At 40.5% G+C, this 62902-nt stretch overlaps 1 protein-coding gene across 1 annotated transcript; it reads left to right on the top strand.

The window, feature by feature from the left end:
* The first annotated feature begins 16692 nt into the window (after window positions 1–16692).
* Window positions 16693–44219, top strand: kitlga (kit ligand a). Its single transcript, XM_054620439.1, has 10 exons — window positions 16693–16995; window positions 34925–35035; window positions 35719–35775; window positions 36202–36354; window positions 37641–37821; window positions 40346–40399; window positions 41291–41388; window positions 41606–41715; window positions 42426–42493; window positions 42603–44219. The coding sequence occupies exons 1-9, from the start codon at window positions 16981–16983 to the stop codon at window positions 42454–42456; spliced, it is 810 nt and encodes a 269-aa protein (XP_054476414.1). The 5' UTR covers window positions 16693–16980; the 3' UTR covers window positions 42457–42493; window positions 42603–44219.
* The last annotated feature ends 18683 nt before the right edge of the window (window positions 44220–62902 follow it).

Raw genomic sequence — 62902 nt, 5'->3', positions numbered from 1 at the left:
TGTTTAGTGTTCTTGGCAAAGATTCGGGCTATGTAGGGTAATTTACCAGTTGTTTTGTCTGGGTTTATGTTGGATTTGTCTGTGGAGGGGAGAGTCTGGTGAAGAGAGGGAGGGAGGTTGTCAGTGATGTCCCACCACAATTGTTTCATTAGTGCGCATTCCATTGTGGCATGTATACAGCTGTCTGTGGAGTTTTGTGTGAACTGCAGACCAATTGTGAAGTCAAATATCTCTGTTTTTGCAAGTTATCCAAAGTCAAAACAAACATCAATGTTATATTTACAGATTTCTTGCCACGATCACATTTTATATATAGTTTCACTTTAAGGTTTTAACAGAGAGATAGAGAAGAAAGGAAGTTCAATATGCAAACATGATGCTTTTTCTGACAGATAACAAAGAGCAACAATTAAGGCAGGCTCACATGATACGTATATATGATGAAAACAAAAGTATGTTTCATTTCACTGTGTCCTTAAAGGATGTGTGCTGTAACTTGCTGGCTAAGTTGACAGAGGGCAGTTTCCCTGTTGAGTGACTTACTGTAAACCCCTCTTCTCCCTGAGGGCATTGGAAGCAGCGTTAGACTTGTGTGGCAGTGAAGTGAGAATACGCTGCATCGTGGGGAGTGGAGACAAGTAAGATGGAGAGAAGATTAAGAACATCAAAGAATATAAAGAATAAGTGGCATTGGAAAAAACACTGGAATAACTAGATATGAATCCAATTTGCGCCCAAGCGTGCTGCAAATGTAGCGCTGTTGGATAGAGAAAAAGCTCACGTTTAGGGCTTCCACAATAACTGCAATATTGCAATAATGCACCGTAATTCATAGGTATCCCACAAAATTGTTATGTAAACAGTCCACGTAATCATGAACCAGGAAGTTCCGCTGTTCGTTTGGTTTGTGAAACTAGAAGTCAACATTGATTTACTAGTCATGTAACTTGCTTACTTCAGTTACAGCTCTTCCGTAGTTATTTCAACCCAAACAAAGATCTTTTCCTAAACTTAACAAGGTACATTTGTTGCCTAAACCTAAATTAGTTAATTCCTCTTAGGACGGAGGTTTATTTTGAAAATATTATATGCATGTAATGAGCGGAAATTGACAGATGGACTGGAGGAATAACCTTTTGTGAGATATCATACAAACAGTTGTATGAGGATACGTTGAATATTGCAATATCACTGCTGTTTTTAGTTTTGTAATGATTGAATTCTTGGCAAATGGAGCGCTGGCAGTGTGACGAGACGTTGAGCGTCTGTTCTGCACTGAGTGTATTGTTTCTTCATTTTAAAAAGAAACAATACACCCTGGTGATGGTCCAACAATGGAGCTTGTTATATAGAACTCAAATCAGGATAAATGAAGTGATGTGCAAACCAAAAAGAAAGGAAAATAATAAAACACACATTGCTGCTGAGCCATTCATTATCACCCCAGGGGGAAATTCCTTCACAGCGGCCCATTTAGCGTTACAGGAAGTAAGTCATGGTATGTTAAGCATCTGGTTTGACCATACAGGGATATGCTTCTGATATCCAAAAGCTCCTTATTCATGGAATTCCAAACATAACTAAATAAATGTTTAGACCAGGGTTAATCAAGTAAACTAAAACTGGAATTAAACGAGAATAAGCTGTGAAAAGTTATTGTTAGTAAACGGGAATTAAACAAAAAAATATGTCCTTTAAGAAAAACTAAACTGAAACAATATTGCGTGAGGTCAATTCATTTCAGTTTTATTTTAAAGCAAACAGCACAGAGGGACTTCATTCTGTCACTTGTTTGCAGCTTTATTAATACTCTGAATAACCTATAGAGAACATTTAAGGTTAAAAATATATACTTAAGAGTTTGAACCAAGTTTCAAGGGAGGTGGAAACCTTGAATATATGCATTTAAGTCAATTTCAGTTCAGTCACTATCTATTGCCGAAGGAGGTCACACAACGATGACTGAGCTCACTGATGAAAGTATTGCAATATTTATATTTTTGCAGTATTACAAAGGGGGTGTCTGTGGCGACATTCCCATATTGTATACACACAAAAAAGGGAACTTCGCACACAATTCTGAATACTTGAAGCTCATGTATCAACAAAACAACTGTTAAATTCAATACACAGTTCCTCTGTTTTCACTCAAATAGAAATGTTAATTCAACCAGGACTGAAATCTTAAAGATTGCCACTTTAAGGCATCAATGTGTCCCTATTCATGTGCAGCCCTGAATGTCACAAAGGAGAGTCTGACGGAGAGTGTGAACCATTCTCCCCATTCATGCGATTCATCGTGTCCCACACGGCTTTTTATCTTGCCTTAAAACAGCTTGAAACACTTTTGCCTGCAGACATGGTCGGACCACAATACACAAACAATATTTTTTTTCTTTTTTAAGCATAATGAGACCTTCAGAGCTGGAAACCTCCGCTGTACCATGAAGACCCGCACAGAGAAAACACACAGCATATACGCATACGAAGAATACCTTAGCGGCCTCTTGTACCATTATTTATACGATGTGAGAGCAGTTATGAGCAACATTGAGATAATGTTTATGGAAAATATGACACCATATGAAAGGATTATGATGGTGCATATTTATCCTCTACAAACCCCATAAAAAGGGTTGGCATAACGGGTGTGAACATGAAACCTGCGGGGCTCTGAACGTAGAAGTTGTTTTTACAAACTGATATCTTCAAGAACTCATTATGGATTTAATGTACCGTCCTGCCCCACATCTGTTACTTGACGGTTATTGCTCATCGTGTTGTAAAAAGCTGTTTGTGACTCATATTTAATGACAGCATAAAACCCTATAGATTATACTGTACAGGACATTACTATCAAAGAGAAAATGGTGTGAAGTGCACCGCTGGGTGCTTTTTGTTAAGCGCTTTTTACAACTTTACTAATTATATAATACCTTTGATGATGCCTCCGCACCGGTTTATGAGCCTTATAAAAACACAGCAAAGCAGCAAGAGCAATCGGTTTTAAAGGCAGATTATCTCGTAAAGTGAGATGGGTAAATAAAAGCCTTTTTTTTTGTTATTTCTCTGGTGGAGCCCACAAGCAAGCGGCTGTGGCGCCACAAGTGTCTGGAGAAAGTATACACAAAATGTCAAGTCAAAAAGATGCTCTAGATCTGATCTCAGGACATTAGACATATTTAAGTGGACATTAGTGGACATTCTAGTGGAAATGAAAAAGTTTTTCCCCAAAATTCAAGCATTATCAAAGGAGCAGTTTTTTGACAGATGAGGTATGACAGGCCACAAACTACAAGACAAACACTAAAATCTGAAGAGAGCCATCAAGACATGGCACAGCTGCCTCATCTGACCATTGTTATTGGGGTCATGCTTCTTCCTAAAAGTTCTGTGTGTGCATCCGCGCTAATAGCTCCTCCAGCAAACCTGGAAATAAGAAATCCATCAAGATGCCAAGATTGATTTTTCAGTGTCAGAGGCAGGAGGACAGAGGATAAAAGGAGACAAAGAGACACAAAATAGAGAAACGACAAGAGCACCAAGACTGAGGCTGAAGAGGAGAAAACATGAGACGGTGCAAACATTAAAGCGAGAAGAATCACAAAAGACAGCTCAGTATAATCACTACTAAATACCAATTTGATTAAAAAAGATGACTTCTTCTAACTTGACCAAGCATTTCATGCAAGAATTCAGTATTTTTTATGTTACCTCTGAATCAAATGAGGCTAAAATGAAGTAAAAACAAAAACATTTTTGTTAGCATTTAAAAGTTCACGGCAAGCTTCTTTGTTTCATTAAACTGTTCTTGCTTTCAAAAGATATGCTTTTCTTATTCATAAAATAATAGAAGAGTAGGAAACCAGGGCCTGAGAACCGAAATCAGGAAGTACAAAAGCAGTTCCAAAACCATTCAAGGAATTCAAAATTTCCAACCTTCCAGTCACAAGTGCCTCTCTATCCTCCCTCGAGGTAGGGAGTTCACACAGCCCTGAGTCAGCACTATTTAGGCACTTTGGCTTCACAATGAATAGATAATTGCCACAGTTGACGATTGTGACTATTTTAGTTTAAGTCTCTGTAATTCAAGCTAATCCTCTTGCACCAACAACAGCAGTGTCTTAATTCAGGCATTGACGCACCAAACCAGTTTTTTTAGCCACTTACAGAAATAACCTACTTTAACTTTGGGGGAGTCGGTCGGGCACCTAAATGCAAAACCCTCTGGGGGCCAATTGTAGGTTTGCACATGGATGCTGGTTTAGAAAAGTTGGAGCCTGCTGCTCTGCTCTGAAGACAGCATTGTTCATTTCTGTGCAGTTAATCCTGCTGGTCTACTGTCGGCCACGCTGACACCTCTACTTTCCTGTTGACAAGAGAAAGTAGGTTATAATTCTGATTAATTATAGGCATCAATACATATTTCCTTTTTGTAACTTTATTCTCACATGCACTATGTCAGTGATGCACAAAATTATGTTCCCAATCATATGTCTCACTTGGAGGAAAATGAATGAAACAAATTGTTGCAACACTAAAGGCACCAGCCATGCAATAAGTCTTGAGTAACATCCCTAATTTACTTATGCAAACAATTGGTCACAGTGCCTTGAGTGCTAAGTCTCTATGGAATTGCTTCAGACATCCATTGTACACAAACCATAAATCTATTTGTCTATACTGTATAAACAAGTATATTCCTAAATTGATCATTGAATCAGGACTGAAGATCACAAAGATAATTGGAGTAGTTTGCAGTCTAATTCCTTCAGGTTATCCCTTCAACCTGAGTCTGTGGCTTCTTACCATACAGCCGGCCTGTGAAACAGAAAGCATCCCTCTCTGTAATTGGCTTCTGGACTTCCTCACAGACAGACCTAAGTAGTCTGCTACTGTTTACTCTGATGACCCACATCCTAAAGTTTGCAGATGACACAACAGTATTAGTCCACCAGGAACAACTACAAGCTGTATTACAAGGAGTTTGTGGAACAACTTATAAGATGGTGCAACACCAACAATCTGTCCTTGAATGTCAACAAAACAGAGAGAGATCATCGTCAAACCTCGTACATCACTGTGGAGTCAGTCAAGATCACCAAGTCCCTGGTGGTGCACATCACAGACATGTCCAGTCAAGACACTTACCCTTTAAATAGCATGAATGAAAATATAATGTATCTTGAATTCTGAATCTGACGAAAAAAATAAAAAAATAATCTCAGCGGTAACCTTCGGTTCTGAAAAGGGAAGTCAATGATGAAGTGCCTTAAACTTGCATTCTTTCTAATGGCCAGCAGTGGGCGACTTCTCTGGTTGCAGAAAAGAAGTCTGGTTGTATAGAAGTCTATGAGAAAATGACTCTACTTCTCACTTGATTTATTACCCTCAGTAAACATGAGTTTATGGTCTCAATCGCTAGATTCACAGTTTGACAGGTCACTACCAGAGCCATAAACGACGTCTTCACCACAACCTCATCAGTCTAAATATGGTCGCTTCCATTCACTATATGCAAAAAATACAGTGAATGGAAGCGCTTTCTGACACTTTCTGACTTGAGTTTGGAAAATGCCATTATCAGCTTGTAAAACTCTGTCTCTACAGCTTAAGGGCTGCACTTTATGTCATTAGGTTAATTTGTTGATGGATATATAAAATAAGCAACACATTTTACTGATAAACGATAATAAAAAACACATGCCAAAGCAACTCCACTTTGGGATTACAGTAAGTCACAGTAGGTGGGACTACAGTAATGACTGAAGATGAGGAGTATGAACCGAACACAAAAGTTTCAATTGTGTAACTTGAGAGAAAAATACTGTTGTGCCGGTGTAATCATCTATAAAGTGCACTGAAGATTTTTATTATTGCTGACTTTTCAAATGTTGTGCTTTCAAGCATTCAATTTGAAGGAATGTCCACCTCTTTGGACGGACTGATCGAGGTGACCACTAGACTGGACCGTCGCATCCAGGCCAGGCGGCTGGTGAAGCGCCAGGGACGTTTCAGCCACGGCTCATTTTCCTACTCCACGCACGCTACCCCTCCGAACCAACCATCGACCATTCCACCTCATCGGGAGACTGAGCCCATGCAGGTGGGTCGCACCAGACTCTCGACTGAGGAACATGACCGCCGCCGCAGGGACAACCTATGTATGTACTGTGGTCAGGCCGGCCATTTTGTTCCCAACTGCCCGGTAAAAGCCAGGGCTCACCAGTAACCAAGGAGGTACTGGTGAGCCAGTGGGCGACCCTCCTTCTGCCAGATCCTTTTTCATGCCAAGTTGCTTCTACCCGGGGGCCCGAGACTATCTCCACCTTCCTGGACTCTGGAGCGGATGCGTCCATCATGGACCAGGGACTTGCTCTGCAGCTGGGAATCGACCAGGTTCCTCTTCTTCATCCTGTTCCAGCCAGCGCCCTCGACGGTCATCTCCTGGGGACCATCACCCACCAAACCGTCCCAGTCCATATGCTTCTGTCCGGCAATCACCACGAAACCATCACCTTCCACATCCTGCAATCACCCCGTATTCCCCTCATCCTGGGGTATCCATGGTTACACGCCACAACCCCCATATCGACTGGGCTACGGGGCTTTCAGGCTGGAGTCCTTCCTGTCACCTCGTTTGCCTGAAACAACCGCCGCACCTCAGGTTCCTGCTCCAGTCAACTCCACACCTGAGCTCATGGGGGATTCCGAGTACCACGACTTCAAGGAGGCATTCAAGACCAAGGCCTTGTCTCTGCCTCAGTTCACCTCCATCTTCTGGAGGGAGTTCTGTACACTGTTCGGGGCCACCGTAAGCCTGTCCTCTGGGTTCCATCCACAGTCCAACGGCCAAACAGAGAGGAAGAACCAGGAGATGGAGGCCGCCCTCCGATGTCTGGTCTCGCGGAATCCTGCCTCCTGGTCCCGCCAGCTGATGTGGGTGGAGTACATGCACAACACCCTGACCAGCTCCGCCACCGGCCTGTCTCCTTTTCAGTGTGCCTATGGCTTCCAACCTCCTCTGTTCCCCGCACTGGAGAAGGAGGTTTCCTGCCCCTCAGTCCAGACCTTCATCCGCCGCTGCCGTCAGACCTGGACGAAAGCCCAAACAGCCCTGCTTCGGTCCGCCGACCGCTACTCGAATGCTGCCAACCGACACCGCACTCCAGCCCCTGTCTACCAAGTGGGGGATAAGGTGTGGCTGTCGACCCGGGACCTACCCCTGCGGGTAGAATCCAAGAAGCTGGGGCCCAAGTTCATCGGTCCCTTCGAGGTCGAGAAGGTCATCAACCCAGCGGCAGTGAGGCTCAAGCTCCCGAGGTCCATGCGCATCCATCCCCACGTTCCACGTCTCCAGGGTGAAACCAGTCCGAGAGAGTCCGTTGATGCCGGCGGCTCCTCCTCCTCCACCTCCTCGCCTCATCGAAGGAGGACCTGTCTACACCATCCATCGCCTGCTTCGCTCTCGCCGCTGGGGTCAGGGTATCCAATACCTGGTGGACTGGGAGGGATACGGTCCTGAGGAGAGGTCGTGGGTTCCAGCTCGTCACATCTGTGATCCTCGACTTATTGTTGTTTTTCATCGACAGCACCCGGACCAGCCCTCTAGGAGAAGGACCCCTGCCAGAAACACTCAAGAGGCTCCCGAGTCAGACAGTGAGGCCTCGTCGTCCGGCTCCGAGGAACCCTTCCTCCAGACCCCCACCACCCACCCTGTCCTTTTCTTTTTTTTTCTGTCTTTTGGGCCTTTTTGGGGACTTCTGGAGCCATCCCTTGAGGGGGGGGTTCTGTCACAGTCACGCCTGTTCACTCTTTCTGCACTCTGTCTATTTATCTCAGCTCACAGCCCAGCCCCCACTCTCTCACCACACTCTCCCTCACTCACCTAATCAGTATTACTCAGTGCACCTGTCTGCCACACCCACCTCGTCAGCACAATCACTCTCACCTGCTCACTCTGCTGCACTACTCACCTCAGTATAAATACCCCAGTCTCACACACACTCACTGCCAGATCGTTCTCCGCATTATGCCAGACCTTCCAGCGTTATTCCCCGGACTGATTTCCCGTTGCCGACACCGCTTATTTGGACTTCTCCGCCTTGCCTCTGCCCCGGTAACTGACTCAGCCTTCCGTCCCAGACCACGGTATTCCTACCTTGCCTCTGCCCTGGTTAACCGACTCAGCCTTCTGTCCCCGACCACGAGATTAGCCTTTGCTCCTTTTGGTTTTTGTCTGCCTGCTCTGCTGACGGATCAGCGCTCTCTTTATCTCCTGCCTGTCTACCTGCTGTTTGTCCCGCTTTGAATAAAGCTCCTGAACATTACCCTGTCTCCTGGTCGTACTGCACTTGGGTCAACACACCACCTGTTACAGATACAGCTCCCTTTAAAGAAAGAGGCCAGAGGAAATTCATGGGTAACTAACATGGTTAAGAAATATTTAGAAAACTTAATTAAAATGAAAGGGGCCACTTCTAACAGAACACTTCGGGATGCTTTGGCTTTCAATTTGCAGCGTTAGCAGGATCAATAGAACCACACTTTGGAGGATCTTGGTCCAGGTTTTTGGCTGCAGCTTGTTGTCTGGAGGAGCTTTGACCTGGTCTACCATACATGCAAATCGTCCTATTTTTGTAATCGATGACGTCGATATCGATAACAAAAATGCGGCAGTTGGTTAAACATTCAGGAAATGTAATCTATTGGTTTCGTCTACATGGACACACATTGTCCGTTTTTCTTCTTGTTCCTCTGAAATACTTTTTTTCAGGACAACATTGAGCTAAAAGCTTAGGTTATGTTTAGACAACAAAACCACTTAGTTCACATGTTGCATTTTTTTGCGCACTAAAATTAATTGACGTTAATGAAGACGTGTGGAAGGTTCGCTCAAAAGTGAAGAGAAACAACGTCGCAGTGTGATAGTTTATGATAAGTTTATATTTTTCGGAGCGACTACGAAAAAACTTTTTGAATGCTGCACTTCTTTTATTTAATTAAATCTAATATGAAAGGCTACCTAAAAGTCTATATGTTTTACTGATTTGATTGTTATTTTTATCGCTCGCTTGGTTTGTTTGTTGTATTTTCTTCAATATAACGTGGATTTTTGAATTTGTGCAATAAAAAATAATAAGTTTAACACAAGTTGCAAACTGTAAAAATTCTTTCGCTTAATTTCGAGAAATGTGGTTTTCTTAAAACTGACAGAATGCTGCTGCACACCTAATGTTAGACGTAGTGAGAGTCAGGATCCCACAGTCTCCCCGTTCTTCCTGCTGATATGCTCTTATTGCCTGTGACCTAAGTTTTTCGGTTTCGGCAGCTTGTAGAAACTTAGCTCTGGGTTCTTTACCTGCCACTCAGCAGCTTTTTGGTAATTTTTCTGCTGTTTGCTAGCAGACGAAAGTGAAAAGGAGGCTTCCTAACACAATACAAAGTCAATGGAGAGAGTTTTCTCCTCCGGGGTGGGCGGGACTTAACTGCGTTCTGTCTCTATTGTTAAATTGGTTCACAATGGTTTGTCATTTTTAAGAAGGGGGTCCCTAAGATAAAAAAAGTTTGTGAAGCACTTCTCTTAAATGAAAAACCTCATAGCTGTGATTTGAATCTGGATGGCTACCTTTGATGTTCATCCTCCTCCTCTTTTTCCCCATATATTTCTTCAGCATCTTGACTCTATTTACTTTTAAATCAAACAGAAAATGCCAACGAATAACCTTAAAAAACAAACAAGACATTGGATCCAACAGTAAAGAAATTCTTTGGTTGAGAAACCTGCAAGAGATTATGACCAACATTGCAGCTTTAATACTTTCTTACAGAACAACTGTGCATGTAAGCTGCTGTTTGCTAACAAATGTCATCGTCAGCTTTACAAAATGGTAATATGCAAGGGCTGTGAGTTTTTTTTTTTTTTTTTTCTTCTTTTTCTTAGCCCAAGTGGCCAAAAATCAATTAATGCAGCTTTAATGTGGATTCATTGGCCCGATTCTCCAGACATTCCACAGGGGACTTTCATTGTAAGTACCGGAAATCCTGTTTCTTGCAAGTCTGGATTACATTCATTGGTAAATATTTGCGGAGGCGTGGTATTTAAAAGGCAGATTTGCTAAATGAGCACATTACGAAAGTAGGCCTTTCAGACAGCGGCTCTGCGTGAGCGGTAGGTGGACAGAGTGTCTCGGTTCAGGAGGTGGTCATTGAGTGAACAACTATGCCTCTAACGACCTCTGTTAACCCTATCCTTTCTCTGCAATGCATCCAAAGCTGGGTTGAAATATGTGCTGATCACCTGCACTCAACCACCCTCATTAGATCAGCCCTCGACAAGCAGGTGATGACAAGACTATACTTGAAGCACTTGCAAACCAGTTCACTTTCCCCTGAAGGCGTTGGGTGCTTCTCTGAAAAAATGTTTTTTTGTTTGTACCCCCCAGGCAAGGCAAATAGAATCCACCCCCTTTAATCCTCAACAGAAAAAGACATTTAAAAAGATTAGAAGCATAATAATCTTAACTTTGGCTCTGTGTTTTTATGGTTATTTACAAAACTGATCATATTACATATAATACTGCCTTAATATAAGATAAATTACAGACACATATAATGAGTAAGTACGATGAAGACGGTTCAATCAAGCTGAAAAAAAAAAAAGAATTAAGACACATGTTGTAACACTGTTGTAAAAATGAGTTCCTCAGTGTTTTGACTTCAAAACAAGCCGACGGGTTAAGGTTATGGAGAGAGAACACCAACAAGAAATGTCATTAAAAACAATTAGGCCACTGTGAAATCCACATTAAGCAATGATAACAAATAACAGACCCATACAATAAATCCAAGCATCATGTCATTACAGTGAGCACCACAGACACAGAGGTGTCATACAGAAAAAAATTATCATATTTAACAAGTTCATCTGATCTTAAATGCCAAATTACTGGTGTAAAGGGGCTATTTATTAAGTATACAGATATGACATTCTGGATAATAATCTTAAAGACAGATTAGATAAGTGTGTGTATATGAAGCATACTTTATTAAGCTGTTTCTGTTTACTAAGGTTAAATAAAAACTGTCATGCTGCACAAACCAGTCATGCCATATAACTCGTTGAAGGTTTTTTTTACTACCAAATTTCTCACAATTTATAGTTGTTGCTCACAAAGTGCTGAATTTTCTCATTTTATTGTGAAATTGGCCATGGTTTTCATAGATACTGTGACTCACACTTTGACTCATTCAGTTACTGAGTCATTCACTAAGTTACACACACAAAACGGGGAGGGCAAAATGTCACGGTTCAAGGCTTTTTTTTTAAAGGTCAATGTGTCACTATCATTTGACAGAACATTGTGTAATCTTTTATTTTTATTAAATCTTTATTTTCCCAGATAAAACCAACTGAGATTTGTAGTCCCGCTCACAGCTGAATGACGCACCCTTCTTTAAGGTGAAAGGTATATATACGGCTGCAAGTTTCGAGACAAACCTCCCTCTCTTCTGCAGAAAACCGGAACTCTTGTAGTTTTTCATTACCATGGTTTTGTATCAGCATTTTTTGGAAGTTGCAACCTAAGCATGTGGAGAAAAAAAAAGCTTTTTTCTCTTCTTGTTTCCACTCTGATGTTCAAGAGCTGCATGGTCCAAAACTTTGCAATCAACTTACCACACCAAAGGGTTATATTTGATCCAAAAAACAATGTAACCTCTAAGTTGTTAACGTCTCTATAACAATATTAAAAGTATATCTCAGTTTGAGCAATTTACGAGGAAATGTTTGATCGGGTAGTCGCACAAGTCCGCCTCGAAGTAGACTTGCTGTTTGAGGGTTTTATTTAACCCACTTCCACTTGGTTTGGGATTGCGCTGCATACGGTTCAAACTTAGAGCACATGTACATGGGTAACTAGAATGGCCTTGGTACATTAAAATATACCGAATTTGCATAGTGAGGATGCAACTAAACTAACGATTCAGTTGCAGGATATTGTGCTAAAACACTCACATTTCTTATTTGATTTCGTATAAAGGATTTTGAATGCTCAACACAAAGTTGAGAACACTGCAATGACTTGGCTTAGTAAAAAAAGAAAACCTTTAACAGGGAGAAAAAAGGAAGTAACCTATACATAAAGAGTTACAAAACATTCAATGTATATGACATAAAGTATTCATATAATGAGAGTAGTAAGCAGAGTAACAAAGGAAAAAATTAAGACTACTAATAATAACAGCAGAAAATTTTGACTGTGTGGCTGCTACTCCCCGAAGACGTTGCATATATTAACAGTTCTGAGACATCTGTATCAATGAGGTTCATTTAGGGTTATTTTGGAGTTTATTTGAGGTACATTTGAGGTTCATTTGAAAAGAAAAAGTAAGTCCAATCGCATAAATAATACTAGAAAATGCATTTCCTGCAGAAAATGCATTGGAATGCTGAAAGCTGAAATCAGTCACAGAGCATTGCTGAAAATGCGGAAGTTTCAAATTACTTTCCTGAAAAAGCCCAAAAGCCAAGAACTGCACTGTTGAAAAACCTGTTAGTTGAATTGTAAAACTGGCAAAGATGGAAGCTGAACTGAATCATCAAAAGAAGCAAAGAGCTGAAATACAATGAAGAAAAAGCTGGAAGCTGAACTGTTAAACTGTAGTATCAGTGGTTTAGTAGAAGAAACAGTTTAATCAGAAACAGTAGTAGAAGAAGAAATTGTTGTAGTAGTAGTATTAGTAATAGTGGTGGAGGTAGTAGTAGTAGTAGTAGTAGTAGTAGTAGTAGTAGTATTAATAGTAGTAGTGCTGAGTCACTGTTGGCCATAACTGGTGATAACACAGGGAAGGTTCTACCTGAACTTAAAATTTGTAAGTTGTATTGATTTAATATCTTCATTTTGAGAATCCCAAGACTCTTCTGAAGACGTAGACATGCCATTTGTGTGGATAGTGTCAGACAGACAGGAGTTATAACAATTCCTTTGCCTGAATATCTCCAAGTCATTTGTGTATGTGTGTGCGTGTGTCATTGTCTCTGTGTGTGTCAAACTGCACTAATTAGCTCACATCAATCACCTGCCAGCATCACAGGTTACCATAGCAATATGACTTCAAATAGACTCACAGGTCCATATGCTTTAAATGGAGTTTAAGCTGAGGCGCACCTCTCAAACTACTGCTGAAATTTCCCTAAATACCAGACCATGAGAGGCAGAACGACTTCATAAACAAGAATATGTAAAAATTGTGTCTGTAGTGTTAAAAATGTGGCAATTGTAGTGTAAAATATGTAGTGGCAATTTAGAAACACCGGGTACGGTTCTCCGTGCAAGATCTTTTTGGAGTCTGAATTAACATGGGTCTCTATGGAGTAGATAACTGGATTCCTCTCACTTCCAGGCTGCTGTGACCAAATGTGTAAGTCTGTTGGATTCCATAGTGTTATGGCTGCGACTAGGACAAGTTTATCTACAATTTGACCCAAAAAATGATGCCTGAAGAGTGAAAATTGTGAGAATTCTGGCAACTTTAAAATATAAGATAAGATTCTGAAGCTCCTCTCACTCTATAGTCCAGAGTTTTGTTAACGTTTTAAACCTCGAATCATTTTTCTACGTTCTACGCTAGTATGGCGAGTCAGTCTGGGCCCAAAGTTGAGTGTTTTAAGCTCTCTCCACGCCCAAAACGCATTAATCTCTATGGGTAAAGTTCTCGCCGTTTTTCCCGGTTCCCGTGGAAACCGCTGAATCTCTGAGAAAAGTCATAGCACACGATTCCTGATTAGGCCGCACGTTTTGATGTATTTTGATGCATGTGCTGGCAACGCTGTGGGACAAAATATGCGGCGGAAGATGGAGAATAAGTCGAATAAACCAGCAGGATTATATACTCTGTGCTGTTGCACAAGGCTTTACAGCCGTGTTGCTACACAGCCACACAGAATAATAATATAGTAATAGTAATGTGACTAATAATAATAATAATAGAAGTAGCAGTGGGTGTCAGCAGGGCCACAGCAGGAGGCACGACCACGGTTCAGATATAACCGTGATTCATGGAAACCTGCAAGGCGAGAAAGCACAAAGACTCCAGGGTAAATGCAAAGCTAATAAGCGTAATAGTACAGGGAATAATAATAGTAATGTGAATAATAATAATAATAATGGTAGTAGCAGTGGGTGTCAGCAGGGCCATAGCAGGAGGCACGATCACAGTCCAGGTACAGCCACGATTTATGGAGGCCTGCGAGGCGAGAAAGCACAACGACTCCGGGGAAGAAGCAAAGTCATTAATGTTCATAAATAGGACAAGAATAGATAGAAAACTACTTGGTGACATGGAAAGAATGTTATCTAGCTTGTCTCCCACAAAACTACGTTCACGTACTGTTACGTGCCTTGTGATCTTTCCCGTGTTTCTAACTGCCCTTGACTGTCTTTTCCCTAGTTTATTTTATTGTTACTCCCTTCATCCACCTGGACCCGAATTGGGGAGCGTAACGATTTCCTTTTAAGAGGGTAAACATATTTTGTTGTGGATTACTTTAACTTTTTTTGTATCACAAATTAAGTTTCAGATGAGTCTGCTGAGGTCTGCAAAGAGGAGGGGGTCTGGCTGGTGGATCGGTCAAAAAACTCAGGGCTTTTGCCAGAGACTGCTGTCTGTGTACTTTAGTTGCCTAAACATAAGTACATTGTTGCGTTTTTGTTTTTGTTACAATTTCGTATCAATTTTAAGCCAAACCATGATGTTTGTTTTTTCTCTTGTTTCAAGAAAAAGCATTTCCCTCATAGTGAAATTGAAAGTGCAGTCTAGTTGTGAGGGAGCGTAATTTTGTAGGAGACAAGGTCACTCATGAGATGAGGCAGAGGCAGATCCTCGCCAAGTACAGGCTCAATGACCACAAACCGTCAATTGAAAAGGGAAGAAACATAAAGAACATTCATATCGACAGGTTAAACCTTGTAATTTTAAATAATAACCCTTTCATTATTTAAAAAGTACTATGAGACAATTGGCCCCTGGTCATGGACGACACATTATCACCCAAATGCCACAGCTTAGTCAGTGCTTCTAAGCTTCAAGTTATGACACACTACATTCCTCTCAAGTGCCAGTTAAGGATGAGTCTTTGTGGTCAATAAACACTTGTGACATGAAAGTGTCTTTTCAGAGTAAACTACACACTTTGTCTTCACAGGAAGTTAACACTAAGGCAACAAAACCACTTAGTTAGGTTTAGGAAACAAGAGTGGTTTATATTAACTGAGTCAAGTGGCTAACAAATGACAGGACTAAATGTCTGAATGTCTCTTTGTTTTAATCTATTTGTCTGTGGTTGTTTTGCACCCTTTTGAAATCATTTTCTCTCTTTGTAGTTGTTTTGTTTCCCTTTGTGTTCATTTTGTGTCCCTTTGTGTTCATTTTGTGTCTCTTTGTAGTTGTTTTCTGTCCCTTTGTGTTAATTTTGTGTCTCTTTGTAGTTGTTTTCTGTCCCTTTGTGTTCATTTTGTGTCTCATTGTAGTTGTTTTGTGTCCCTTTGTGTTAATTGTGTGTCCCTTTGTGTTCATTTTGTGTCTCATTGTAGTTGTCTTGTCTCCCTTTGCGTTCATGTTGTGTTTCTTTATGGTTGTTTTGCCCCCTTTTCATAATTGTTGGGAGTCTCGTTGTGTCTCCGTGCAGCTGTTTTGCATCCCTTGTAGTTGATTTGTGTCTGTATGTCATTTTTTTGTGTCACTTTGTTGTCATTTGGTGTCTCTTTGAAATCATTTTTTGTTTCTCTTAGGTCATACTGTGTCTCTTGTTTCTCTTTGTTGTCATTTTGTGGTTGTTTGTGATAGTGTTTCCCCTTTTTTGTAGTCGTTCTAGTCTTTTTGTGTATGTCTGCAGTTATTTTGCATCTCTTTGTAGTTGTTTTGGTGTTTCTTTGTGACTCTTTGTATATTTTTTTGTCTCTTTGTGGTCGTTGTATATTTCTTTTGGTCATTTTGAGTCTCTATGAGTTACATTTTGTAGGTGAAGGCCAGGGGCCCCCCTGACACATTGGGCCCCTTGACCTGTGACTGGTACTCCAGTATGGTAATCCATCCATGCTTGCAATCAACATGCCACAACCTGAGGAATAGTGAATCACACACACACACACACACACACACACACACACACACACACACACACACACACACACACACACACACACACACACACACTGTGATATGATGTGTTTAAATGTTATATATACATGCATTGGATACACTCAGTGTTTCCTATATACACATACATCTTAATGTTGTGTTTATTGTTTCATGTGTACTTTTGTATGTTGTAGCTTTGCCAACAGTGTTCTTGAAAAACCTCCATGCCAATAAAAGCATTTTGCCCATTTTGAATTTGAGTTGGAAAAGAAAAACAACAACCACAAGAACGTCAAACTTTAAATGCACACTTCAGGGTTAAAATGTCTAGTAAAAACCACATATGCATTATTCAATAAACCCCCCCAACCTGCGCAGAGAGGAGTTCTGAACCTGTTTCCATGTTGGATCTGGGTCTGTTTGTCCTGGCAGTGGTGCTCTCCTCGGAGTGGAGCGTCTCGTCAGAGGGCGGCTCTCTGGCTGCTCTTTACGCATCATTATAAAAGCTTAGCTCCCTCCCTCTCCACAGAGTCTGGATCTATGTTTGTAGATAGATGGGCTAGATGCCACACGCCGTTAGCCTGCAGGTTGCAAAGGTTGAAAGTTTGATTTCCAATTTGTCGTCGTTGTTCTTCCTCCTCCTCCTCCTCCTCCTCTCCTCCTTCTCCTCCTTCTTCTTCTTCTTCTTCCTCTTTGGGGCTCTGTTTCTCCTCTGCTCGGATACTGCGCTGACTTAAGCATTGGATATGTGCACACAGGATGATGACAACCCCTTTCCTCCCCGTAGAAGTAAAATAAAATAGGCTTTCGCACACACTGGATTTACTCCTGTCGTTCCATATGAAGAAGCCAAAAGTAAGTGTTTTATGTGTTTGTTTGTTTGTGTTCTACTTGGAAGAAATGAACAGTTGTGACACGTTGCTGCTGGTCTGGAGTCGTCAAACTAAAACCTGTCAAACGAGAAAAAGTGTAACCTCTTTATGACTTTTGTGGGGTTTTTTCTTTTTCTTTTTCTTTTTCTTTTTTTTTATTCGTATCATGCTCTAAATAGGCTTTAAGCAAGCTGGGCTGCAGGGGCTGTTTTTGTGAGAATGAAGTGGATATTGAAGTGGCAGCAGGATCAGATCTGCTCCACTTCCTCTCCCTGTGGCACGGCGTCAAACATGCCTATTTCTGCTCCATTACGCGGCGTTTCCCACACCGAAAGAAAAGCAAAGCAAAGAAAAGAAATGCTCCACCTGCCCAGAGTTTATTCATGCGGTGCAGTTCTTCCTAATTGCGTTGAAAAGAGCGGCTCTTCTGATGCCTCTCTCTCCACACACACACACACACACACACACACACACACACACACACACACATCAAATATACAATTCATATTTGCGGCGCCAGTCTGGCACCGTTTGCGTAACACGACACTTTTAGTTAGTTATTCTTGAAATGATTGCATTTGTAATCAGGGATGTGATAAAGGTTTTTTTTTTTTTTTTTTTTTTTTTTAAACCGGTGGAGAACAGACGAGTTTGATCCACCTTTGCAGGTTGGCACACATCATTAGTGGGTAAATTAAGCTGGGGTTAATCAGGTTAACTGTGAGGCTCAGGGTGGCAGGCTGTGCTTCTCTGAATATATATATATATATATATATATATATATATATATATATATATATATATATATATATATATATATATATATATATATATATATATATATATATATATATATATGTATATGTATATTCCTGTTTGAATAGGTGGAACAGATACTTATCCATTTCAAATTGGTGTTCATCCGCCGGGTCATGCAGCCTGCTGTAGGTCTGTTTTATGAGGAGCGTTGCGGGGCCAGTTTGGGAGCCTTGTCACCATTATCTGGGGCCTTTGACGGGGTTGACTCCCAACATTTTACAAATTTACGAACAAGAGCTTATTTCTCTTCCTTTTTAACATTTAAAAATTGAAACAGCTGCTGTTTTATCACTGTGGTACAGTTTCTCATGAAAGCGTTGATCCATACCAGCAGGTGATCAGCTTAAGGCAAACAACTGCTCTTAAAAAGAAAGAGCCTTGTAATGTCTTTTTAAGTGAAAACACGTATATTTTTACTCCACCTTATTAACAAACCCTGTGCAGGGTGTAACACGGTGTCTGTGTGCGTGTAGATGAGTGTGCATCTGGGAGTAAAAGTCTTTGAAGTTTCCTGGAGGAAGGGCGTTCATTTCTGCATCCCTGCCACTGTTGATAATATCCACAGCAGAGTCTCCCTTTATGCTTTTTAATGACGTTACACAGCAAATTGAGCCTGGCTGCATCAGCCGACACCTTTCATCTTTTATTAACTGTCCTGTGCCACAGCTCCTGGTGCTTTACCACCGTCACGTAGCTGCACCTAGAAAATATATAATCAGTTAATCTGCAGCAGGGATATCCCCAATCTGTTCAGTCAGCTCACAAATGCCCGGGAGGCTTTTTTTTAAACATATGGCAGGACTATCTTTGGTGTTTAACGGTTTAGATCCGGTCTAATGAGAGTGATTTGTTCACCCACTAAAACAAGCATTCTCAGGTTATCTATATTGGCACATGAGGTGTGTGTGTGAGAGAGAGAGTGTGTGTGAGAGAGAGAGAGTGTGTGAGAGAGAGTGAGTGTGAGAGTGTGTGTGTGTGTGTGTGAGAGAGCGGGAGAAAGTGGGAGAGAGCTCGTCTCGACCTTCACAGAACATCTTGTCACCAGTAGGGAGCGCTCATTTTCTGACGCCTGCACAGTGACCAGTCACTCAGGTTTTTGGGCCTGAGTGACATTTAATGTCTTCTCCCTGTCTCCCCCCCGTGGAGGTGGAGTGTTTATTGTCCAGTCTGAGGTGATGACCTCTAACACGGGCTGTAAATCCACAGGCCAACTGCTCACAGAATGTAGACTTGTTTGGCATCCGCTTTGTCGTTGCTGTGCCCTCTTACCTGCTTAGAACCAGCATGCAACATGAGAAGAGTTTCCTTTTCTTTTTAAATCTAGGAAATCTTCATTGTTTCAGATTTTTCCAAAGATGCAAATGTGTGTGCACACCAGAAGGCGATGAAATAACAGAGCGCTCTGCATCATTAGATTGATTATGTCACCACGCGGCGTACAGGAGGTGGGCGTTGTGGCAAGGAGGGCGCCGATGTGTCAGAATTACACCTCTCCAGTAATCACAGCTGAATGGGGTCGTTCGAGGCAAATTTGATTATAAAAAAAAAAAAAAAAGATTTGTTCTAATAGCTTAATAATGGCATCAGGATAACAGCAGGGAGGGAGACATGACATTAGAGCTGACACGCTGTGTTGGTTCACTGTAAGCTCGCGGCGACAACGCTGTGTTCCTGCTGCTGAAACAAGAAACGACTTCCTTATTAAATGGGAGCTCCTTATTTGAAAGCCACATGAAAACATTCTTCGCCAGACTTTCAGTTAACAGAAATACCAACAGCTCACATGGAGGATTAATGCTCATTTGTCATCGCTGCATATCAAATAGGCCCTGTGACTCATGCTTTAATCACAGCGATCCATCACTGCCACGTTATTGTGTGTCAGCTTAACTTCATGAATCTCAGTGATCAGGATTCAAGAATTTCTTTTGTTGTTTTTGGAGCTGCAACATTAAATGAAACAACATCTAATACCTTTGAGTATCTTGGGTATTTGTATTTAATTTTTTTTCACAATGCTCGATTTAACCAGCGGATCAGTGATGCTGTTTGCTATCAAAGGTTGTGTGGGGTTGAAGAGGTTCAGTCACGTTGATCTCCAGGGTCACATGATACTGGTGAAACTAAATTCTTCTGGTTTGGTTATGTCATTTTGTTTCCCTGCCTTCTGTGAAGTCTGAATACTTTGTATTTCATATTCATTTGTAGTCTACTGGAATATCAAAAATAATAAGAAAACTAAATAAATCAAAATTGAAGGTCTTGTTTCTAATGAAATTAGGCAACAGTGATGTTGATGCAAAGCCTGTTTTGTTTTGCTTGACATGGCAAATGGCCAGAGCCACAGTTGTGCAGCAATGTGTTTTTTCATGAAATTTGTTATGTAAGTCATAATAATATACCCTTTCCAAAATGTATTTTCCCATCCAAATTTAATAACGAAAGTAAGTAGATTTGTCAGGGATGTTCACAGTGTCGTATTGTGGTGAAGATGAAAAAAAACCCGTTTGGTAGGTGGTCTCTGGTGATGCAACGTTGTTTTGTCAAGCTTTGGTTAAGCAATATTTCATAATAGGAAATAACTTTTCCAAAACTCACATTTTCCAAGTACTATTTTGTCACATCCTAAAATGTTGCCCAATTTATTTTTTTTGTTGTTCAGAAATGAATGGCATGCCGAATCCGTAAAAAGCAACACAGCCAACATGGTTCGGGTTAAAGGATTTTGCTCTGTCACGGAGCGTGGGACTCGTGCCTGAGCATTTCAAATCTTATTTCTGCAGCAGCAGGATGTTCAGTGTGCTGCTGCAGATCCAGAGAAAGGAAGTAACTACGTGCCGAGGCTACTGTAAACCTTGTTAAATGAGGCGTGCCTTTGGGTTAATGTAATCAGCAGGACATCTGCAGACACACCTTATTTGTAACTATAAGGCCACCAGGAGCCCTTGAAGTCCTCCTCTGGAATGTGTCAGATGAGTGAGTGACAGAGGTTTCAGTCACTATATATACCCATGAACGGGAGAGAAAACTCACTTGGAAATTCTTGAGAATTTCGATATCATGCTGAAGGATCTCTGCACCTTTAACCGCTGCACGCTGAGGTCTGTCGGTTAGAAATTCATGCTGGAATGTTTTGAACCTGGCGTGCCTGCCTGAAATGACCGGTTTGATCGGTTCGGTGATTTATTAGACCTCAGTTGGGGCTTGTCCTTGCACTAAGAGCGCCGTGAGAGGGTGTCATGTGCATGCGAACATTACTGGGGAAATCAGTGTCACATGGATGCAGTACACGGCCATAGCCAGACTAATGGTTCTGTTCTGTGGGGTGAGAGGAAGTGTGAACCTGAAGCCACAGTGATACTTTCTTTAGAAGCAATTACCAGCACTTCACATGGCAAACTCTCATTCTTTTTTCTCTGATCTCCAAGACTGTTTCTTAAAATACTCCCTATTTGGTTAGTGCACATTGTGCAACATATACTTGAATCTTAGATCAGAATGCATGCTCTACTTGTGGCCTTGCATGATTTATGAGTGTCTTTAATCTCTTGATTGATTCATTTCTCATTATGGATTAACCCTTTAGTTAGTTTTTGAATTTTACAAATACATTTTAGCATTTCTCCTTGTATGTACATGCAGTGATGCAGACACAAACATCAGGCATGCAAACGGGGGTTGTTAAGAATATGTTTGTAATAGGTTTCTTTTAAGAAGTAACTACACCGGGTGCATTCCTGAGCTCTTTGAGCGGAGCCCTCCACAGTTTGAGGGGGCGCTCCGGCAGGCGATCCGTCGCCCAATAGTTTAACGGTTGCAGCATTCGGTTGCTGGAGAATGGGAGGGCTACTAGTGCAAGGTGGGCAGGAAGGTGTGTAAGTACGACTGAGGTCACGGAGATAACGGGGCGCAGAGCAGAGCGGCGAACACGTCAGCGTGAGGATTTTGTTCTTGTTTACAAATGACACATGATGGGAGACCGAAACAAAGCATTAAAGTAATCTGATCAGAAGGTAACGAAGGCATGAACCCATTTTTCGCAGCGGGCGTTGACCAGAAAGGACTTCTTTTTGCAGCTTTGTGAAAATGGAAGAATGAGGTTCTGGATAATTCCGATACCGATTTTGATACCTGAACTTGCCTATCGAGACTTGTACATAGGATCTATGGATTGTGTAGTGAGTGACACGTGTTGATAATGTGATATCCATTTGGTGCATAGACTTGTGTACTCAGCGACACTCCATCCGGTATTTGAGGCTTGAGGCATCTCCAGAACAACTCTAATTGATATGTGATATAACTAAGAGCTGGCTGTCAAACAAGACACCAACGCTTTGGGCATTGATGGGCGTGTGGACGCAGTTTCTTCGTAAATGTAGTTAAAACTGAACAAGGGAGACATTTCTGTGCTTCTGAGTCTTTTCATATTGCACTAATGATTTAAAGCCCTGACCAATATTGAATTTATTTATTTAAACAAAAAAAGCAAACCATTTGCTGGTTCTCAAATGTGATTTTATGGTTTTCTCTGTTTTGTGTCATCCTAAATTTAATAGCCTTGGGTTTTAGCGCTTTGGTCTGGTGGTCACTGTGTGCTATTGGAAGTTGTAATAGGCATTTTCCACTATTTTATGACATTTTTTAGATTAAATAAATAGTGACTGTGTGTTGCGTCCCCGGCCAGCACCATCTGTCCGTAATACTGAATTAGAATGTTGATCCCCGTTCGTTTTGGGGTTTTGCAGAGTAACCACATCTTTCAATGCATTTTCAGGGAGCCCTCACACCCTTTCTGAATGTAAAGTCCCCCATTACTTAAATAGGATCTAGTGTGTTTAGAATATAAATATAAAGTATAAAGGGTGTTTTTTAGTTGATTTGGTTTCCATTCTGTGCAGAAGCCTGCTGCCATCTGGAGCAAATTGTAATCGCTTATTTACGCCATCCTTCGAGCGAAGAAACATAACATTTAAATAGCACATTCAACTTGTTGTGGTTGTGCTATATGTGTGTGTTCTGGCTCTGTCAAATGCCTCCGTCTGTGTGAATGGATATCTTTTACAAGCGTGAAGTCATCTTAAGTAATGAGCTATCCCTGTGCTCATCTGACTCAGAGCGCTCTCCGCCGGAGGGCTGTTAGATGGTTTCCACATGATTGGTTTCTTCCTCGGGCTATGATGAGAGTCCACGAAGCACAGTTGATACAGAGGTTTGAAATTGTGCTGTTCACATGGAAGCTCGTGGCTTTTATCAAGACCACATTGCTCCAAGCTTTAGATCTCGTGCAGTCAACACCGTTTCCGTTAGGTGCTATTTTTGACAGTTTTAGTTTGACCAGTTTTGTGAATTGTTCTCTCTTTTACAGCGGCAGCCTTAGTTTGAAGAATCAGGAAATGTCTGATCAAATTATAGCAAAGGTTAAATTTCAGGAAGTTTTCAACCCTGAACGCTACTTTTGTCTGTGCCAAAAGATGGCTTGGAACTGCTTCTTACAGCCTGAAGGAAGAGAAGTATTTGGCACAGTATTTGGCCCATTCGTTTCCTTCCAACCCCTATCTCAGTCATGGTTACTGTCATAGCATAAGACTACACAAAAACCAATGCTTCCTGTTTTCTAACACGCACATGTAACTGATCAGCAGCAGCATTCTTGCGCCTTGTGCGATCAAAACAGACAGCGTAATAGATGGTGTATTTGATTAACCACAATGAGCTTGTAAACATCAGCGAAGACCGACCACAGTCACGCACACCTGGAGATTAAAACATTTATTTTTTACAGTGTTTCCTTGTTGTCCAAGCCAAATTCCCCTCAGTGCATATTAATCAGATCCGTCCTAGCAGCTATTTGTTGACATAGTAATACATGTGGCTATATTAAGGGACTACAAGGGGATCATAAAATATATATAACAGAGAACATACAGTCGTCAAATGCACTTTATCTTCATCCTCCCCCTTTTGCTCACAGTTTGCTCGCAGTAGCAAGATCAGATTTCCGGCTTGACACCAGCGGGCATACCAAAGGCCTTTAGGTAAAGTGTGAAATACTCGCCTGCAAATATTATATGTGTAGGGCTTTTATTGTGTAAGGTAAGAGCAGACGCAGTGGATCCGGTCTGTGCTTCCTTTTTTAAGGTTGAAAGGAGTAATAAAGATTGCAATTGTGGTTTTTAGACTTGGGAGCCTCCATGTCTGGCAACAGATAATCCCTTTGAGGGCTAAGGACTTATATTTCTGGGTTTACGGCGGAGCCAGCCGATATTTGGACCTCCTGTTCTGTTCACTCGTTGCTAAGCTAATTTTAAGGATTGCATTTTGGCCAATTTGTTCCAAGCCCAAAGAATGTGATTGGTCACTACTGCCCAGACTACAAAGAGAAACCACGACGTTACAGATATCAAAATCTTGTCCCGTTGCCTGCAGATTCTACATGTGAATCTAGAATCTGTTTATAGCAATCAGGTGCAACTAAACCGGTTATGCGCAACTTGATCGGTACTGACATGCAAATTAATTGCACCACTAAAAACTCAATCAAATCTCAATGTAATTCGATTTGGTAAATCGTTACGGGCAGTTTCATATTAATGAAACGCAGCAAATTTCCCAGTGAAAAAGAAGACGGATATAGTTCTTCTATTAAACATTGGGACTCAAGTCTCAGAGACGGTCATCTGACTTAGCAACCGCGCAATCTAAATCAACAGATGTCAGGAGAGATTGTCCTCTCAGGAAATGTGGAATAACAACATCTCACCGCGCCAAAAGACACTTACTGGTTCAAAGTTTGAAATGAGAATCTCGTGTGTGTCCCTGAAAATAGCATCACTGTCTGTTCCCATTGTAACCTTAGTCACCGTTTTATTTAATCCTCTCCAGCTCTCTCTTTGATGCTATTTGGTTAAGAGGGCACAACATTTGGTACGCACGTTATTCATCTTTAAAACCCATTGTTTAACACAACAGGTGTTCCGTCTTATTTCCAGTAAAGCCATAATTAAGTCTGGTCTAATTGGACAATCACAAAATATTTGTTTTTCTCTGCACCATATGTTGAAGCAGCTTGCTCATTTGGGGCCGGTGCCATCATGGGGCCTGATTGAACTCTGCCCACAGGGTTGTTACCTCTGGCTATCCAGCTATTGGTAAGACACTTTCTCCAGAGACATGACGCTTCAGCCAGAGGTCAGAGACACCCGTGGCGGCCATCTTTTGTTGTTGTGACATCAGTTTTTCCATCAAATTGCCCATGAAGATGCCCATCATATTGCCTTTGACATCATTTTTAAATTCGTCATTCAGTGAAGTTTTCATTAAAGTCACACACTCTGTTTTTCATTATGTTTATTAACCTTTTTAGCTCATCTGTCCTTCGAGCATTTCGCTCTTTGCAAGGCGGAAATTACCGATCCCATCTGCCGGATCGGGTTTCATCCAGATACCGACCGTGAATCCACTCCTGTTTTAAAGTAAACTCTTATGCACCTCAGCAAAGCCTGGTGCAAAAATATTACCTTTTTTAATCCAGATCAATACAACATAGATTTTCTTTGTTATTCAGGGTAATTCATTTGGGAAAAAAGGTATTGGATCAGCTATTGGGAAGGAAAAAAATCTGTTAATTGCCTTCCCTGCAACTGACTGCCAGGTTTCACTGTCCGAAATATTCCTCAAAAGACCCTTTTAATTAGGGATTGTTGTCTCCAGCCGTGCATTGCTGTTACTGATTACAGACACTTCTTCGACCGGTGTGAGGAGCTTTCACTGGTTCGATCTGAAAGGTCATGTTTTTTCTCGTACACAATAATCATCATGTTCGTCCAGAGAAAACAAAATAATCATTTCTTCCAAGAACCACTCCACACTTTACAGTTCAATACCTTGTTTTGCAATTTAATGATTCGGCAGTAAAACAAAGTACGTTAGCACTTTTGGTGTAAGCTTGTAAAAGTGAAAAATAAATCACCATGTTCATCCAGAGATAATACACCATTGTACAATAGTCTTTACAACCAAGAACCACCCCGCACTTGTCAGACAAGTGCATGATAAGCTGCTGCCAGCCACTTTGATGTTATACAAATGTCTGGCTCCTCTCTATTACATTGAAGTGTTGTCGGTACTTACCTTGGCAGACAGCGGCAGCTGCAGCCTGAATGTTTCACAGATGCTAATTTGATTTACAAGTGAAGTAAGTGAGCTCCAGTCGCTTGAAAAATCTAGTGGACATCCAGCTATTGTGTGGAGGCTTTGTTATTTTAGCTTCTTTTTTGTGCCATTTGGCGGTCTGATAATACATTTAACAAGTCATATGTGCTTAACATGTTATCAAGGCAGGTGATAACTAGACAAAAGTTACAAATTCATTTTTATGAGAAACACTAGCTTTCATTTATCTTTTTATGGGCAATACAAAGTAATGTTTTCATGTTTTGGCCCCCCAAAAAACTATGAAAAAACAAACCTTATGAATTTGAAAACCTTGGTTAACCTTAGCATGGATCAACTCTGGAACATCTGGACAGCAACAGCAGCCCGGTATTTCATTCGCACGGCCATTATCATCTGTCTTGTTTTAATCCTCACATGGGAACTAAGGTCGCATGGCAAAATTCTAAACATGGATGTAGGCATAAGATTAGGATAAAATACCCGTCTCCGACAAAACAGTCTGCATGTTGCTGTCGTCATCCAAGGTCCTCTGTTCTGCTTTTATGAAATGATGTGGTAAAGAGGGCCACGAGGCCGGCAGCCTGGAGAGCCTGTTCAGCTAATGATACCTCGGGCTCAAAGTGTTGAGGAAAATGAGAGTGTGTGTGTGTGTTTTGTGTGTGTGTGTGTGTGGGGGGGTAATCATCCATAGCATCAATATGATGAGGGCAAGCAGGCCTCGGGCGCTGTAATGCACCTGACAATGACGGATAAGAGGGCTTTAGTTTGGAGGGTTGCACCTGACTGCTCTACTCTTTTGGTTTGATATCTGCTGGTGCAAGAAAAATGCTGAAATCCCATGAAAATAGGCAGATGGCAAAAACCACATATCATGGTAGTGGACGGTAAAATTAGGTGAGTCCGACAGAGAATATTGGAGAATACTTAGCTCCCTAATACTGGAGAGGGTTGTTTTAGTTTCCAACAGTATATTAAGCGATTGCTGCCTTTTTCAGCTACATGCATTACCAGAATAATTCCATAAAATGGTAGACACAAATATATATATTTTTTTTATGTAACTTATTCCATCACCATGGCAACATATCTTCATTCTTTTTAACCTGCCTGTCATTACTTCGGACAGTTTCTCTGTGCCGTCCAGAAGGTGTCTACAGTCTGATTCCATGTGAATGCAGCATAAAAATGGTTGGTTTTCTTTACTAAGGACACAGCGACTGCATTCATTGTTCCAGATTTCCCGTTTTAACCATGGGAAATAATTTATTTCCCTGTCAGTGCAGCTGAGACTTCAGTCTCCTAAGGTCGCTCTGAGAGTGTCAGGGGAAACACACAAATGAGTGAGTTAAAGTCATCTCGCTTTTCACACTGGAGCCGTGCTGGTTATTGATATGTTTGGCCCAAGCTGTGCGCTTGGGAGTTCATGAGCATTTTTGGGACAAGATCTGTTTGTTTTTGCAAAAGCATTATTTCACATAGATGTTTCCCCGTCTATTTCCCTGTTGAGATAAGGCGGCTCATGATAAGATAGGAATTATTGCGCTATTTTGCATCTTGGTTTTAGTTGGGGTTCTTGGGTTTAATGCTGCATCACAGAACACTGAAACTTCAAGAAATATATTTATTACAATAACAACAGTCTTTTAGTTAAAAGCTCTATTTTGTATGTTCCAAACAACACAAGAATGTGTTTCATTTACTGCAAGAATTACGAAGATAAATCAAAGTTAACATACTTGTGCACTCTACGTTTTAAAGGTTTAGAGCAGGAGACTAGAACAAAAAGATTTCTCCAAGTACTTTATCATATTGTACTTTATCATATTTTAGTACAACAAACTGAAGTGGCGGCATCTCTAATTGATTATATTAGTCAAGTCCTATCAATTTATGTGCTATCTAATTACCTATACATTCAGTTTTAGAACTGTCAACGTCATGTTTTTTAACACATTCTTGAATCTCAAGATTGAAAGTATTGAAACCATCCAATGACTCCGTCACGACCAAGTTTAACCTTCGCACAATGGCATAAAATATATTGAATACAATAATACGTAAACGTTGTTGCGTTGAGCGCTGTTTTTTGTGACATGCATGTTGGCTAAATATTTCCTTATAAATATTGCTTTCAATACAACATGTTAGCTAGGAAACCAACATGTGTACTGTAGCTTGCAAAGCCACCCACTAAAAGCAAAATAGCACTTCATTTAGTTTATTAAGGTATTCTGCAAAACCACTACTGAAAGGAATCCTGGTATGCAAATCTATTAGTTCACAGCTACACAGTTGCATTTTGATGGATAAAATAACAATTGCGTGCATATTATTGCACCCATTAAATGTTGAATTTCAACACGGTTTGCATAAAAGATGTAAATAGATGCAGAATATAAATATCAAAGTTAATACAGCTCACTGTGCTTCTATTCTTTACTCCCTTGAAATATTCAAATATAATACAATGGCAAAAAATGTCCATATCTTGATTTAGACCAATTTAAACAAACACAGGACTTTCACCAAGGAGACCACTATTCGCAACGTAACTTACCTACTTAACTTACGCGAGTTACGTAACAAGTGTACTTATTTTCTGTAACAAACATTTTTATTTTAACCAAAACCACGACCTATTCCTGAACCTAACCAAGTACTTTTGTTGCGTAAGTAAACCTAAAAAGTACGTAAGCCTACATTGGAAGTTCATTTTGAAAAGACACTTTATTTTGAAAAGACACACTCATTCAGTAGGGTATTCTTTAGCCACCTCGCTACCAGTGCATTGTACTTGATCCATCTTGCAACTTTAATTCTTTAACAGTGTGTTTTCAGATCATGAAAGTTGACGTTTTGGTTGGCTGTTTAACGTTGGGTTGTATTTTGCTCCACCGTCTTGCAAAAAGCCAAGAATGTTGACGGCCAAAATACCAAAAACAAGGCTTCAAAGCTTTAGTCCACAAAATGGGTGATTTCAAGGTGATTTTTATATGCAGCCTGTGTCTTTAAAACGTTTTACAAAGTCCAGCAGGAGCCGTCTAGAGAGATCAATACTGTGATAGCCAACGGTTTGCAAGAAAGAACTGAGTCAGCGGAAGTTTTTGTGTGAGAGCCTCAACGGTAGGTCTGATCTTCAACCTACGGTGATAAACACCAAAGAACAAACAACTTCCTGAGAAGTACTATGAATGCAGATACAAATTATGAAATCTAATAAACAGTTTATAGTTCTGGCACCTGTCAACATTTCAGAAACGCATGAATGGATAACCATAAAACCAGAGAGTACAGATCAGTCTTGGAGCAAAGCAACCATTAATTATGCTGTGTTGGCAATCCAGATCTTGGAATCCTGCTATTAGACATTGTTTGGCTATAGCTATGGTCAGCATCAATCACATCAAATACGTCAGTATCGTGTATTTTATGGTTGTATTCAACAATAAAATCTTAAAATTATGGACCACCCTGCAAAAGTGCCATTCATAACATTTCCCCTCATCTATTTTAATTCAGGTCTTTCATAATATCACATGATATAAAACTAGAAGGCCCTTGCAGAGCGCAAACGCAGAGAGTGAACGTCTTTTCAAAATCTAATCAGTTTCTCCATTCTTTACGGGTCTATCTTCCCACCCCTTTTTCGGAAAACCTTTTCATGTTTCAGAAGGACACTTCACAACTTCAACAACAGCTCCGGTGAAACCTGAACCTCCAACTTGTCGTCAGAACTTTCGGCTCTGCTAACGCTAGTAGCTCTCAGCTGGCCTGTTTTCATGGGTTGTGCATAAAGACCCCCGGGGAATGTTGGCCAAATATTGCTGTCATAATTCACACATCAGGTCCTGCTGTGTATACTGCAGTGTTTACTTGGCCCTACTTGCTCCGACAAAACAAAAAAAATAAAAGCCACAGGCATGACCATAAGCGTAAAAAGAATAATGGCAGCAAAAGGCCGCTATGAGCTCCACTAGCCACTTACAGCTGCTCTGCTCTCAGAATGAAGAGTGCACATGTGTGCAGAACATGTTACCCCCTTCACTGGCTCTACTCTGCATACTGTCAGCACATGTTCAGAGGGACGTCATTGGTTTTATTGAACATGTTTTCTACAAAATTGAAAGAAAACAAATGTCTGACATTTGTGGACCAACATGTGAAATGTTGTAAACAGGAACAAACTGTAAGTGAAGCGGGTAGCAATGCTCAAAACCTAGACCAGGTTTTCTGAGTGAGAGCTCTTCTTCGTTGTTTTTTTGGGCTGTGTTTCAAGATGACAGGACAGGAGCCCCTTCTGCACTGGAACCTGTCCAAACCAAGTTGGCTTGGTTGTTGTTTTCCCCCAGTGATTTAATGTTGATGTGATTTTCTGTCTAGAAAGGATATCATTTCATCTTTTTGTCTGAAGTGGCCACCACCTACTGAGTCATCCTTCAAACAAACCTTGCAGGGGTGAAACCAGGTAATGCCGGAGAGATTGTTGAGTGAAACTCGCATTAAGTGAACCCAGATACAGTGAAAGCTATTAAATAAGCATCAACCCTTGTGCTTTCTTTCTATCTGGTGGCCTTTTCTATGATGCAAACTTACACCCAACCAAAGACACAAACAAGTATTTTTGAGTGTGAGATCACATGAAGAAACTACATGGATAAGTGCTTTCCATAAGGCTTCCATGCATCTGTAATAGGCTTCCCTTGGTTTGTCACTTTGATATTGCACGCTTCCTTGCTGCTGCCGGCGTGAAGAAGCAGCCATCGCACCACATGTTAGCTTTAAAGGACTCAACAACTGGTCAATGTACCTGTTTCTCATTCAGTCAGATGTAGAGAAATTATCAAGAAGCGGGGAACTGTCAGTGCGATGGGATATCACTTGAAATTGTTTGTGACTATTGGCGTCTGGAAGTCCTTAAATTGCAATAGGCTCAAAATATCCCGCATGTTTTTGGACAGGACAGAGATCCTATTCTTTGAAGACAGAGATTGAACCGGAATCTGTTCAAATCTGTTTTAGATTGTTGGTGGATTTGCTTTGCTTAACAATTTGTTCTTGCAAAATCCTACTGATGTTTTATCTGGAGCTTCTCTGATTTTATCCACGGCGTCCTGTACACATGTGATTCCTGACCTGCATGAGGGTGAGGCGTAGCTGATGAATTACGAGATACCCCACGCATTTCTCATTTGTTAATCTCTTATCGTCCCTGTGATGATTCATTTCGGTGAGCAGCAGAAGCTTGGTGGAATTGAATTACATCCCATCTGCGCTTTTAAATGCTGCTTTTTTCCTTCGGCCTTTTCCTGCTGTTGATGGATCACTTTTCCGGTCTCTTCCTGTTGTGGCTCCATTTGACCAAATGTGCAGCAGCAGGAGGAAGGTGGGTGGCGATACTCTGCCTTGAAGATTTGACAATGACCGATCGAAATGGCCAGATAGGCAGGGAAAGTGTACACGGCAAAAAAGTATCAATGTAACTGTGAATGAGAAGCAACAAGCATGGTCATAAAACCCTTCTTGAATAAACTACAGAACAAAATGCTGTTGTACTGGTTGAGGTTGAGATTAAACATGGCTTAGCTCACTTTCATAATGTTATCCCTCTTTGTGTAACACTCTAAAGCTTTATTCACCAACAAGGAGGTTCACTTTCAAGGTTGCTGAATTGTATTTTGGGTTAGGCTGTGGCTGGCCCTAATCTCTTAAGAGGAGAATTGCAGTTCCATTGCATAATGGTCAGACTGGCACAGAGAAGAGTTAGTAGGTCAACCAAGTGAATGGCAAATGTAGAGTAAGCCAATGCAGCTCCATTAGGCAGAGAAAATACCTCATCTAAAAGTTTCAGTTTCCTTGTAAAACAAACAAAAGTTTTGTTTTCGTTCCATGTTTCCTTAAGAGGAAGTTCCCTTTTCTTCCCCATTGAACAATGGCAAAGATGATTTTTGGAAACACTTTTAAATGTTTATATCCAGCAGTCTTCCTCACACCCTTTTGTTGGCACATTACTACATTTGCATTTTCATCATCAACTGTCAATAATTGCTTGTGCAATATTGTACTCATGCCTGTGTGCAATGCAAACAAAACAGGGAGCTACTCGTAAAAACATTGCTCTATAGTGGTACTAGTGGTCAAAGGTACCAGAGGAAAACTTAAAGGTTTACATTTCAGTAAAGGATGGTTATCAAAGGCACTTCAACATACGATCTAAATCGGTGGTTACACTTGTCTTTTCAACTCAACTTTTGTCAACCTCGGACCTTGCTCGCATTGTGATTGGGGGACTTTTATTTTGAAGAGTTTAAAGGAAATCGTGTTCATCACTGAATTAGCAGAGTTTTGTTAGCGGGTATTTTCAATAAAACAAGTCTACTGACACTGCAGGGAGAAACAGTAAGCAGCAAAAATAACGCGGGACTTTTATTGTGAAAAATGTAAAGGAAATTACTAATGATCACCCAAATAGCAGAGCTTTGTTAGCGGCTGTTCTTCAATAAATTAAGTCTACTAATACTGCAGGGAGGATGAGTAAGCAGCAAAAATGAACGGGGGAAGAAAATGTTAATCTACAGATTGCTCGACAATGCATACCTGGATCTTGATAATATCTTATAATTTTCTCAAGTAAAATCCGCCTGTCAGAAATCTTTGCCTATGCAAATAGTTTTGCATCTACCTGCGTGTCACAACAAAGCCGTGTTGGGACATGTCAGTTATTTGAAGTTTTCCTTTCTCACGGCCTTAAGGTCTGCTGAGATCAAACTGCTTGACAGCAGTCGAAAACAGCTGAACAATGCTGGTCTGACCACTTAAAACAGGATGGAAGCTGCCTTTGGGTGACGCCGCGCCTACCTCTGTAAATATACATACTGTCTATGAACAGACCCACATCCAGAAAAGCTGTTGGCACTCTTTGTTACCCAGCTCAGAGTTCATACTTAAAATATGAAAGGCCCCTTACACAGAAACCATGTCGACATGTCACAGCAGGGAACGCACAGGTGGAAATAATCAAATGAGTAATGGCTGAATTCCATTTAGCTGCTTCAGTTTCAGGGTCCTGGTGTCCATGCTGGCTCACTGTCATACCTTACTGGGACACTTGAGTGCAATGAAGCCATTGTTAGTGTTAATAGTAACAAACTTTTTTTTCTTGATATGTCAAGTCAAAATGTCTGCTGTAAAAAAAACCAAACTAAAACAAATATATATTTTGTCTTCACGTTCAAAACTTCCGTTGGTTTGCATTACAGAAGTTTAAATAGTCTATTTAGAAAAAATAGCATACCTTTTTTTACAAAGCACCAAAAGAGAGCACAAACATGGACTGAACATTCCCGTGGCCATCATGGCTGCCAGTCTGTCATTTTTAGCATTTTGTTTGAATGGCTTAGGATTTTTAATTTTTAACAGTAATTAAGGATGGACCCTGATCTTAGGGTTGGTCCATACTAAGACAGTACTGAGAATTCACTTGCCTTCTTTTATAATGCTGTTGATATGATAGTGTGCATGCTTGTGAAATACTGGTTTGTCGTCTTCAGAGACCAGAGCCAATAAACAATGTAATCTCCTTGATTTTTTTTTTTATTGCGAGCTACACCTCTAAGCTGTCATAAAGTCGCTGTCTATTGCTGACTTGCGTAACAGAAGAGGCTGCTTTGCAAGGATGTGCACAAGGCCGGGCCATTTGCCCTCTTTGACCTCTTTGACTGAGCTGCCCCCTATGGAGGGGGATGAAAAGAAAAGTTTTATATTTGCTGTTGTTTAGTCTTTTTAAATTGTGGAAATAATTAACTATGAAGGAGATGTGGATAAAGATCTCTACATATGCTTCAGAACAATAAGCAATTTGTCACGTTTGCATCATGTCCTGCAGTATTGCCTTATATCATGCTAGCTCGTGAGCCAATCTTAGCTAAATAGCAACTGTGGCTTAGTAGTGGAGCGGTTGTACTTCAATCAGAAGATTGGCGGTTTAACCCCAGCTCCGCTAGTCCAATGTCGATGTCTCCTTGGACAAGACAACCCCAAATTGGTGGGTAAAGTGCTTACGCCGGTCGGAGGGCTAGAAAGACACTATACAAGTGCAAGTCCATTTATCATTTACCATATAGGCAACATGCAAGGGTACTCTTCACTTACGACCCATTCGGTTTTGACTGTTGAATCATGTTAGATTACATGTTGGCTGGGTTTTTTCATTTTAGTGCAAAAGCCCCTTAAAAATGTTTGTGCATAGTCGCTGCTGCTTTTCTGCATAATGTAAAGCCCGTGAAATGTGACCAGAGGGTTTGGGAAGGCTAATAGCTGTTAGGTGTGGCCACACGGTGAGTTGCAGCGTCACTTGCAGAATCTGCACATTTCTGTCCGTGATTTTAACCTAATCTCGTGGGAAGGCGTACAAGTAGCAGGACATTTTAAGGGAATTCCACATGTCACAAACGTCACAAACCTAACTTCAAAATAACACATTGGGACACGAGCACAGATCTCCTATTTGAAAGTCCTGTGTTGTTTGACCCACCCTTTCTCACTTTTTACAGTATGTCACTTACTCTGAGCATAGCGTATTGATGTGTATGTGTTTACGTTGCAGTCAGGACAGACAGCATAGTGTAAAATGACGTTAAAAGCAAGAACAGTTTTTTTTTTGCACGCTGAATGACTTGCTTCAAATGAATTGTCATGGATTCATAAGCCGTTTGGTGAGACCAGGCTGGTGATTGACTCCGTCACTGTTGTGTGCAAAGGATCCTCACAGTGTCCCCTATTGACTAGCCGGTCACAATGAGCTGATTATCTTCTAAAGATGGCACAATCATGTCATATGTTGTTATTCATTATATTGAGAGGATGTGACTAATTGTCAAAACATCTTGTGTTTGTCTTGTGTTGTGTTTGATCTTCAGATTTGGATACGCGTCTGTGTCCATATACTGCTGTTCATCACGCTTGGGGTACATTCAAGTAAATTTGACGTCAACCCAGTGACAGATGACATCTCTAGACTCTCTATTTTGGTAAGAACAATGCTGTAATTCCTTACAACATTTCCAGCTAAAGCCCCAATCTAAATGTGGGTCATATCATCATATGTATTTATGCTTGGCTCTCACACACTATCAGATAATAATCATGGCTGTCGCTACTAAACCAATTCTGTTTCTGGAAGGATATATAATGTTAAAACCCATATTCTTATTTCTGCTTTATTGGCAAAGTCCACATGTATTAAGGTAAAAAACTTAGGGTGTTTAAAAACATCTTGTCAACAAGAAGAGAAAATCAACTTTCAGGCACAATGAGTAGGATTTGTCGGTAGCACTTTGTAAAAGAAACAGCAAGGGTTGTTGGATGTTAAAATGTCCCAGTCTTCATGTGGGTCATAAGTGATGAATACAAGGGATTCTTTTTGTATGAGTCCAAACATCTTTTTAGGAAAACCCTACTCTTTCTGCCTTTTAATGAATGCCTTAAAAAATAAACAATCAAGTGAGAAGCAAACTTTCTTTGCATTTGGCTCTCCAAATGAAAGTATTTGTCCTGTTTGTCCACATGATACACAATTAACTTGCAGGAGTATTAACTTAAGGTCATTATTTGTTGGAAGTCCTTTTATTTCCAAATTCAGGGTTTGCTATTTTTTTAATTTAAATAGAATTTGTCTACAATTTTATGTTTTGTACTTTTTTTCTTTTTACAGAGACAAAATATTCCTAAAGATTACAAAATTCCTGTACACTACGTTCCAAAAGAAGAGGTAAGATATTGTGGCATCCGCTTCCAGTAAATCATGGGGAATAATACATTTCTAGAATCAAATGACCAGATTTTAATTATCTAGTAAAAGTATCTAAATTGCAAATGAACAAATGTCCTTACCATTTATCATACTGACACAAACTTTACATGCAAGAAACCTCCGGTTACCTTTTCCGCAGTTACACCTTAATGCCAAACTTTGGCTGACCTCATAACTATTGTGCAGTGTAAATATTGTGTCATCTGCCAAGTGGAGTATTAACTGTGAAAGTAAAATCTGACTGTGAGGATTATAAGACTTTGGTGGATATGCAGTCTATTCAGAGCTTCTTTGTTGGCCTTTTGGTGAACCTGATTAGCACACATTCAGTTATGATACGGTACTTGCTAAATTAATGGCATATCTCTACTCTTTTTCTTCCAGGGAGGGATGTGTTGGGTAAAATTAAACGTCTTCTACTTGGAGGAGAGTTTACAAGATTTAGCACATAAGTTTGGAAACATTTCATCCAACAGAAAAGATATTAGCATATTCATCCAAATGCTCCAAGAACTGCGGATCAACATGGGGAATCTGGTAAGTTCATATTGTGGGAGTACTGAATGCATCCAACAACAGATAGAAAACAGATATCATTTTGGTTGTTGTTGCCAAGTGCAAATTTGGAGGAATTGAAACTACAGTTTTGCTTTGAGAAAATTATTAAAAGCTGAAATCCATAAACTGTCATGCTTTCACCAACATGTTAAATAGATATCTCCTGCAGTGCATATACACAGACTAAGGCTTTATGAGGCCAGGGCTACATCCAAACTAATATGTTTTTGTTTTAAACCCTCATTTGAGCACTGTTTATAAAGGATTTCCGTCCATACTTACACGCCTGAAAACCAATATCATATGACTATTCACGTACCCTCTGCATGCGGGTGCCGGTGTAAACAGGAAGTAGTATTAATGTACTCTTTTATAATAAAAGGTCGTGCTTGATACTTAAAATCTACCTCTATAATCTTCCTCTATATACTCAAACAAATACATTTCGTGGAAAAAACTTGGTGTCAAAGCTGTGGGTCTTAATTTATCTCTCTCTCAGACATACATCAAATTTACTTTGAAATGAACACTTAAAAAATCTAAGTTTACTAGATTATGTGTCAATTGATTAGGTCAAAACACTTCTTTCAATTGTTTGTTGTCTGTTTTAACACTCATAGCTCTGATGGTGGCTAAATTCCCTGTCGCACTGGAGCATTTATGCTTTTGTTCGTTTACAGTTTCTTTGTGAACTTAACAATAGTTGTACGGAACAAATTTAAGCATTCGCAAGAAAAGGAAAGTTCTCCGTTTTGTGTCCATCACCTTCCTCAAAGCTGCAAACTGTGACTTTGAATGTCCACTTTCCAATAAAGTAGCAACGCGGGTGTCGGCGTCATGGTTTTCCAAGGTCCCAGTTTCTGCCCGTCCACACTGCGACGCAACCCCAGAGTTTAAAGCACTGTGGATGTAGCCTGGGAAGCTAGCATGACTGACAAACAATCATCATAGTGCGTGACAGAAATGGCTGCTTTGCAGTAGTTTAGTGGTTGTTGATGATGTCAGTGTACTACTACTACTACTAGTAGTATTATATTCTCTTATATGTTCCAATGGCTCTTTGGCTGATAGCTGGTTATACTGTAATACCTGTATATAACCTCCACTACAAAACTGCTGCTTTGTGCATATAATGTCAGCCCTTACACACAATGATGACCCTAAAGTTTTTCACCCGTTGGTGAGTTTTGGGTATTATTCATTATTATATGTCGAAAATGTAACTTATGTTGAAACATCTCTTTGTTTGACCTGTGTCCTTGCAGGAGTCCATCATGTTAGAGTTCCAGTGCCACTACAGGGAAGAGAGGTGGCAGACAGCGCGATACTTTGACTTTGTCAAAGACTTCCTTATAGCTGCACAGAATAAAGAAGATTCAGATGACTGTGATCCTGCCCCCTGTCCCACAACACCATACACAGTAACAACAGAAGAATATTTAAAAGGTGAATGTTTATTATATGCTATATTTTCTTGAGTTGGCCTGCTCTTTGAGCCTGTAAAACGTGAAGCTTATCTCTATAAACAGATTCTGCATTTATATGAGGAAACGATTTTTGCATCGGAAGCATTCTGGTTTGCAGGTAAAGTAAAGGAAGTTTAGTTACTAACTGAAGATCAAGAGTTTTGAAAAGAAAAAATATAAGAATTTGCTGCTTCTTTCAGTTTAAAATCTTCTTTGGACTGTTGGTTGGAAAAAGCAAGGAATTTGCTACCTTTGAGAACAATAGCCATTACTTGAAGCCCTTCTGTGCCCTTGCAGCTTTGTTTATGGATGCATGGATTAAGGTGCAGACCTGTTGGTGACTGCAGCCCTGGGGGAGAGCAAGTTAGCTGCTGGCTCCACTATTAACTCCATGGTCTCCACCAGAATCAGCTGCAGATCATTTCCACCGCCTAGATATTTTCACTGAGGGCTTTACTATGCCCACTGCAGCACTTTTATAAATATTTTCCAAATCTAATGTATAAAACCTGCCAGTTGTGATTTATAGATGCCCCGGCCGTCTGCACTTTTGATCACCTTTGGTTAAAAATTCTCATCAAATCGGCTCTAAACTGTGCAGACGTTTTATTTGAGCAAAGAGTGGGGCGGGCGAGGTTGGCTGAGGCGAGATTATGGTTAAAGCAAAAATAAGACACAGCTGTGATTTCTGACTCTTAACTGTTGTGAACTGGGAAATCTCAAGCGTTAAACTAGTGATTTGACATATTTCATCCCCTCAGTGACCCGTACACTGAGCCCATCTGGTGTGTGATGTAAGCCGCAGGACGCTACAATAAAATAACAAGACTGGTAGAAGATAACAGTCAGTCCAAGCTTTCTCTGCCAGAGACTTTTGAGTGTGGATTTCACCCATCATGTGGCATGGGAGGGGCGGAGACTCAACATCAACATTGCATCTACAGGGTGCCGATAAGTGTTCCCGCCGATAAGCCCTGTTTTGGGACAGAACTGCTGTATTCTTTTCACATAAATGATGATCTCACTGCTCAGAACATCAACAATCTGGAAAGATTATGTCTGCAAGACAGTGAGTTACAGTTCAGCTGGGTTTGGAAAGAAGCTGGCCCATGAACCTTTAAGGAGAAAGATAAGATATTTTGAAGGGCTGCCAACAAGACATACTACAAGTGATTTGCAAGGGTTTAAAAAAATGTTTTAACAATAATAATAACATGGGAAAATTTGCGCAACATGTTGTCACATTAATACCAGCAGAAGCTCATCATTAATCATCTGTCATGCTATGCAGATGATTATGTATCGGTTACTGTTTTTTAAGGAGCGTTTCTTTGGAACAAAGTGATTCAAATGAAATGTGTGTTCACAGAGAGTAAGAAGAACTGGATACAGCATCTGAGGCAGTCCCTAGTTCATTCCTGGGAAAGTGGTGCATGAAGCCAAAAAAGCTCAACTGCCGAATATAAAATTACCAGCATCATCCAGCACTCCTCCGCATCTATTGGCCTACAGAGCAAGCTCACTGGTGTTTCCTTTACCACCGCCTCCCAGCCCTTGTTCTCAGGCTCATTCACACAAACGGCAGAGAATATCTTTGGATTCAGCTATCAGTGCATTTTACAACTTTTAGGACCTAATAATACATTTAAGGTGCTATTTAAGTGTTTATACTGGGGAGTTAATTTACCTTTTAAACAAATATCTGCTGATTTACAAATGTCTCTACTGGCTTCATTGCCAGGCAGAATGTTACTGGGGGTTTAGTTGCACTGCAATGTAAGCCGCCGCTCGAAATTCATTGGTTCTTAAGTATGCGAGGTGAAAGTCTTGAAAGATACCGCGGGGTTGCCACGGTGACGGAGTGGGCGGAAGGGTATTCAATTGGAACCTCACCACTAGAGGCCACTAAGTCCTACACACTGGACCTTTCAAGTGTTTTATTGTCTGAGTTGACGATGTAGGTCACACTTCCCTCTCATATTTTCTCAGCCGGTCTACGAATTCAAACCAGCAACATTCCAGTTGACCTCAGCTTGTATAAAAAAAACCCTGCCACCCTCTTTGGACTATTGTGAACGGACTCCATTTAGGACAGATCTCTTGTGGCCGCTTTCGAGAAGCTTTCAATCCAGTCACCATTATTTCTTCACAAGAACTCTGCAAGATAAAAAAACTGAAAACGGTCTCAGTGCTTAGATGGCCCATTGAGACGCGGCTGACTCACAGGACTGATGGGAAGGTGTCCCCAGGTAGCGCATGTGAAAGGGAAGAAAAGGGCCGAAACCTGATTGTGTACGTGTTGATTTCAGAGCAATCTTCCCAAGAGCTTGGACCGAGTGGTTGGATTAGATCTTTTGTGTGTTTGTGTGAGTGAGTGTGAGTGGGGGGGGATGAAAAGGGCAGCGTTGAGTTTACTTTTTCTCACCTGACAATGAAATGTTTTCACCATATGGCACTCACTAACTCATCTCTTCTTCTCCCCCACCCCCACCCCCACCCCCTAGTATCACCACCGTCCAGCAGTAAAGACACCGAGTGTGCAACAGGCTGCAACCCACGTAAGTTTGCAATTCTCAGCATTTCACATAAATCAAGTGTCAGGTCTGTGTTCTGCTGGCAAAACCAGCCCAGCTGGTGTGTCAACGTGTCAGCTTTTGCCAGAGACAGTATTTTGCCACATTCTACAGCAAAGTCAGCCCAAGTCCCACGGATCTGCTGTCACTTGTTTAATGACGCTCTGCGGGTCAAATTCCACATCACGTGTCTCATGTCTTATCTTCTCTGCCTTTCCTCTTCCTTTTGTTTTGTCGCATTTTCTTTTAAAGAACCTGAATTATTTGCATAGTAACTCACACGGAAATCCTGTGTAAGTGCTTAATGAAACCCCAGAATACTGTGAAGCGGTTTAGAAAATATTAGAACAGTAGTAATGGAGCGAGTTTCCTTTCGGCTCAAACAGTGGCTCAGCTGCTACAATAACATGGTCATTTGACACGGCTTGAAAGTCTCCCTCTACTCAGAAAATGCGTTCTGTTTGAATTGTTTTCCCTTAAATGTTTAAAAGATGGATGCCTTTTTTAGTTTGACACTAAAACGTCTGTTTTCACAGCATGTGGATTTCCAACATCTGGACTATTTTTGGAAGCCAATCATGCGAACATGATATTTATACAAGTGCAGCGGGAAAGATTGTTTAAAAACAGCTGTTTTCTTTTTTCCGCTGACGTTCTTTAATGTGTCAGCTGATCAACACTTCACACTTATTATGGAAATATAGACAATAAAAGTTAGGTGAACAATGAATGAGATTAAAACAACCTCTAAATCTCCAACTTTTCATGGTCGGGTTTTGTTATTAATCCTCTTGCATTATGATCTGTTACTAACAAGTCAAAGAGTCGGAGGGGAGGAAGTGATGTTTTGTTTTTTCTTTTCTTCTTTTGTCCCAGATTTTGCAACGAGTTCCCTGTCTGAAGTGGTGGAGCGAAGCCTTCTCTCCTTACTGTTCATTCCACTCCTAGCTCTCGTATTCCTGCTCGTGTGGAAGGTGAGCTGACCTTTGACTCTTGTCACTAAGCTGCTTCATTTCCTTAAGCACTCCAGCGATACGCCTGTTTGTTAGTGCCGCTTTGCTCCGTGGAATTTACGACGGGCCGGCGTCAGCCTTTAAACTTTCTGCAGAGGATGTGCAGACGTTTTGATTGTAGCTAGAACTGATTTCCAGACCAGGAACTTTGGCATTAAGAATTGTTTCCTAAAAACAGGTCCGATCGTGTCGGAACGAGGAGGATCTGGAACAGAACCCTGGAGAAGGTGGACTCTTCACAGGAACGGAAGGGACTGCACCTCCACTAGATGCTGAAATATCAGAAAAGTGAGCTTTTTTTTTTTTCTCTTTGACATTGATTCATTGTTCCTGTAGAGAAATGTTAAGAGAAATATATTAAAATATTATCAGAGCAGTTGAAAGCTTTGTTGCGATTGAAACCTGAGCCGAACAATAATATCACCAGAGAAAATAAAGTCAACAAAGGCCATATGTATAACAGCTTGATCAGAAGTAGAATGGAATGACAGATGTGCAGTGTAGACTTTATTTCATTAGCAACACTGTGCACTCTTCAAACAGCGGATATATACAGAATAACCCTGATGATGTCATCGAGGTGTTTGGCCTTTAGGCTTAATTACATTTTAGCTCAGTGACATTTTTTAACAAACAGTCTGCGCTGGAAATAAAGAAAAAGAAAATATTTGAAAAAAGTGGCAATTCATTAAACCCCCAGGGGCTCCCCGGCAGGTTACTCTCGCTCTATATATGCGTAGAACATAGAAAACAGTCCTAATGTATTCATATATCACTCTAGATTTGGCTGTTTAAATAATAATAATATACCTGTTTTTGTAGATTTCTCGATACCTGCTGGCACAGAACTGAACTCTTCATTCCAATCACTGTTTCCTTGCCAAGCTAAACTTTTATTTGACACAAATTCACAAGCAGAACGACAGAAACGACATTCTGACCCTGACAGTTTTAAGAGTCTTCACGTTCTGACATTTCTCCTTTCTGTCCAATTACAGAAACATGTTGAACGTCATTGAAATAGTGTAATAACGCTTCTACCCTTCGATGTTCGTCAGCGTGACTGGTGAGATCTCAAGTCCAGTTTTTGTAAAATCAAAGCCAATCTAGCTTTAATCGTTGCCTTGCAGCTGAGCTCTGAAACCTCTCCTCTCCACACGTCTTCTCTCACACAGGACTCTACTCTTTTCCCCCTGTTGGTGTCCAGAAGTGATGAACAAAAAAAAACAAACACAAAGCTAATTTCCGTGGCGCGATCTCAAAAGGTAAACGGCTTTGTTTGTTGACTGCTCTCCGGATGTAACGGTCACAATTGCCTTTCTTGTAAGACTGCATTAACCCCGCGCTTCTGAAAAAGACTAAGATTTTGGCTTAGCGTAGCCACCCTCACCTCAACCCCGACCAACTGGACTCTCTGGCTCCCCCAAAATCGTCCACCAGAACCTGCTGCTCCATGAACTCTTTGGGGTAGGACTCCCCCCCACCCCTCTTCAGTACGTTGCAACAGTCTGCCTGTGGTTTTTTTGGACCCACCAGTTCATCTTCGAACAAGCGATGCAGGGAGTGACTGACGCTGGTTATCTCCTGTCTGAACTGAGGCATGAATTACTACCTCCGCTGACCCTCACGTTAACCAACGTCCTTCAACAGCTCTACGGTTTCACACTCAGTCCGGGGTTCCCCCTAAAGAATATAATGTCAAACATTGTAGTTCCAAGTTGTAGTCACGTTGTCTGGTTTCAGGCCGGTACCCATGGGGGTGTGTGAGATGTATTTATTTATTGGTGGCAGCACTGAGCTGCTGCTGTTGATACAACTGAGATGTTTCAAGCAATCATTTAAGAGCACCTCTACTAATGGGTCACATTTAAAGAACAATCTATATACTAACACATCGTAAACTCCCCAAAAATTATGTAAAGAATGAACTCATTCCTGAACAAGTTACATTTCCTGTTATGATGTTGCTGTTGTCGGTATATATGACTCGGGTGATTTAGGTTGTGCGAACGGATTACATGGAGATCAAAACACATATGTACAAAAATATGCTGCTTTGACTAACTTACATTTAGACCATTGAAATCTGCGATGACATTCTGCTAACGAGTATCAGGGATGATGTCTGTGTATCCAGTTTCTTTTTTTTTTTTTTTTTATTAAAAAAACAGTAAATTCAGAACGTAGGTGTTAGACGCATGTAAGACAACGACTGGCCTCCCATAGTGAATGATAGCTCTATAATGCCTTTATTATTAATATTATTATAGTTTTTTTTATTATCTCACCTTTTATGCTTGCAAAGCAAAGACTGTTTCGATGGCCATTCCTTGATGAAAGGATAATAAACTAAATCGTTTAAAAATTGTATAAAGAGAGCAAAATAATAAGACTGATTATACAAATGCTATGTAATATAACTTTTTTAAAACCTATAAATTCTTGACCTGTTCACTCAATTACCAAATATACTCTCAAATCCAACCGATTAGCTCGGACTGTTCGCTCATATGGTTCAACCTGTTCTTACAAATTTTGCCTTTGTCCAGTATCAGTGTTGTGCTTGCATAATAAAACCCACTACAGACAATCTGACAAAGCTAGTTAGTGCATTCATCAAGACTTAAATGCTAATGAAATGCTGAAGGATGATACCACTGTTTGTGAAATTTTACAGACACGCACCTTATTTGTTTTCGCAATCCACATGGGAATGCCGTGCAGACCTAGATATCAATTTTGCCTTAAAGTTGCGCCATTACACCCTGTCAAGGGAAGTGCATTGTTTCTCGCCGGGTGTACAGAGATCCATGTGAAGGGCAGGAAATCATTTACTGCTAGTTAAATCCAAACAGTTGTCAGTATGGTTGTTCAATCCACAAGTATCTAGCTGTAGGAATTTCAGAAGCCCTCAGGCTCATTCCGATATGAGATCAATGTGCCCCTCCCTGCCTCCGTTCCTTTATGCACTCTCAGATCTGTCTGCTCAGTGATAACAGATCTTATCAGAGCTGTGAGGAGAAAGGCAACAGGTTTAATGACATTTAAAATATGGCAAGCCGTTTAAACTTCTATTAGCTATGTTTGACTACATAAATGTACATTACAGCTTCAAAGGCGAGGCATAATTTACAGCATATTGTTGATATATTGGCAGACACACTTTTGGACCAAGCTTAATTATTGCCGTGCCATAGAATATTTTAAAAGCAAATTGACTGTTATTTCCACAGTTTAAAACTTAAATTCAAGATTTCTGTTATTGTATTTTGACAAGGCAGAATTAAAGATATTTCCTAATGAGATTTCTCAGAAATCATTTTCAGATAACTTGATAATGGATTTCTACAATTAAATTAAGACTAATCCTAGTTTTAAGTTCGAGATCTCTACAACATAATTTTTACTAGTTAAATCTTAATTGGATATATCTAAAAAAGACAATGTAGATACCTTGAATTTAAGGGAATTAAAGTTCTCTAGAACTGAAATTATGACTTGTCGGAATTGAATTGTATAGATATCTTAAAATTAAATTACAATTTGCCAAGGCAAAATTAAAAGTTTAACAGTTTAAAAAGTGCAAAAGTACAGGCAAGTATCACAAGAGTTACAAGTTCTGCAACAAAAACAGGACTTTCATTCAGGAGACCGCTGTTAGGGTGCCGTGCAAAAACTGAAATTAAAGTCAGTCAGTCATTATTCACGTGAGTTGTTAGTCAAGTTACATTACATTACATTACAGTCATTTAGCAGACACTTTTATCCAAAGCGACTTACAATAAGTGTATTCAACATAGGTATTCAAGAGAACTACTCGTCACCAGAAGGCATAAGTGCATCTCCTTTCTTAAACAAGCATCTAAAAGCATAAACCAGAGCAAAAGTACAGAAACAGACTAATACAAATACAATAAGTGCAACAAACTAATACGAATGCAATAAGTGCTACGAGGAAGGCTCAGGGTAGTGCTTCTTGAAGAAGTGAGTTTTCAGCCTGCGCCGAAAGATGGGCAGCGACTCTGCTGTCCTGACGTCAGTGGGGAGTTCATTCCACCACTGAGGGGCCAGGACAGAAAAAAGCTGTGACCGGGTGGATCGGCTGCAGGGACCTCTGAGCAACGGGGCAACCAATCGCCCCGAGGCAGCAGAGCGAAGTGGTCGGGCAGGGGTGTAGGGCTTGACCAAGGCCTGGAGATAGGAAGGAGCTGTTCCTTTCACTGCCCTGTAGGCTAGCACCAGAGTCTTAAACTGGATGCGAGCTCTTACAGGGAGCCAGTGTAGAGAACGGAGAAGGGAAGTTGTGTGGGAGAACTTGGGGCGATTGAACACCAGACGAGCTGCAGCTTTCTGGACAAGCTCCAGAGGTCTGATGGCCGCCGCCGGGGCTCCAGCAAGTAGTGAGTTGCAGTAGTCCAGGCGGGAGATGACCAGAGCCTGGATGAGCACCTGCGCCGTCTCCTCAGTGAGGAAGGGGCGAATCCTCCTGATGTTGTAAAGGAGGAATCTGCAGGAGCATGTAACCGATGCAATGTTTGCTGAGAGCGACAGTTGGTCGTCCAGGGTCACACCCAGATTCCTCGCAGTCCGAGTTGGCGTCACCACGGCATCATCGATGGTGATGGACAGGTCTCGGTGCGGGCAACCCTTCCCCGGGAGGAACAGTAGCTCGGTTTTGTCCAGGTTGAGCTTCAGGTGGTGTGTCGCCATCCACTTCGAGATGTCAGCCAAGCCCGCAGCAATGCGTGCCTCCACTTGAGTGTCACAGGGGGGAAATGACAAGACCAGCTGGGTGTCATCGGCATAACAATGGTAAGAGAAGTCATGCGAGGGAATAACAGAACCCAGAGATGTTGTGTAGTTTGAAGATTAGTGCCACTGACCAAGCTGTGTTATTTGACGCAAAATAGTTGCAGATATCACAAAATAATCCTCCAGTTTATCTAATAATTGTTCAAAACGGCTTGCCATTCTAAACGGGTTGACTCCCACAAAGCCTTGCCCAAAGTGAAGTCGGTCAATAATGGATTGTAGGTATTAAGATATTTATGACGATCAGTGAAGAGGTAGGAGTGTGAACAGGGCACGCTGGCTGTGACCTTTCCCATCAGGCCGCCCTGCTGCGGATAGCTGACAGTGACACAAACATTTGTTTCTAGATCTAGTTTGAGTATTTCTATCATGTTTGTGGTTTTACATTGTACCATGTCCATTCTTGGTTGTGTGCCTTGTTCTATTAGTGTGATTGACTCCGTGTGTTGATGTAAAAAGTTTAAAAAAAGCCTCTCTATGTTTCTGTGTGGTAGCATTACATGGCAGATTAGAATAATCTCAAACAGATATTATCCCCAATCTCTCTATATTCTTTTTTTTTTTTTTTTTTTTTTTTTTTTTTTTTTTTTTTAACTCATAACAGTTTCGTTGGCTTGACCTGTGCCCAGTTATGATTCCGAAGACAGTTTTCTGGAAAAGCATTGCTTCAGTATGTGAAAAGTCTCTGCAGAATAAACTGCAATGGTTGTTCTTTCCACACAATTTTACATTTGTATCCTTTGTAACCTTTTAGGAAACAGTTCAACTGCTTGTTTCATGTGTATTCGGGACTTAGGAGGAGTATTTTGTGCAAAATTGAATCTGTGTTTGAAAAAAAGAAAAAAGTATGCCACATTGGTGTTCATATAGTTCAGAGCAACAGTACCTTTCAGCATCAATAGCTGGGATTATTTGGTAAGGTATTGTTTGTTGTGTTGAACTGCAAGATAATGTTATTCAATCAAAAATGCATTTTTGAGGAACACCCTATTAGCGACGTTGTAAACTGTGCCGTATTCTCTATGGCAGTTAAAAGTCTGTGTTAGAAAAACTATACCACATTGGTGTTCATATAGTTCACAGCAATGATACGCTTAGCAGGAATCTCTGAAATTAGTTGTGTCGTAAAGTACTGTAGTTTAAATGCTTTAGTCAATAATTTCTTTTTGCAAAAATGCATTTTTGAACAATATTGGAGCATATTATCTTTGGCAGTCTAGACCTGAGACTTTCACTTCGATCAGCTTTAGATTTTGCTTCTTTACATGAAGACTATAACGCGTAGTCCCCAGTATTGTGACAGAGACACAGGCTAGTCTAGCCACAACCAAACTAACAAACAAAGGCATACTCTGTCAAAAGTTAGCTTTTTTTATACATAGTCTATGAATATCATGAGCTGCAACAGGTCTAAGCTGTGAACAAAAAATAAGAGATAAACGACATGGTCTCCCATTTTCCTGTCTATGTGAGAGCGACAAACAGTCCGTATGTCTGATGCATGGAAGCCAGACTCCAAGCAATTTCATGCATTAGTCAAGAGAATGACTGCCCTTAAATACTGTTCCTATGTGGGTAGTTATGTGGGTAGTTGTGTGGTCTGAGAGTGCAGAGCTACATCCTGAACAGTGCTGTAGGGCTCCAATCCATCCCACTTCAGTGGGTGAATCAAATGGCTCTAGGCAGGAAATAAGTCTGGGTGCCAAAAAAGCAAATGTAATTATTGCCCGGTTGGTATTCTGGGCGAAAACTCTACTGTTTTCTGTATTTTTGTATAAATGTAAAGAAACATATATGAGATATGAATAAAGTACATGTATTCAACTGTTATTTAGTGGTTTGTTTTTTTTGTTTTTCAGGAATTTTAGCAAGCTTCTTCTTTTTCAAAGTGGGCCCATCACTCAGGAATCAACTTTTTTTAGGGCGGGGGGGGGATGCACCCAGCTTTAAAACATTTGCTTTGGGCAAAATAGCTGAGCTGCAGACATTAGTGGTGACTATTATTGCCCTGTAATTACCTGAGACAGGGGGAATCTCCAAGTTTCAAACTGCATGTTTGTAGCCATTTCAAGGCGAAACCAGTTTAACAGATTGGTGACCTGATTTAAAAGGGAAAGGCTCTTTTTAAAAAAATGCATATTAACAGTCATGTTTAATATATTTGCCACATTTAAGTACTAAATTAAATGCATTTGTTATGTAAAGTGGTTTTAGTAAAAAGAATGCTGGTCCAGGATAACTTTTTAGTTTTTTTTACTAAAATCACGTAAAAACACATCGATGGAGCTAGGTCTCTGTGCTGATTTCATCCATCTCCTTTTTTTGCAACCTGGCATCAGACAGCCAGCAGTAGGCTGGGTGGTCGAGTAGCCTTAGGTCCTAGCTCGGTCAGCTTAGCTTCCATCTTGCTCTCTTCCCTGGGGCAGTTTGATGGCATTTGTTCCAGCAGGTCCGGCTGGTTGGTCGGCTGTCGGGTGTCGTCTCAAAGTCTGCTGCCCTTAATCCCCACCCTTCCTTTTCAGATTGTAAATTAACACAAAAAACAACAAACGAAGACAAAAATGTAGGGACCTACCAACCTGCAGCATGTACATGCGCCATAGCAACAAAAGTCAAAGCAGATAAGGAACCAAGCTTTGATTAAACTTTCAAAATCCATCTGAACTATCCACCAAATCCATTAATGAGAAAATGAAAATGAGCTTCTTAGTTGCTGTTGGGCTTTGGGAGGTTTTGGGGAGGTAAAATGTTGTTTACAAATTTAAATTTAATTTTAAATTTAAATTTGTAAACGCTGTTCTTAGGAAAGCTTAATGACATCAACAACTGTGGTTACTTTGATGGTAGGGGCCACATCACACATAACTCTCAGGGAGCTATTTTGGGCAGAGGAAGTAGAGCCAGTAATTCACTAATTGGATGATCAGGAGTTCGATCTTCTGAACCTCCATTCATGCATGTTGAAGTGTCCTCGGGCAAGATACTAAACTGAAAACTGTGCATGAGTGTGGCTGTGAGTGTGTGAATGAATAGGTTAGAACATGACCAGCAGGTTGGCACTTGTATGCCAGCCTCTGCAATCATGCGTGTGTAAATGTTGGCATGTATTGTGAAGTGTTTTGAGTGGTCGGAAACCAAGAAATTACAATGCAATGCTAATGGGCCTAATGATAGACCTTCTTTCAGCATGTCCAGTCTTGACAACATACCAACCAAAGTGCTCCAGACCAACAGATCTCACTTTTCTTGTCATTGTCAACAGTGTCACCTGTTTAAGGCCATACTTAGAAAACCCCTAGTAGTGTAGTAGATATACATGTATACACACAACATTCTAACTTCAATGTTAATGCTCATGAGTGCTTCTTTCCTTAAGTGCAGCATTGTGGGAACATCTAAATGGGTTGGTATTTCAACGATGGAAAAGTGTCTGTTTCTACTCTACATTATTGATCAAGTGGTGTACCACAAGGCTAGGTACTTGAACCTATGGATTTTATAGAATTAAGCCTTACGTTTGAACACAACAAATCCTGTTCAGTTGTTCTTTTTCCATCGTTCATTTTCAGGATTAAAGAGGATAGGATCTGTACTAGTTGGCACCAATGCATTCCTCTGCTTATGTCTGCTATTACAGTAGCAATCGATTTTTAATAGGGTTGTTATGGGGCAATTATATGGAAGAACAGCGGATCAAATTATCACTAAGATGGTCCAAAACTGTTCTTTTAACTTAGTATTCACAAAATAGAATATAATCAAATGCACTCCTGTTTTACAAACGCCTAGGATAATCAAATGTATTAAAAAGGTGGTGGACTCTGCACGCTGTAAGCACAAGTTTTATTAAAGACACAGAGTTGTTTTAGTCATAAATGTTCTTGTCTTGACTTCATTTTCATGTCCTTTAAGCATTTTTCAAACTATCTTTACATTCAGTACTGCAAGTTTTTGTTGGGAGAAAATGCGAAAAATGCATTGTAATACATCACTTGCTCTGCCCGAATGCAAAAATGCACGTAGAAAAAAAAAAAAAAAAAAAAAAGGCCCATATTCAACTTATCTATGGTTTGCAGTACAATGCCAAAAGAAAACTTTCCCGGCGACTGGGCTGTATATTCAGATATGTTTGTTTAACTTGTCCGGTGCTTTTGGATTTCCATAGATTTGGTTTATCAACTGTTTTGTGGATGCCAAGGACATACATCACACTGACTCATGTTACGATTTCATCATTGCCATCAGGAAACAACAGGAAGGCTGTCAAAAGTCCATTGTTCATAGACATGCTACGATGAATGTGCAATTGTGGCATTGTAATAAGCACATTGAAGTGAGCTTTTAAGTGCTCTGTGAGACGTGACACAAACAAAGTTGACTGACTTGAGCGGGTGGCATGTATACAGGCATGTGGCTCAAATGTTTCCCAGGGTCACACAGGTCTCCTCCATCATGCCGTTCCAGTTTAGAGAATCTCACAGGACAAATGATTGGTTCAAAGGGCACTCCCATGACCATGAGTGATTCGATTGCTCTTTAATAATTACGTCCTGGCAGCAACCGCAGCTCCATGACTTCGGTTTTTCCCCCGCTGCAATAAGAGGAAGCTGATTACAGATTCAAGGGTCAGGAGGTCAGGATTGAAACAGAACGAGGAAGTACGGCAACAAAAAAAAACAAGGAAGAATGAGAACAACTTTGGCCTTGAGTGGTAATATTCAAAATACAGCAGATTATATCACCAGAATTTGTAAGAGAAAATATTGACAATAAGAGAGTTAGTATCCATAGCAACAGGTGTATGAACAAGAATCCGTGCATGCTAAGCAAGATCCTTCTTTTTATTAAAAGATGAAATCATATTGCCTCATAAATCTCTGCTAGGCAGAGCAGACCGGGCTGCAGCGATCTGGGAAATTTGGTTTCCACCTCACAGCCAGGAGCTTCCGCTTTCCTATCCTTCCCCTCAGACGGCTCCCAGCTGCACAAATTGATGAAGGAAAATCGTTAAGCAACTTTTTTTTTTGTTTTCGTGACTGCAAGCCAGCTGACCTTGGCCCACAGTGTGTTGGCTCTTTGTGTGAGTGCACTTGATGAATCTGTCCCTCATGTACCCATGAATGCGACTTGGATGGGAGTTCAAAAAGGGGTTTGTTTCTTTATTTTTGTGTAAAAACACTGTTTGTGGTTTGTCTCAGGCGAATATAAATGTGCCTCGTGTTTCTCCACCAGTTCTGGTTTAGGTAACAGTTCTGTGAATAATTAAGAGCAAACGACTCTATCTGACAGCAGTTCAAGTGGAGTCACTGGAAGGGATTTGACTGTGGGTTGTATCCAGGAATAACAAGAAGCAGTGCAACTGTGGAGTGGTAGCTTACATGTCGAAAAGCCTTCAGAGCCAACATTATGGCCAAATGGATCGTAAACACAATGAGACATTGTAACGCTGCTCAGACAATGCCTCAAGTATTAAGAAGGTTGATGTATAATACAGAAACGTCTAATGAAATCAAAGGTTTGTAATTTTAATGAAGAACATCACAACGTTTGGGGTAAATGCTGCCAAAGATCTGTCAATATCTGTGACATTGATTGACATCAAAATATTTACTCAGCCTCACTTTGACACTCGATGACGACTCACATTTGTGCCAAAGTTATTTAGTTATTAGTATTTCACAAGAGACGTTATTGTATTTCGTGTTTTCCTTCAAGATGTCCTTATTGGTTGGAAATGGGCTAGGCTCTGCTGGTAAAAAAAAGATGACGCTACATACTTCCCTGTAATAATCAGGAGCTGATCACAATCAGATGACAGTTGGAGACTTGTTTGGCCACAGCCAGTCAAATCTGATCAAACCACACCGACACAAAGGACGTAAGCCGAGAGTTTGAGTGTTTATCTCTTGATAAATAATAACTAAAGATGTTTTTTTAATCTTTGTTGTTGCTGACTTAGTCATGTATTATTGTCATAGAGAGGATATTGTTCTCTGACATCTGCCACTTGAGGTTCATTAGTCAGTCTCACTAAAGCCGGGCAGGCTCAGACATGTCATTTGAAAGAATTTACCGTTCAAGTTTAAACATGTCCACCTGAATCCACATTTTGGATTATTTAATGATATTGTAAGCCATAACAATAAAATTGGAACACTTAAAATGTGCTATTCACATATTTTTATGTGCATTAGAAAAGCTGCATGGAAACGCCCAAATAACATAAAACTTACTCAATTGCGAACAACGTCTTAACACTCGCTTGAGGTGGTTTTTGCCTTTGTCAAAACCAATTTTGGAAACTCCTTTGTCATATAAAATCAGCGAAGATTTAAGTTTGCCTTCAGGGCATTCTGCCAGAAAGGGTTGATTTCAACACAAACTATGATTTTTTTTTAATAACTCACATGATTGATCCGGCTGACCTGTATTGTTTCCAGCTTGCAAACTCTACTTCTTCTGCTCTGTTTAGTGACCATTCAAGCCTGTAGCAACAACTTCTGACCAAACTACGCTGTAGCCGAGTTAATTCGCTCCAAACAGGTGGCAACCTCCGGTTCCGAAAAGTGAAGCCAATGCAGAAGTGCCTTTCCGAATTGAATTCTCTGTACTGGCCATCAGGTGGTGACACCTCAGCTTGAGATACTTTAAATGACAAAAAACAAATCATTCTTGGATGCCAGAGGACTGAGTGAGTGATCAATCGGTCGGACTCGTATAACTGCCTTCATGTAATTGTAACACTCAGTAATAATCAACATGTGTCTGCATGTGTCATTATTTAAATATTGAGCCACTCTTTATTTGTGTCTTTGTGAATCATTCTACAAATTATGGGTGTGAGTTGTTGTTGTTTTTTTGCCTGAGTCCAGGTCTTTAAGTGGGCTAGCCAGTGTGGGTGTGTGTTTTGTGTGTGTGTGTGTGTGTGTGTGTGTGTGGGAGGGCAGGCAACAACAGAGTCCTTACAGGTAAACGCAATGAAAGGGCGTCATGACGACAAGGCTGTGAATGCTCTGCTCCCTGCTCCCTGCTCCAGTGTTGGTGCATACATTAACAACAACACACACAAACAAAAAAAACATATTATCCACTCTCTGGAGTGCATGACAAAGCTCTTCAACGTCATGAACCGTCTTTTTTTGTGTGCGTGTCCCCTCCCACTCGGGCCGTGAGTGTGTGTGTGGGAATCAGCACAGGACCCTAGTCACAGGTCAGGGGATCTAAGGTTACTAATAGCCCACACCAATAGACTTGTGATCCACGTCTTGCCCTTTATGGCGCTCTTCCCCGCGGCCAGAGGAGAATGCCTTCCCCCCCAGGTGGGGAGAGCGGCCCTTGCCAGCCCCGTCCCGGGAGGACGTAACAGGAGGCTTATCGGAGCGCCGGGCTGTGCTGTAATACTCCTGTGAAAGGTCTTTCAGGCCGCCTCCCAATATTGATTTTTCTGGGCAGGAGGGAAATCGAGAAGCCCCCTTAGTAGCACTGGAGGGGGGGGGGGGGGAGAAGAGATAGCAAGATGGACAGACAGTGAGAGACACAGAGAAGAGTTGCGCGGTTGGTTCTTACAAGGTTGAGGATTTGTTCCTGTTGTCTGTTTACGTAAACAAAGCACTTGTGTAACCCTTTTTTTTTCCGGATAACACACAGCACGCAGGTTGCACTCTAAAAAAAGAGCAATTAATCCTATCATGCACAACATACTATTAATAAGAAAACGTATTAATAGTATTATTAAGTTAATCCGGTCACATCTGGTGTGGTCTGAATTCCTCACTTTGAATTTTCCTCCTCACTTTGCCTTGGAACTTTTGTTTCACTGCTCGCACCGACCTTTGGACCTATCATGAGATTAAGAATCCCTTTGTTGCCATAAATAAACAAGACGGCAGAATGTCTCTTGACCACACCAATTCAATTAATGCATCGTTTCCCGACCCAGTCGGCAGGAGAAAAAGAAAAAGAGTCTGTTTCTGCAAACTACGGGATGCTTTGAATGTCGACGTTTCTGAACCAAAAATATGTTTTTTATCAGCCTGGTATTACGTTTGCAAAAAAGAAAGGTTAACTTTGTGAAATGATTGGTTTGGTTTAGGCAGCAAACGTCTTGGTTATGGTCAGAAAAAACATTATGGTTTGTGTTAAAGTGATTATTTAATGCCACGTAACAACCGTAACTATGATACTAGCTTCATTAAATAACAACCAACCTTAATGCTACGTAACAAAAACAATGTTGCCTATCAAGCATAGAGTCAGCATTGAATTCTGGATTAACTCGGGACAGGAACAGCGGACTCCTGGGTGAAAGTCCTGTGTTTGTTTATACTACATCACCTTACAGGACTGCCCTGCACGTCCTGGCTCAAAATCACGTGAGTTATATACTAATTACAGTGCATTCTTTTTCTAGAGAAGTACAAACACCGAGTGAGAACAGCCTGATATTTTACATACAGACGTACAGATATTTGCAAGCAATAAAATGTGCAATAGTACAATATATATTATCATTGGTTATATCCAGGTTTTTTTTTTTTACAATAAAGGCTTTTGAAAAGAAGAGGTCCTGTTTCACAAGCTGTAAATTCCTTTTAATACAGGGCAAGAAAAGACTATTGACAGTAATGTGGGCCTACCTAAATCTGAGTTTAGAACCAATTCTGTGGATATGTTGTCCTTCAACAACAAACTATTGCTTATTGACTATAAAGCAGGTATCTTAATTTTTTTTTTTTTATATGAATTTGATCATAAATTGAAAATGTGTAAGCTTTGCTGAACAGAATCCACTGTGGCCAAAAGTGACAATTTCAGGATTTACTTTTTAAAGATCTTCTTTTTGGCCTATTGAAGATGGATAGGCTGAGAAAGGGCCGCGGGTCAGGTTGGAACCCGGGCCGCTGCGTTAAGGACTCAGCCTTTGTCCAATTAGCAGGATTATGGCACCATGAATTTCTCTCTATTTTCCATGACGCTATTAAGTGACGCATCATCATAAAGCGCCCTCAGGGTGAGCAGGAAACAACAAACCTGCTAGTGAGGTAAGGTGCACTTATATTAATGTTTGTGATATTAATTTGTGTTTTTCAAAATGTTTTTCAAAAATATATTGCAACAGCAGCACAGCAAGAGCACCGTCAAACTGTCTGCAAACAGAGTCATTAATCAACTCAATTATTTTTTAAGAGGGACATTGTGTAAATTCTACTTTTGCTGTCTTAATCATTCATAGTCTCATGCACTAATATGCACTAATGCCATATTTGATTTTTCTTGTCATTTTCATTTACTGTATGTGGCGCCCTGTGCACGTGCTCATGTTGATGGTGAAAGGTGAACTGATACATTCAGTTTGCAACTTATGAACGTGAGCGTCATTATCTAGTGCAGTCAAAGGAGAGTTGCTCCCATGCTCTTCCGGCCACGCATTGAGTCCTGTGAGCTTGTATCAGGTGCACGTGACTGTTTTTTTATACGTGCGCAGGTTTTTAGACTTTATTTCAAGTCTCAAGTTCTAGATCATCAAATGTCCCCCTTCAACAGTGCTCTTTAAATATGTATTTAAAAAAAAAAAGAACACCACACAAGTAAAATAGTGCAAGTTTAAAATGTAGGGAGAATATACAAACAGAAATACAAATAAAATATGAAATCAAGTAATATAAATCGTGGTAGACAGTAATGGATAGACAGAATGTAAACGGCAGTAATATATATATGTATATGTCCATTAGGGTTGAAAAGATCTAATTACTTAAGTGCAGTCCAGTTACTGTTTAGTTTCTGTTACAGATGAGAGTTGCTGCTGTTCAAGTTTAAGACTTGATTCAGACAGAAATATATTGGAGATGATGGATATCAAGAGCAGGAAATAGGGGCCGTTAGCAAACAAGCAGCAGGACATTCTCAAACTGACAGTCTGAATTCTCTTACTACTAATGTTACTGCTGCATTTAAAGTTGACTTTGGGTTCGAACCATAGCAACAATATTTTCAGTACATTTAGTATATGTTTGAGAAGCCTCTTACAGATTGGCTTTTTCAGACAGACCAGATGCTGTGAATTATATCACTGATACGTCGTTTTGTTAGGAACGGAAGCCGGTGATCTATATTAGGAAACAAACTTTGTTTACTTTGAATTGTGTTTCACATCCTGTATGTTTAGAAGCTCGTACATCATTGTGTGTATGTGTATGTGATCTCACTAGGAACTGCAGATAAAATGAGCTCTAGTAAATTATGAATGGCAATATGTATGTTTGACAAAATGTTTGAGGACCACAAACTGTATTTTCTGACCCTTTTTCTGCCTCTCACAGTCTTAATCAGCAGATGAAGCCTTGCATGACACTCCAGGTACCACTCAAGCATCAGTTTGGACTTTGTATGGACAGTAAGTTTCACTTGTTATATGCCTATATTGGGCTGTTTATATGGCCAAAATCATGCTCATGATATAGATCATTTCATATCTCGATATCGATCTATATCACGATGTAGCGTGTTTTCTGGTAATTCAATAAATAATGTTTGTATCTAATTAGTATTTTCTCATTTGATTAAGAACTTTTGTGCAAATTTGGGTTAATATATATGTTTGTTATTATCAATTTGGATGACGTCAATGTGTACTGTGATTTCACCATATATGATTTCATTACTATGTGATTCCATTGAGAGATGGATGAATTACCATAATGAATTATCGCTCAGCCCTCATAGTAACATCATTTCTGCTTTTTACATGTGGTTTACTTGGTTTAGGCTTTTGGTAGTAAAAAAAAAAGTAGTACTTTGTTTGGCTTAGGGAAAGGTTGTGGTTCGGGTTAAAATAATTATTTTTGAGATTATTAAATCAAGAATAAACTTCCATGCTCAAAGCTAGGCATTTTCATTTTGATTGACTTTAAGTGGAATCGTATTGTGATGACATGATCTTATCACGTTAAATCTATAATTACAAGTGGATTGTAGCTGAAAACTGACAAAATGTTAAATCTTTTCAGTTTATACATTAATATAGATTTGTTTATTTATTCTAATGTATTGCATAAAAGGGGAAAACAGTTTCTAACACTGAACAATCAGTTTTATGTTTGATTTTGTCTACATTTCTCAATTAGTGATCAATATACATTAATATTGGAAAACCTTCTTTTTTAATTTTATGATATTCATTTGAAGCATATCCCAGCACTAGCCTTATCAACAATGCAATATGATAATCTTTTTGTCTTTCAATGGAATCGTAAAGTGATGAAATCATACATCAAGATACACAATTATGTCGACAAAATTGATAATAACAATTACAAACTCAGAAGAATCTGAATATTTTGCACTTGAGTTGTTAATTGAATCAGAAAATGCATTTGTCAAGTATTTAATTTACAAAACCATGTGGTTATTTCATAGATAGACTTTATAAAACATGCTATATTGTGATCGTTGTTGAGTTAAAGAAAATCACTTATATATTGTGTTAGAAGATTTTGCCCATATCGCCCTGCCCTAATTAGCCAAAAGTCCCTTACAAATAAATATATTTAAAAGTCAAAAAATAAATACTTAATTAACACCATTGGTGTCATTAAATACAAAAATACACGCTACGAAATGTGACCAAAATTAATGAAATGGTTTGTCAGAGAGAGGGAGAGACTGAACAAAATACTGTAGAGAGACGGAGAGGCAGTGACAGACGAAGATGGATCACCTGTGTGGGAGGAGGCGACAGAGGGGAGGAGGTGGTGGGGGGGGGGGGGCGGATGAATCGGCCAGACAAGGGGGCCTTGAGAGCTCTTGTTCGGTGTCACCTCGGTGCAGAGTGAGAGTGCGCGGCTATTCCAGCCCCCGTCATCTGATCCGAGGTCACCCCCTCCACGGTGTGACTCAGTGGCTCCTGAATGCTGCTTTCAGGCCCGTTCGGCTCGGCCCGAGGATGAATCACTTAACTTCAGCCCTTTTATTTCTGGAGAGGATCCCGTTTCCATGTCGCCGTGTTTCCGCTCCGAAGGGAACATTGGTCATCGCCTCACACCCACACGAAGGCCATGCCGTAGGTTTGATCGCACCATCTGGTGAGCTGTTATTTCAATCAGATAGGGATTGATGAACCACACAGAAACTTCCATACCGTTGCAAAATATGCTTTGCACTGGCTTTAATCTTGTTTTCACCCCCTGTATATGGACAAGCACTTAATATGCATACAAGCATTTTTAGGGATGTTTAGGTATAAGTTACCCAAAAGTCATGGCCTCGACTTTGTCCTTAAAAAGTCTTGACTTGTACACTTTCCAAACTTTTAAACTATGAAATTGTTCTGCCAAAACCCAACTTCTCCCCCGAGACAATTTATTTGCAACTGCGTCAACAAAAGGAGTTGGATGGGTGTTGCCATATTATCTAGACTTGAATAACACGCCGCTTCCCTATTCAGTCTCCCTTTTGACGGATTTTCAAAGGGGTAACGTGATAATACTGAAAGCTAGCTGACAAAAAAATGCAAACAAAAGCTACCTCCCTCTTTTTAGTATTATGACATGAAAGACACCTGTTCTTTCTCAGATGTGGCACAAAAAATATGTAATGAATACACCACTGTAGATAAGCACATCATCTGGCAGATTGACTCGGAGATGCTAACGTCTGGCATGTATTATACAGTATGTCAAGGCTCTAGACATAGAACAAGAGTAGAAGAGGCATTCCAATTCAAATCGGTGTAGCTAGTTGGTCAAGAACCTTAACGACTAAAACTAGCAGTTGAGTAGTAACGTCAAAAATAGTTGAGAGCCAGAGTAAATTAGTACAATTTAACAATTAAAGGCTTCATCCAGCGTAGGAAAGCACAATGCTATCACCAGATAAGAGACAACTGTGTTCGGCTCATTTTCTGTAACCATTGTAGCATTTAAGTAAGTCAGAGTTAGCAGATAAGCTAGCTAACAATTTAGTGTAAAGCTGGCCAGTTAGCTAGCTAACTAAATGACCTCCAGCGGGCTACTTGTGTGCATGTTTCTGACCAAGCTGTCACAGCCCAGCACCGTGAACAACGATTTAAATTTGCCAGAAGATATCAGAATTGGCAGGTTAGCTGTTGGAGACAAGTGCTCTTCACAATTAGCACATGTAATAGACATGAAAGAGTCTGGAGACGCCGTGGTGAATGTTGTGCTGCCTGCAACATCATCAGCATGGCTGGTTTAGTGGTCGGTAAGTGATGGTTTGGGGACGCATCATCATTTGAGGGTCGCACAAACCTCCATGTGCTAGCCAACGGTACCATGTCTGCTGATAGGTACTGGGAGGAAATCCTCAGACCCATTTTCAGACCTTTCGCTGGTGCTATGGGCCCTGGGTTTTTCCTGGGCCCTTCTGGGTTCCTCCTGGTTCAGTGGGCCCTGCTGGGTTCCTCCTGGGTTCCTCCTGGTGCAGGACAATGCCTGGCTCATTTGGCAAGAGTGTGTAGGCAGTTCCTGGAATGCCGAACGCGTTGATACCATTCGCAGGCCTTCATGTTACCCAGACCTCAAACCAATTGAGAACCACTGGGACAACATGTATCACTGCATCCAACGCCACCAAGTAGTGCCACAGACTGTCCAGGATCTCACTGATTCTCTGATCCAGGTCTGGGAGGAGGCATCAAGGAGTGCATTAGGCACGACTAAGCCACATTATGGCGCTTTTTTTTTGTCTTCCGACCACTCAAAGCACTTTAACACTTCATGTCATAGTCGCCCGCTGACCTGTGAGCAGCATTTTTTCCCAACTTTGCATTTATTACAAATACAACTATATATACCCATCATAATATATAGCTGAACCCACCTCATCCCACACAAAACCCACTTACCCTGGCACTTCATGTTACAACAACCACTTTAAGTAGGAAAGTGTCGTATATATGTTGATTTGAAATAATTGAAAAACAAGACTTGAGCTCTAGGACAGGCACTGTTATGACGATACAACTACTGTACCAAAAATTGAATAGAACACAAGAAAATTCAAAAGACATAAAACACCATCCTTGGACTAGCAGGATTTGTTCCATAGCTACAGTTAAGTGTTCCTAATTCCCCAATCAGAGCAGGGCCTTTGGTATTCATGTCAGAGTAGCAAAGGCGGGAATCTCTGCTCCTTGATAAAAATAAATGCCTCCTCGTCTCATGTTGGCCAAAAAGCACATGATGATCCCCTGGAGCATTGGAACAATGTTCTAGGGAAATATTAATTAAAAGCAGAAACTGGAGAAAATCCATCAATGCATTCGATAGAATAACAAGCTAGTGGTAGGAATCTCAGGGACAATGGTCAAACTGAACACTGTTCTGCTGCATCACGGCCTAAACAGCTTGTGACGAATCGTGAATTCTGTGTCTGTATCACTGAGCTGTGGCTGAAATGGCTCTGGGCTCCAAGACACAAACACGAGCAAGTCTCCTTTTATTCTGTTCTGTTCCGTTTGCCGCTTATATTTTTTGGGGCATTGGTTGTTTCAGCATGTCATGACATTTCTGACATCTTAAACAAACATAACATGCTTTGGAACAAATTTGGAATTATTTAAATAATATTTGCACTTGTGGTGAGCTTTTTAGACTGGTGAATCTTGATTTTTAAAGATTAGTTTTTTGATTCATAATTTTGCTTCATGCAGCAGATACAAGATTTTTTTGTTGCACTCAGACATCCGTGGTTGTTAATGCCCGTGTCTTAAGTCTTTAATATCAGCTGACGGTAGTGCCAAGCATGCATGTTCACTCTGGAACAAAAACATCACGTAAACTTAACAATGTGTGACAAGCAGGGAAGGACAGAAAAACAAGGTTGCTTCATTCAAAGCAAAATGTGTCTTTTGCAAACTGGAAACCAAAAATAATAATGAAGATTTCTTTACCATCTATTAACCACATCAATGATGAAATATTAATAACATTCAGTGTCAAAAGTTCGACTTTTTGATATTGGAATGATAGCAGTGATGGATGAAAAGCACTTCTTTTTACAGACTCGCCCCTCTGACATGTTCCCTCCCAACGAATTCCTCAAACTTTCTCAACATGTATTTTTGGACACGCAGGTCCAGACTCTCTGTGTTAGCATGGGAAGTTCGCTTGCATACTTTCATGTTTGACACACAAAGCAGACAGGACAAATTAAATAGAACCACTCAGATCAGGGCAGAAAGAAAGGATCCATTTTGGGCTATTTCCCTTCCATAACATGACTTCTTTCAGACTAGTGGAAAAAAACATCCAATGTATACATTTAGATGTTTATTTTACTACTTTGGCTATTTGCGTCTGTAGATTTCTCCTCAATTCACCAAAAGTTTCCATTAGATAATGTCTCATCTGATCCAGAAATCTCCACTTCAGCAGCACTAACGAACACCAAACTTGCCAGTTTCATTCCTATCTATATTCTAAAGGTTTTTACAGAGGGGTTTGTTCATGTATCATTCATAGCATGATTTATACAACATTTCATTACTAAAATCATGGAGATTTTTATTTTTTTTATGGCTGTTGACCCTGTTTTCTTAATAATGTAGTGATACAAAGAGACATCCAAATTTCCCTCTATAGAAACGTTTAACTGTAATATGTCAACATAACGAAATTATAATTTTGAACCTGTCTTTATTTAATGATTTGATTTCTCTTCGTGCGTTGGCACACATTTAATGGCTCATTTGCATATTAAAACATGCCTGCTCTATAATTACATTGGTCAGATTGAACTGTGACAAGTTCTTCCATTCAAAGTATGTTGGCAAGTCCTACTGTGGGTGCTCAGGTGTTTTTCCGATCAAATGCAGGGATGAAGCACTTTTAGGGCAAAAAAGACTCTATATTGACGCAGGCTTGTAGTGGATTTACAAGGAAAAGAGCCAATTCAGAAGTGAAATGAGAAGACTTTAAACAACATATCAGAGGGCACCAGACACAGGAAGGTTAAATTTTGTCTCTAAAAAGAAGCATTGGTGTGCTCCTATACAGACATTTCAGGACATATTCATATGAAAACACTGCCGAGGTCTGCAGTGTAGTTCCATATACTTCACTGCTAACCCATAACATTACACTTCATCACACAGAATAATTATCAAATAAAGTCTGAGGAATATCTGGAAGGAATTTGGGACAGAGCGTCCCCTTGTAGTCAAGGTTTAAGTGATTTAGAATTTGGAAGGTCACTGTGACCGCACAAAACAAATTTTTGGGCCACATTTCAAGAGTTCGCATACTACGTGCGTTCAATGAATTATGAAAAGATGACATTTTGGATGGGCATGGTTGTAAACTGCAACATGCCTGCGAGGCTGTAACTAAATTTTTGGGTTTTATATCAGTTTTTATCCTGAGCCAAACTTCCAAACAAATATGTCTTTGAACCCCCAAGATTTATTTGCAATTTATTATATATGAAAGTGAAAAAATGTACCTTTTAACAGGTTTTTTTGCACTGCTGCAGTTAAACATTATCTTGTTTTTTGCCACAGTGCAGGTTTGACAGAGCAGATGTTGAACCAGGGAGCCACAGTTTCACTTTCAGCACCTGAGGCTACAAACATACAAGTCAGGTGTTGTGTGTGAGTCAGTGGGTGACTCAAAACTAGCTTGCAATTACAACATATATGTATGAC

Source organism: Anoplopoma fimbria, chromosome 19, assembly GCF_027596085.1.
Source record: "Anoplopoma fimbria isolate UVic2021 breed Golden Eagle Sablefish chromosome 19, Afim_UVic_2022, whole genome shotgun sequence".
Lineage (NCBI taxonomy): Eukaryota > Metazoa > Chordata > Actinopteri > Perciformes > Anoplopomatidae > Anoplopoma > Anoplopoma fimbria.
Note: the sequence above shows the minus strand (reverse complement) of the source record. Positions and strands in the feature narration are given on the sequence as shown.

What these genes read in the sequence shown, in the direction of transcription:
- kitlga (XM_054620439.1), top strand. An exon ending in ACTACGTTCCAAAAGAAGAG is followed by an intron (nt 35,776 to 36,201) that starts GTAAGATATTGT and finishes TTTTTCTTCCAG; the next exon opens with GGAGGGATGTGTTGGGTAAA. An exon ending in GGATCAACATGGGGAATCTG is followed by an intron (nt 36,355 to 37,640) that starts GTAAGTTCATAT and finishes GTGTCCTTGCAG; the next exon opens with GAGTCCATCATGTTAGAGTT.